This window comes from Mytilus galloprovincialis, chromosome 1, assembly GCF_965363235.1.
Source record: "Mytilus galloprovincialis chromosome 1, xbMytGall1.hap1.1, whole genome shotgun sequence".
NCBI lineage: Eukaryota > Metazoa > Mollusca > Bivalvia > Mytilida > Mytilidae > Mytilus > Mytilus galloprovincialis.
The window spans coordinates 114455087-114527175 of NC_134838.1; the positions used below are offsets into that span (position 1 = coordinate 114455087).

The 72089-nt window shown below is 32.5% G+C and overlaps 4 protein-coding genes across 5 annotated transcripts in view; 2 read left to right on the plus strand and 2 right to left on the minus strand.

Annotated features, from left to right (window-relative positions):
- Window positions 1–1317: 1317 nt before the first annotated feature.
- LOC143052496 (dimethyladenosine transferase 1, mitochondrial-like) lies at window positions 1318–17319 on the minus strand. 2 transcript variants are annotated; one of them, XM_076225545.1, is made up of 5 exons: window positions 17226–17319; window positions 7018–7322; window positions 6258–6612; window positions 5307–5460; window positions 1318–1630 (listed from the first exon to the last, which is right to left on the minus strand). In XM_076225545.1, exons 2-5 carry the CDS (start codon window positions 7288–7290, stop codon window positions 1333–1335), a joined length of 1080 nt encoding a protein of 359 aa, XP_076081660.1. In that variant the 5' UTR covers window positions 7291–7322; window positions 17226–17319; the 3' UTR covers window positions 1318–1332. The 2 variants fall into 2 exon arrangements, with proteins under 2 accessions (XP_076081660.1, XP_076081666.1); XM_076225551.1 differs by having other exon boundaries at window positions 17189–17270.
- Window positions 17320–17518: 199 nt separating this feature from the next.
- On the plus strand, window positions 17519–38180 carry LOC143052487 (uncharacterized). The gene is made up of 7 exons (XM_076225533.1): window positions 17519–17652; window positions 25525–25708; window positions 27364–27554; window positions 27957–28166; window positions 28918–29205; window positions 30451–30560; window positions 34797–38180. Exons 1-7 carry the CDS (start codon window positions 17520–17522, stop codon window positions 37704–37706), a joined length of 4026 nt encoding a protein of 1341 aa, XP_076081648.1. The 5' UTR covers window position 17519; the 3' UTR covers window positions 37707–38180.
- A 7712-nt stretch (window positions 38181–45892) lies between these two features.
- On the minus strand, window positions 45893–56268 carry LOC143052511 (uncharacterized). Its single transcript, XM_076225563.1, has 8 exons — window positions 56194–56268; window positions 54162–54375; window positions 52409–52561; window positions 50762–50932; window positions 50048–50192; window positions 49138–49755; window positions 48501–48631; window positions 45893–47432 (listed from the first exon to the last, which is right to left on the minus strand). Exons 1-8 carry the CDS (start codon window positions 56238–56240, stop codon window positions 47406–47408), a joined length of 1506 nt encoding a protein of 501 aa, XP_076081678.1. The 5' UTR covers window positions 56241–56268; the 3' UTR covers window positions 45893–47405.
- A 9397-nt stretch (window positions 56269–65665) lies between these two features.
- Window positions 65666–72089, plus strand: part of LOC143052530 (V-type proton ATPase 21 kDa proteolipid subunit c''-like) — an 8139-nt gene continuing 1715 nt past the window's right edge. Inside the window, exons 1-6 of the mRNA XM_076225584.1 lie at window positions 65666–65844; window positions 68630–68678; window positions 69768–69851; window positions 70453–70600; window positions 70934–70988; window positions 71590–71780. Of these exons, the coding sequence (XP_076081699.1) occupies window positions 65748–65844; window positions 68630–68678; window positions 69768–69851; window positions 70453–70600; window positions 70934–70988; window positions 71590–71780 (624 nt within the window). The 5' untranslated portion in view covers window positions 65666–65747. The remainder of the gene's footprint in view (window positions 65845–68629; window positions 68679–69767; window positions 69852–70452; window positions 70601–70933; window positions 70989–71589; window positions 71781–72089) is intronic.

Consider the following 72089-nt stretch of genomic DNA (forward strand, 5'->3'; position numbering starts at 1 on the left):
GTCTGTTGGTTTTCTAGCTTAAATTCATTTACATTTTGTATAGTCATTTTAAAACTTTGTATAGAATTAGAAGTGGTGTTGCTCACTGTTGAAGCCAATGCAGACGCCTATAATTTCTAACATCCTTTTTAAAATTGGTCTTTGGTGCATAGAAATGCACAAAAATTTCCACAAAAAAATAATATTCTGGTCTGTTGCTTAAGTGAGGAAGCAGCAAATACCAATTTTATTGTTTAAGTTTTTTTCAGGCTTAGAGTTGAACCAAACACATTCCACACTGTAAGCAAGCACGCCATCACGACACAAGACAACTGTAGCATGTTTGGCATGTTTGGCTATGAGTCTTTAACCTAGTTTTGATAAGTATAAGCAGAGCTACGATCTGATACACAATAATCACATGTCCTATACACAATGATCACATGTCCTATACACAATGATCACCTGGTCTATACACAATGATCACATGTCCTATACACAATGATCACATGTCCTATACACAATGATCACCTGGTCTATACACAATGATCACATGTCCTATACACAATGATCACATGTCCTATACACAATGATCACATGTCCTATACACAATGATCACATGTCCTATACACAATGATCACCTGGTCTATACACAATGATCACATGTCCTATACACAATGATCACATGTCCTATACACAATGATCACATGTCCTATACACAATGATCACCTGGTCTATACACAATGATCACATGTCCTATACACAATGATCACCTGGTCTATACACAATGATCACATGTCCTATACACAATGATCACCTGGTCTATACATTAATTGATTGATTGTTAGTGTTTTAACTTCACTTTTAAGTGCCACTTATTAATATTTATTTATTTACTGCATCCAGTTTTTATTGGTGGAGGTCCCCAAAGTGCCTGGAGAAAATCCTTAATCTAAATAAAATATATGCCCATTTCTTTCTAAATTATTTGAGATTTAAAAATAATCAAAATTATCAATTTCATAAACAAAACAGTAATTATTTCATCACAACATTATCAAATTTCAATCATTGTTTTTGTATATACATGTATTTCCGATTGATATTTTTGAAAAAATATGCTATGCATTATCTTTTTTTTCCCTTTTCGTTCTTGTGTTGTGTTCCTTCCAAATTTCTAAACTTATGGTTTTTGATGAACCCCTATGTATTTTGATACTGTATATAATAAATAATCAAATGCGTTTTTAACTTAAAAGTCAAACATTTGTATAAACAATTGTCTATGAACCATAGAGCATGGTTGTGATCCACAAACAACAATAAATAAAACAAGAAGATAATAAAACTGTTTTATGTATTGTTTTCAGGTGCAATTTTTGATTCTGTCATTTCTGAAGGACCTAATATAATCTGTTGTTCTATCTTGTCCATTTCTATCTGTCTTGCTTTTCTCACAAAATCTTTCATTTGTGGACTTCTGTAATCATATGACAATATATACGGATGTTGTTCACAAATATAGTTATAAACATGACACAAGCGACCAATTTCTTCATTGGTCAGATTAATTGGTTTTAAGTTGGGATTCACTTCAGATAACTCAAACATTTTTGCAGTGAGTTCAGGCATATCTGGTGGAAACAAAGTCCTGAAACATAGACATATATGTTAATATAAAGAACATTTACAATGCTTGTTTCTGTATAGTGGAGTTTTATTAAGCGAGTCAAAATGTAAATCATAAATTTAATTCAATGAAGGTTAGATTTATGCCTATTTTTGTGAGATAATGTAAGTACTCCTATCTTTTGTCTTGGCAGGTACTCAAGATTAAAATTTATATATTCATTAATTCATTCACAAACTACAAAAATGTAGCTCACCTATTTTATTGTATAAAAAAATCATTCTTTTTATGTGATATTTAGGCAGTTTGATCTTTTTGTAAATACTATTGAACTTATTGGTATGTAGTGCTATTAACTGGCTGTTTCTGTATTGGTCCTGTTATAGATTCGATGTTAGCTGTATTGGACCCGAGACTCGAAGAGTCTACATTGAAATTCTTTTTTCTTTCAACTTCACTGCAGAGAAAGGAGAGGGGATCTTATTCAAAGTTTAACCTGTGTTCTACTTTGAGTCATGTTGCATGATAGGTCATATCATAAATCACTAAGTAAAATCTAAAACAGATGGTGAATTCATTTTTGGGGAAGATAATTGCAAATCAAAGAGCTGATAGCTCTGAGGCGGAAGAAAGTGAATAAAAGGTTACTTGAATTACCATAAAAGCAGCCCCACTAACCCAGCCTGCTTTGTTCCAATATCGTTATGATGTAATTTTTTTTCTTCAAACAAGAATGTATCATAAGTACATGAATTTCCCATCTGTACAATCATTTTCTATGTTCAGTGGACTGTGAAAATTAGGTAAAATCTTTAATTTGGCAGTAAAATTAGAAAGATCATATCATAAGGAACACATGTGTACTGAGTTTCAAGTTAATTGGATTTCAACTTCATCAAAAACTACCTCGAGCATAAACTTTAACCTGAAGCAGGACGGACAGACAGACCAGAAAACATAATGTCCATATATGGGGCATAAAAATAGTTAGACTTGTTACATACCTGCCAACTTTTGAAAGTTCCCAAGGGGGATTTTAGTGCGCGACAACAATTTTAAAGGTTACAATTTTAAGCTAGGTATTTTGCATGATCTGGCATGTCTGGATTGTCTAGAAAAAGTGTCATATTTGTATAATGAACTTACATGCCTTTTTCTTAAGTCTGTTTGCATGATTTTAGTTATTGAATCGTTAGAAAAGATGAACAGGTAGCTAGCAGACCAGGGTTTATTTTCTTGTGTAAGAATATTAGATGCCTGTTGAAATTTTCAATTTTGAATTATGCACAAAGATGGACCTTTAATAGGTTGGGAACACCTCTCCAAATGAGGCGTAACCCTCATTGAAAGAACATTACAACCCACTATAAAAAATGAGCACCTTTATATTCATTTTATTTGATGAATTTCCCCATGAACTATGCATCTATCAAGTATAAAATGGTCAAAACATGTCAAAAGAATTTTGTGATGTTTCTTAACTTCTATCTTTTTTATCAATTTGACCCCTGAGCCTCATTTAGAAAAGTTGTTTCAAATATAATGAATTTTCCTACTTTTGAGTTAAAAATCTTAAAAATTTTCTTTCTTTTTTTTTTCAGTAAAATGATCCCTTGTTTTAGGAACAGTCCCTCATTTGAGGGACACCACTCATAACAGGGGGGGGGGGGGGTCCAAACCTGTTTGTTGGTCTTTGTGAAAAAAGAAAAGTACATATTGTCCTTTAAATTATTTAATAAATTGAATACAAAAATAAAATATGTTACAACAAGTATTATGTCAATAAATTATTGAAAAAAAAATACTATTCATTATCTTTATAGTAGTACTTGGTAGTACTGCATCATTGAATTTTGTCAATCAGCCATGCTTTTATACTAAAAGCTGTGAAAGAACGATTGCAGATGAAAATTCCCATTTTACAACTAGATGAAAACAACACAAGTTCAAAATCTAGCATGTTAGAATAATCTTCAGAAAAAACGTTTTTGATTGGCTTATTTAATAATTGATCATGAGAAACACAGAAATTGATTGGCTGAACACAATTGTCTAAACTTGGGAACAAAATAAGGAACAGATGCTTTTCACTAAATCGTGTTTTAGAGTTTTTTAATGATACCCTTAAGGAACGACATCAAAAGTTCAATGTAGGATAAAAAACTTAATTCACATAGTTTTTTCCCTGACCCCCCTACCCCCCTTCTTAACTTAATTTGGGAAAAATTGGTTTACCTATATGGATATATGTAAAATCGATTTTAGATTAACAAAACTTGCAGCAATGTTGACCCCCACCCCCAAACTATTCGATTTAAGTTTTTTATCCTACATCGATCTTTTGATGTCGTCCCTAATATTAATATTTTTTAATAAATGCAAGGACATATTATAAAACGTCCTTGATAAGAGTAAAGAGAATGAACACAGGGCAAACGTGCTAAACGGGCAAAAGAACTCAGAATGAACAGACCTAGGGAGAACATGTAAACAGGGCGAGTTGTCCACATTCATGCATGCGTACTACAAATATCTACAGTAAAAACATCCGGTTACAAGTAAACAAATAACGTTCATGTAGTTGAAATGAAATATATAAATAATTTACATAAAAGTGTACATATTTACGATAGTGATTGTTTTTCAATTCTAATATAGCAAAAAAGGAGATTATTGTTGTATTTTAGCTCCAAAAATTACCTTGACCTTTGACCTTTTGAACTTTACATGTCATAAATATCAGTGTTTATTCTTATTATAAGATTATATGAAGTATGGTTAGTTTCGCTAAGGATTTACATAAATTATACCAAAAAACATCAGAACAGGGATACCAAGTCTCCATTTAGGAACTGTGACCTTGACATTATAATCAAAATTTCTCGAAATTGGTATGGTAAAAGTTTCTAAAAAAAAATTTTGGATGGAACAATATATAAAGTTAATTTAAATGTCAATTTCTAAAGTTCTGCTAAAATATTTACTTTTGAACTGGTGAAGATATAAGATGACAAATTTTAGACTTTTCTCCTTTTTCTATTATTAGTAACAATAACACAGTTCTAAAAATAGAATAGCAAAAAAACAATTTATTTTTTATGTTTAATTTTACAAGGTTACATGTAAGGTTTCTTTTGAAAGATAGATTAGTAAATTATACTATATAGGTTACCTAAAATTACAAACTATTTAAACCCCTTATTTGGCATTTGAGGACAAAAAAGGGGGGGGGCACTGTAACCCAGCTCGGTTGTAAACCTCAAATATTTTGCCGATTTTTATTTCATAGTAAGAACTCTTAGACCCCTTACTGACAATCCTTGATAATAATGTAAATTATTTTGCTTGTTGTATATTGGCTTAAACCTTAAGTTTGCATCATCATTAATTTTTTTGCAAATATATGTACTTATGTCGGTGATGTAGACTCGAATTTGAAGGGAAAAATTGGTGAATCATATAAAATGTCTTGATGCCTCTATGGTTGACTGCCCAACAACATGATTTTGTAACTTGCTAACAAGTTAATGCAAAATATAGTGTGGACTTTTAGCGTCCGCTGATGTTTAAATAATTTGATTCATTTCAATATTTAGAAGAAGTCGCTCCATAAATGATAGCTTTTTTATTTAAATCTGTGTGAATACAGGTTTAACTGTAGGTTCAAAAAGAAATGTTTATGTTTGACAATACTTACTCTATTCCTTTTCTGACCATTTTCTGTTTATAATGGAAAGTATGTCTGGCAACTTTTTCTACCAGTTTAAATGGTTGGCTAATCAATGGCTTCTTTAAAGGGTTAAAGGTTACCACAGCAACATTGACTTTAGGAGCTGGCACAAAGGCACTACCTGTAAAAGAAACCAGTTCATTTTAATTAAAAAGTGTAAATCAAGATGAAAAATGACATCAAAATTTTTATAGGAACATCTCCGATGACCAGTTATAACGGACAAAGAAACAAAAATATTTTTAAAAATCCTGTAATTTTTTTTATTTTGTTATCAATTCCTTAATTGTTTGGGTGTGTCTCAAGCTACAAATGTTTTGATATATGCCCTCAGTTTAACCCTAAAGTTATAATCTTCAAGTTAAGCCATTTCAATTGATATTTTATTGTATAGTGTGTCTTTCTATGTTGTGATTATACACTATTGTTCAGATAAGGGTGAAGGGTAAAACGTTTAAACCCCCGGAATTTGTTTGCACCTCCCCTAAGTCAGCAATCTGATATTCAGTAGTTCGTTGTTTGTTGATGTGGTTCATAAGTGTTTTGTCTTTTTCACTTTTTATATCGATTAGACCATTGGTTTTCCTGTTTGAATGGTTTTACACTAGTCATTTTTGGGGCCTGTTATAGCTTGCTGTGATGTGTGAGCAAAGGCTCCATGTTGAAGACCGTACTTTGACCTATAATGGTTTACTTTTACAAATTGTGACTTGGATGGAGAGTTGTCTCATTGGCACTCATAACACAACTTCTTATATCTATGAAATGTTGAAGCCATTATTTATCTAAGACAGAAATTTCTCATTCTCCATCATTTCATATATTTACTGAGTGCATAAGTTACACACAGGGGGCATGTCATAAATCAAAATTTAAATGACTTATTAAAATATTTTTCTTTACCTGACATCAACTTACCAGGAATAATAAACTTTGTATCTACATGACATAAATGCTGACACATCACAGATAATCGACAACGTTCTTTATCACTAGGTGGCACAGACATTCTGTAACCCACCTCCTCTTGAAAGGTCAAAGTTAGGTTGACCCTGCCATGTTTCCATGGACCTCTGCGTTCTGATATAGCATGTAACAGTTTGATTATAAGAGGTGTAGAAACATTAAATGGTAGATTTCCTATTAAATGAAGATTTGGAGGTTCATCCTCCCATTTGTTCTTGATTTCTGAGGGAAATACATCGTCCATATCATATTGTAAAATATCACCATGATATATCTTCATTTTCCCTCCACCTGCATCTCCTAACATCTACAAAGAAAAATCTTGGTAAAAGCAATTCTATACAGAGTTACTTGACATTGAAAAAGTAACATATAGATTTAAGAAGATATGGTACAAGTATATATTTAGGACAAATTAAGAGTTAGATACATATATGTAGCATGTTTTACCAATATATCAATCTCTGCTTAAATGCTAGCACAATTTTATTTTAACACAGTTCAGCCTTTTTTTAGACACCTTGCATATACTAAGAATAGCCTATTATACCTAAATTATAATTTTCATTTAAATCCTAGCACAAAAAGATATTTCTCAAAATTTGTGAAATGGTTGCAGAAAAAAAGGTGTCAATTTTTTCTCCACATTTTCATCCATGATAAAAAGCAAAGATGTACAGTTTATACCATTATGGTTATATTACAAATGTACCTGTAAACTTGGAATAAATCTTTTATCTTTTTCAATGACAGCCAACCCTCTGACATCTTTTTCAAGGATAGATCGACTTATTCCCCCTGGTCCTGGTCCAATTTCACAGACATATCCATCACTAATGTTTCCAGCTGCTTTGACAATCTTTTTAGTTAAATTCATGTCTAGTAAGAAATTCTGTGACAGCTGTTTTCTTGCTTTAAGTTTGTACATTCTTACAATTTCAGATATACTTGGAAGGGGAGGTAATTTTGTAGCCATTTTATTCATGTCCTTTACGCTATATTCTTGTAATCATATCACTGAAAATTCAAATGATAACAATTATTTTGCAAGTGCAATTTGCATATAACATGTATAAAGGAAATAATTACAATATCTATACATGTTAAAGTTATAAAGTATATAAATGTTGATGAATTTAATTATTCACTTATAAAATTTACATTTAATCTTGAATGTTCTGTGCATAACACAATACACTATTCAGAAAGTTCTGTTTCTTTATATTAAAAAGATATATCATGTTCAAACACAGATTTGCAAAAAAAACAATCACGAGAACTTTAAACTAGAGGCTTTCAAGAGCCTGTGTCGCTCACCTTGGTCGATGTGCATATTAAACAATGGACACAGATAAATTCATGACAAAATTGTGTTTTGGTGATCATGATGTGTTTGTAGATCTTACTTTACTGGACATTCTTCTTGCTACAATTATCTCTATCTATAATGAACTTGGCCCAGTAATTACAGTGGAAAATATATTCTAAAAATTTACAAAAATTTATGAAAATTGTTAAAAAATTACTATAAAGAGCAATAACTCCTTAAGGGATAAACTGACAATTTTGGTCATGTTGGCTTATTTGTAGATCTTACTTTGCTGAACATTATTGCTGTTTAAAGTTTATCTCTATCTATCATAATATTCAAGATAATAACCAAAAACTGCAAAATTTCCTTAAAACTACTAATTCTGGGACAGCAACCCAACAACAGGTTGTCTGTTTTGTCTGAAAATTTCAGGGCAGATAGATCTTGACCTAATAGATTATTTAACCCCATGTCAGATTTGCTCTAAATGCTTTGGTTTTAGAGTTATAAGCCAAAATCTACATTTTACCCCTATGTTCTATTTTTAGCCATGGCGGCTATCTTGGTTGGTTGGCAGGGTCACGCCACACATTTTTAAAACTAGATACCCCGATGATGATTGTAGCCAAGTTTGGATTAATTTGGCCCAGTGGTTTTAGAGGAGAAGATTTTTGTAAAAGATTACTAAGATTTACGAAAAATGGTTAAAAATTGACTATAAAGGGCAATAACTCCTAAAGGGGTCAACTGACCATTTCAGTCATGTTGACTTATTTGTAAATCTTACTCTGCTGAACATTATAGCTGTTTACAGTTTATCTCTATCTATAATAATATTCAAGATAATAACCAAAAACAGTAAAATTTCCTTAAAATTACCAATTTAGGGGAAGCAACCAAACAACAGGTTGTCCGATTCATCTGAAAATTTCAGGGCAGATAGATCTTGACCTGATAAACAATTTTACCCCCATGTCAGATTTGCTCTAAATGCTTTGGTTTTAGAGTTATAAGCCAAAATCTACATTTTACCCCTGTTCTATTTTTAGCCATGGCGGCCATCTTGGTTGGTTGGCAGGGTCACGCCACACATTTTTAAAACTAGATACCCCGATGATGATTGTGGCCAAGTTTGGTTAAATTTGGCACAGTAGTTTCAGAGGAGAAGATTTTTGTAAAAGTTAACGACGACGGAGACGACGACGGACGCCGGACGCCAAGTGATGAGAAAAGCTCACTTGGCCCTTGGGACCAGGTGAGCTAAAAAGGTTCAGTAAGACCCCTTTTTGGCCCCAAAATATAGCAGTTTTACAAAATTGTTAAAATGTATACTTTTAGTTATTTATTGGACAGTAGCTATATATAGAATGCTTCTGCTAAATAAATATGATAATGGGCTGTGTTTGACAATACAATGCACATATATCGGGTACTAGCATCATTAAGTCATGCTAAATTACTGAAATCTTCACAATTTCAGCATTTTCGTTATATTTTAGACAGTTTCCGTCTTAAATGACAGTGTTCATTCTTAATATTGAAATGTAAGTTGTATTTGATTATTATACATAAATTATATAAAGGTTGAGGATATACACGTATGTGGCCACTTTCACTTTTGACAAAAAACATATGAAAAGTGACAATTTTTGACATATTTGACATATTTGATAGATTTTTCATATTTAAGCTAGAAATTTTTAATGAGTAAATCAGTTAAAATCTTAAACATATACTTATTGCATCAACTAAAATAGACACTTAAGTGTTTCAAATGTGTCTAAAATCTTTCGTCAGATGAACTTGAAATTTGAGGACAAAATCTGCCCTTACCGGACCTACTCCTTTAACTTAATTTAATTATTTTGTTACTAATAACTATCAAGATATTGGTATTTAAAAAAATGATCAAGCATTTAGTTGACGCATATGCTTTTACAAAATTCAACACAACAGACATAATACAAATACTGGTCTGGTCACAGGCTAGTGATAAAAAAAAATAAACATTTATCTTTAAAAAAAACCCACCTTTTTTTATTGAATAATCGAATAATATCCGACAGCAAAAAGCCACAGAATATACATTCATTCTTTGTGGAAACAACTACATGTATGAACATACACAAACTTCCAGATAAAGTTGTGCATACAGGTTCTGTAGAGGCATTTGAGACCACTCTACAAGAAAACTGCCCATACCAACGGAGCTTTTCTCCACGTGTTTAAAAGCCTTAACAGGATTCTAAAAGTACCTATAGACGTATTTACACTTGTAAGCAAATTTGTCCACCAAATTACGCAGGTCCCCATAAACTTTGACATCACAATTCTATAAATTTGATGTCACAACAAAAAAGAGATTGTTGATTGATAGAAGGTTATTCGGAGTAGATCTAAGGTCATTCGTAGACAAGATTTAGCAAAATACCAAAAGTGTAAATTCATTTATACAGATCAGTTAAGATTTACAACATAACAAGTTTTAGTGGGGTTGACAACTGAGAAATACAACATAACAAGTTTTAGTGGGGTTGACAACTGAGAAATCAACAAAATATAACAGAAATTTGATAAAGGGTGACAATTTTTAAAAGAGCGAGTAAGTCCCTTGTGTGTTACGGTAGAAAAATAAAAAAAAATAAAAAAAATTGGGAAAATTTCCTGAATTTTTTCATTCTAATAATGAACCCAAAATCGTTAACTTTTTTTTCAGACTTTTTAAATCCCAGCATCTGCGCAGAAATCTACTTCCTTTTTATGGTCTTGTTTGCATGAGACTTTGAATAAAATATATATTTATTAGTCTAGTAAAATGTAGGGAGGAATTCAATACCAGTTCATTTTTAAAAATGAAAAAAAGACGTTACCTGATGACAACGTTTCTTTATTTACATTGAATATGACCTCATAACTTAAATAACGTCACAACTAAATCCCTAACAACAGAACTAAAATCGGAAACGTTGCGGTATTTTAGTTTCTCTTATTAACATGTTTGAATTAAAAAAATAATTCATACAGACTTCGTACCCATTCACAGGTAATACCTGCCTCATATTATTTAGCAAATTTACCTGACCATATCAGGAAATAGGTATTTAGTCGGATCTTAACACGTACTTGTGATTTGTTTAATACCGGTTTTCATAAAAATAAACGAAGAAATGTTGAAATGTTCAGGACTTAATTAAATCCATATTTCGGTAAGATGGTGCAAGCATACGATTTTTATTGCGTCTTACACTTTGTGAGAAGTGAATAATCTTTAACTACTTTATTCAAATATTGTGTAAAAAAAACATTAATTTTGAGCTATGAAAGTCAAGTGGCTCGAGCATTTTTCTGAGGAAGTTTTAAAAAATTGAAAAGAAATATTTTTACAGTGGGTTAGCTTTCATTAGTCTTCACTATCTATAGATTAACAACTTTTGGTTACATTTATAATTTAGAATCGTCATTGAAGGTGGAGTGTTATCATTTTTTTAAATACTGGTTAATGAAATCATTACAGTGTGTATTGGCTGGTCATTATCACGTATGATACGATTTTGACACGCCTACATAGCTAATGAATATGCATGACTATAGATAAGAACAGCACGTGTAGCCATAAACTGAGGGAGTTGTAGATTTGTAGCATAACTGTACATATGTAGTTTTGAAAATAGAAAATAGTTACAAAATTATAGTTATTATTATTAGTATCCGAACAAGTAAAAGACGTAAAACACAGATCTATCATGGTGGAGGACTCAAATTATATTTATTGATATGGTGACTTTAATTTTGTAGAAGTTGCACTGAGGATTTGGCTGACAATGGCTTGTTTTTCTCATGGGAAGATTATTTTTTTTGTAGCCATAAACTGAGGGGGTTGTAGATTTGTAGCATAACTGTACATATGTAGTTTTGAAAATAGAAAATAGTTACAAAATTATAGTTATTATTATTAGTATCCGAACAAGTAAAAGACGTAAAACACGGATCTATCAGGAGCACGATTGCACAGTTAATTATATTGATGTGCCATTTGTATGCAACAGTGACATTCCGTTGTATTATGTGCCAATTCGAAAAAGTTATGCGAGTATTGTCTCCCCTTAACAGGTTCATTTTTTTATAATTAAGTTTAGGTTTCTGATATAATTTTGAATAATTACAAAATGAATCAATTCAATATATTTTAGTTTTTGTTATTGGTGTATCAAAAACATTGATGTACAAATATAATTTCCTAAATTTGAAACGTTTAAATGATTACATACCAATATAAAGAATCGTTCATCATTTTTGAAAAAGACTATGAATGAAAATTGTAATAGATTGATTGGGAAATGAACCAGAGTTATTTAATGGTAATCACAGAGAGGGACTAGCAAGCAATTTTTAATTGTAGCTTATTCAATGTTAAAAACAATTTTCCACTATAAACGAATGTTACTTTATACAAATGTAAGGTCTTTGTTACCTAAATCTACAAATTTTATTAGATATTATGATTTTTTATTGCAATAGATTAGTATGCTGTATACATAGGCGGATCCAGGGGGGGGGGCCTGGGGGGCCCGGGCCCCCCCTTTTGTGGGAAAAATTTGGTTGATTATATAGGGAATCATTGAAGCATGACTGGAGCGGGCCCCCCCTTAGGTCAGTCAGTGGGCCCCCCCTTAGGAAAAGTTCTGGATCCGCCACTGGTATAATTATAAAAAAAAGATGTGGTATGATTGCAAATGAGACTACTCTCCACAAGACACTAAAACGACACAGAAATTAACAACTATAGGTCACATACCTGCCAACTTTTCAAAATGCCCATGGGGGTTTTACGTGAAAGATGGTTCTAATAGTCCTAAAAAACCTTCAAGGGGGCCTTCTAATATATTCTAATGTGGTTTTTTGGTTGGTTTCTTCGTGCTTTAACAAGCTTATAGCCATTATTAAATTAATTGTTTTCTTTAAAATAGTGGACAAAATTGCTCTTACAAAATTTCCACTTGGGAGCCTCCATTGGGGAAATCCCCTGCAAATAGTGATAGTTGGTGGGTATGAATGTATGAGGTCACCTTAAGCTTTCAACAATGAGCAAAGCCCATACCACATAGTCGGGCCTCGATAAGATATAAACAGATCATTTTTCTGAGACAAATGTCTGTGCCCGAACCACAGGAGCTTGTCAGACAAGAATTTATTGTCAATGGCGGTGGCTATCCGATTCACTAAAGAGATTCACTTGTTGTCGAGTATCGAGTTGCGAGTTAAGAAAATCGAGTTGCAAGTTAAGAAAGTCGAGTTGCGAGTTACGAAAGTCGAGTTGCGAGTTGAAAAAGTCGAGTTGCGAGTTACGAAAGTCGAGTTGCGAGTTACGAAAGTCGAGTTGCGAGTTACGAAAGTCGAGTTGCGAGTTACAAAAGTCGAGTTGCGAGTTACGAAAGTCGAGTTGCGAGTTAAGAAAGTCGAGTTGCGAGTTACAAAAGTCGAGTTGCGAGTTACAGAGGTCGAATTGCGTAAAAATGTGGAAACTAAAATATTTTAATTTTTTGGTGTAACTGTATAACATTTTGGAATGATGATTGCTTATAGAATTGTACATAGTGTTGTTGATTATTTTTGTGGTTTGGACTTTATCTGAGTCTCTTGTAAAAATAAAATGGACTAGATAATAACTACGTATAGTATTTTCTGAAGAAGCAGATAGCCTTTTGAAATACAGCAGATGGCTTGCAGTTTAATTATTTTTAAATTTCATACATAGCACCGTCGTATTAAATGTAAAGGGAGATAGCAACTAAACTAAAGTACATATATGTAAAACACCCCTTCTGCAGATTTCGTTTAAAGTGGGCTTTTTGGGGTAGCTGCAGAGCCGGGCAATACCGATTCGTTAGGGACCGCGAAATTTTTTGTTTGTCAGTGACACTCAAAATTGAGGATATTAAAATTATATATGTCTTATACATTGGCTAGAGATGAAGGGGAAATGATGGGCGTGAAAAAAAAACAGTTTAAACCCGCCGCATTTTTGTGTCTGACCTATGTCAGGAACCTTTAGCCTTTGTTGCTCTCTTGTATATGTTATAATTTTGGTTCATCTTTATATTTAGCAGCATAGAATGGCGTCTCTATTCTTGATCTATCTAATATTGTGTTGCGGGGCCTGCTCAGGGCTCCCTCTAGGTGTGTGATTTTTCGCTATGTTGTAGACCCAATGACCTTTTGATTTGGTTGCTGTCTCTTTGACTCATTCCCCGTTTTATTCTTTATTTTATAAATGTAGCTGTCAAAGATACTATTGTAAATACTACATTTGCGCCATTTTACAGGTATGATTTAATTGGAAAGTATAAAATGATTATTGCTACATCGTGATTTCATAAGTATTTTTTTAAAGTATTGGGTAACTTATTAAACTGAGTCACTTAGGTTTAAACTTGAGTTATATAGTGTTCACATGTTTGATATTGTCAATTATAAGTTATTTTTAACTTAATTAAAACCGGCAAAATAGCAAAACTCTATATAAATCGCTATTCTGCTGGAGCTGGTAAAATAGCCCCGAAGGGAGTCGACAAAACAGCCACTGCCATATTTTATACGTTGAAACGAAATATTATTCTAAATAAGTCACATACATTTAATTCAAGACAGGACCTGAACTATAAAATCATTACAATTAATATCATTGTTAAGTAACATATATTCATTTACATTTCGTTTAACATCTAGACTTGTAATAATATACAAATGTAGTTCCCTAAATATTTATGTACAGACACATTCTCAAATATACATAACAAAACAAATTTTGTCTCATTTGAGAGATATGAAAAATTGGCAACAATACTGAAAAATATCTCCTTGAAAAACATCTCCCTACAGATCATCTTTGTACATCATGCTGGACAACTTGTAATGAAATGTTGTTCATCTTCAACTACATTTCTTACAAATCCTTTTAAATGGTCTCTTTCTATATACAAAGTTTTATATCTTGTCTCTTTCTATTTTGAGATCGTGGGCACTGATTCTGATTTTACATATGACGACACTTCATCAACAAATTGTTTAAAGATTCATGTAGATACATTTCTTTAGAAAAACAAGTTTTTAATTTGAAATAAAAATCTAATTTACTACTCTTTGTATCTATTCTTTTTGTGTTCCAAAATTTTACCAAACTATAATAAAGTTTTTGCTTAACTGACTTGATAACAAAGTCAAGCTTTACTTCCAAATTATGAATATTTCAGCTTTTTGAAAAAAATAATGTATGTGTATGGATGAATTTAAGCATTTTATATTATTAGTGAACATGTTTTTGTTACACATAAAGGTATCATATAGTAAACCATCTTTCATATTGTTTTTTTTTTTTTTTTTTTTATTCTAAACCGATATTTCATAATTGATTATACAACTGAAAAATATAAAGGGAATATATCAAGGCTATAAAATTAGAAGACTATTTGTTTAACCTAAAATATATTTCATATATTTTAAATTGGATTCATCTAAAAAATCGTTCATATGTAAAGGTGCTGTAATAAATATTCACTTTCTTTCTGGCATGCTGCAGAGATAGTTTTGAACATTCCTGTAATTTCACTGCCATTCATTAAAATAGGTTTTATTGTATGGTCATATATATATATATATATATGTTATAGAGTAAAATTACTTGGATTGTAAGATGATGAAGTTCGCAATTTGAATATTGCTTATAGTGATTTTTTGTATAACTCTCCATTTCCATGCTTAAAAAGTCAATATACATTTTAAACCTAGATACTTATAATTGTAAACACATTCTATTATATCTTTTTCGCAATACAAATATTCTTTTAAAAGTTTTCCAGGTTTGTTAAACATATTAACTTTGGTTTTAGATAGATTGACCTCTAAACACCATTTTACAGTACAGGATAAACTATCAAGTCGTTTTTGAAAGACTTGCCTTGGAACTAGACAAAAAATAACAAGATCCTCTGCATACATGAGGCAGTCAATTCTGCGGTCATTTATATCAACAGCATCTGGGGTTTCATTAAATGCATCCGGTAAAATTCATTTATAAAAATCTTGAAAAGGTTGGGATTCAAAATATCCCCTTAGTTTACTCTAATTTGGGAATAAAAATTAGAAGTAAGCACATTGTCTATTTTAGCACATAATTCACTTTTATTGTACATATCTCTCACGATTGCATTGAAATTACTACCTATGTTTGGCGGCAAAAACACACGTTTTTCAAAACGATGGATGGAATAATGAAAACGGAAAAGATCGCACTTCAATCGGTCTTAAAAGGTCTACTTCCAGATATCGATGTAGTTTTAAAAAGATCAATCTTATTTGAATCGATCTTTTTTCAAGTGTAAATGCTTAAATCGATCGCTTTTTTCAGGTGAATGTTATATTCAGATATGAAAATAAATCTGCGCATGTTCGGCGTGTTTAAAAATGATGGATGGAATACGAAAAGTAAACATAGATTCGGTTTTTTTTTTTTTTATTATCTTCTAAATCAATAAGTTCTATTTGTTTGCTGCAAATCCTCATCTTCAAACCCATTGGCCGTTCGTTATTTAGCGATAGTCTACACACATATCTTTGTTTAATGACTTGTGATGTATGATCCAAAATAATGATTAATAAGTCCATACGAAATTCCAATGAGCAAACTATTTTCTCAATGATTTTGCAATGTGTTATAGTTCGCGCGAGATGCAGAATTTCCTTTACTATTCTATTTTTAGGATTATTTGTTTACGAAAGGTAATTTATGGTCAGATCGGTTCTTTTTATGTTGTAGTGTAAACGCATTGGATTAAATTAGATCGATCTCGTCCATTATTTAAAAAAAAAAAGAAAATGCTGCCAGAATTTAACTTATATTAGACTCTAATACATAAGTATCACATATAACTGTTTCAAATCCCACAATTACGGGAATAACTAAGTTCGGGTACATGCATGTTTTGTTTATCAAATGTGAATTAAACCTGAAAATTCGGTGTAAACAATATTTTTGTAACTCGCAACTCGACTTTCTTAACTCGCAACTCGACTTTTGTAACTCGCAACTCGACTTTCCTAACTCGCAACTCGACTTTTGTAACTCGCAACTCGACTTTTGTAACTCGCAACTCGACTTTCGTAACTCGCAACTCGACTTTCCTAACTCGCAACTCGACTTTTGTAACTCGCAACTCGACTTTCGTAACTCGCAACTCGACTTTTGTAACTCGCAACTCTACTTTTGTAACTCGCAACTCGACTTTCCTAACTCGCAACTCGACTTTTGTAACTCGCAACTCGACTTTTTTAACTCGCAACTCGACTTTCTTAACTCGCAACTCGACATTCTTAACTCGCAACTCGACTTTTATAACTCGCAACTCGACTTTCTTAACTCGCAACTTGCAACTCGACGATAAGAAACCCTCTTCACTAAACAAGCCCCCGTGCCTGAAAGAGAGTCAATGATAACTTAGGCCGAACGGGATTTTGGCCGAAAAGTCTCAAAAGCTAGAAATATAAATTTAATTCAAAATTGATATAAATATATTACAGATAACATAAACTCTGTGAACATATATATGAGTTACCATATATGTCTATGAAAAAGCTTTCAATCGCTCGTCATATCGGACGAATATTTTCCATGGGCGCAGACATATTGGTTAATGGAGTGAGGTGTTCATTTACTCTTTATATCAACTTGCTTTATTTCACATAATTCTTTCTTAATGGTAGAATATAAAAAGTGATTAGATACTGTAAAAGTATTTATATACTTAGAGCAAAATATTAAAAGTAACAAAATATTTCAATAAATGACATATAACTGGTTTCTTTTTTATTGGTTTCACACACTTTACAATAATATAAAATTAAAATGGATGACCAACAGGAAGCAAGTGCGCCAAGTTTCAAATTCAAAAACTGAAAAAATGATAAAAAAATCATTTTCAGTCTATGACATGACTGTTATTGTCATCAGTCTACTGTCATATTTGTTAGACATAATCTCTGGTAAGAAAACGGTCCATCAGGATAAACGTAAATTAAAGTTAAGTTTTGTTCACTGTTTGTTTTTATATTTTTTTATATCTTGAACATTATTATATGCTGTTCTTTCAGAACAAAATTTTAATGTTTATTTCTCAAATTTAGTAGCATCTTGAACTTGTTTTTTTCCCTTTTAAATCACCCTTTGAACAGTCTTATGATTGCTTGATTGATACACCAGATGATTGGCAGATCGCTGTTTGGAAATCTGCGCTGGTTGCACCACAGAGGCATGTATCATACATGTCTTCTTCTTCTTCTTTCGTTAATCAGCAACGGAAAAATACCATCACGCTGATGCTGTGTCATCAAGTGCAGGTGCTGTACAATTTGTGATCAACGAAACCGAAAAGTAAATAAATATATACAAGTTTAAAATTGTGGTCTGTGCAGGATAAAAACAAGGATGATCTTTACAGCATCACTGTGACTCTGGTCTCAGGATGGAAGTGTGACCAGAGGTTTTCCTTGAAAGAGTCCGAGTCGGTGTCAGTTGCAATGTTTCCTGGTAGATGGTTCCAGTCTCGGATTGTTCGTGGGTAGAAGCTGTACTCGTATTCAGAGGTGTTGCATTGTGGCTGCATGATGCTGACTGTGTGACTATGACGTGTTTTCCTGTTGTTGATGAGGTAGTATTGGGGAATTTCAGTGGCTACTTGGTGGTACAGTATTTTCTGAAATAATATTAATCGATTTGCTGTTCTTCTCGTTTCAAGGGTAGGCCAATTTAAAGATTGTAGAATTGCGGTCATAGAGCCGGGTTGGTAATTGTAGTTCTTGGTTACAAATCTTGCCGCCCTGTGTTGTACCATTTCTATACGTTTTATGTCCTTCTTCCAATGGGGGTCCCATACTGAACTGCTGTATTCCAGGTGTGGTCTTACCAGAGCAATATAAGCGTGTTGTTTAATTTCTTGAGGGCATCTATATAAATTTCTTCTTACAAAATTCAGTTGTTGTGAAGCTTTGTTAACTTTTGAGGTTATGTGATGGTTCCAATTGAGCTTGCTGTCCAGCTCCACCCCTAGGTATGGGTTATGTTCTTTAAGTTCCAATTTTGTAGAATGTAAGAAGTATGGTCTTATAATTCTATTACGGATGTTATGCGTTGTCTGTAAAACGTAGCATTTCTTTGGATTGAATGACATTTTCCAATCGATAGACCATTTTTCTAGTTCAGTTAAGTCTTTCTGTAATATTTCTGTATCATTATGAGTTTTGATGTCTCTGTAAAGTAGGCAATCATCTGCAAAGAGTCTTATGCTGGTGCCAGTTGTTAAATTATCCCCAATGTCATTGATGTATTGGAGAAATAGAAGTGGGCCAAGTACGGTTCCTTGAGGGACTCCGGATCTTACGGTAGCTGGATGTGATTTAAAGCCATCTAGGAGTACTGTCTGTTTTCTATTTTGGAGCCAGTTATCTATCCAGTTTACTGTGTACTTATCAATACCCTTTTTCCTAAGTTTGTGTACAAGATGGCGATGTGGCACGGTATCGAAGGCCTTACTGAAGTCCAGTATCAGTATATCTGCCTGGCTTTTGTTATCTCTTATTCTAGCTAGATCTTCTGTGGTGTTTATGAGCTGTTGTTCACACGAGTGGTTTTTCCTGAATCCATACTGGTATGATGACAGGAGATTATTGTTGTCCAGGTAGTTCATAATACTACTAAAGATTATGTGTTCCATAATTTTGCAAGGGACAGATGTAAGGGAGACAGGACGGTAATTTGCTGGATCTGTTTTATCGCCCTTTTTAAAGATCGGGATGACATTACCGATGAGCCAGTCTGATGGTACTGTTCCTAATTTGATAGATTTATTAAATATAACCTCCAAGTACGGTGCTATTTGTTCTGCTGTCTCTTTCAGGACTCTGCAAGGTATCAGATCTGGTCCTGTTGCTTTGTTAGGATTTATATTTTTCAACTGTTTGATAATTCCAGGTATCGATATGTATATTGGTTTCATGTGTACTATAGGTCTTGGTAATTTTGGTAGCCTAAATTCAACATCTGTATAGAATCGTATGTCTATGTACTGGTTAAAATCAATATCAGAAAATGCTGATTCGTACTGCTGATTAAGGATGTTTGCTTTTTCTTCTGCATCTATGATGTCCTTACCATTCTTATTAAGCATGCTGATGTTACTGCTATCCTTCTTCATACCTTTTATGTACGACCAAAATTTCTTGGTTGTAGCATATATTTGTTCTCTGCAACTGTCTGTATGTGCTTTTATTGGTTCTTCAGGTGTCAGAATATCTTTGACATATTGATCGTGGTTGCTTTGAAGTTGCTCTTTGACCTTCTTTCTATAAAGTTTAAAATCTTTCCAGTGTTTCTTATCGTTTGATTTTTTGGCTTTGTTGTAAAGTCTCTGTTTCCTTCTTATCATTTGTTTAGTTTCTGTTGTTATCCATGGAAGATTCCATCTTGTAGTAGTATTCTTTGATGGTATGTTATTTTCAATCGATTCTGTAACTAGGTGTTTGAAGTTTGTCCATGATGTTTCTATACCTTCTTTATTGCTGTCTTCTTTGAAATTTTCAAGTTTTGATCTTAGGTCTGATCTTATACCTTCCATGTTCCCCTTTTTATACATGTATATTTTCCTAGGTGGTTTTTTGTGAATTTTTGCCTTTGTATTTATAGTGATCTTAACAAGGTTATGGTCGCTTATACCTGGTCCTACTTCTACTTTCTTTATAAGATTAGGGTTGTTGGTGAAACATAAATCTAGAATGTTGTTTTCTCTTGTTGGTTCTGAAACAACCTGTTCAATATTGTGGTCATTCATGATATCTATCATTTTTTGGTTGATGTTTGTACCATACTGAGCTACTGGTTTGATTGTTCCATTTTCCCAGTTTATGCTTGGAAGATTGAAGTCGCCCATTAGTATAATGTTGTTGCTATTTGTATCAATCATACTCAGTGATCTGTCGAGGTTTTCAAGGTCTTCTAGTGTGCTTTTTGGATTTCTGTAGAAGGATCCAATATAAAGGTTTTTACTTCCTTCTATTTGTATTTTAGTCCAGATAATCTCGCATTCAGTTCTTAATTTGGTTTGTTCTGTACATATAAGTGTTGTTTTGCTTGCTATTAACACTCCTCTATCTCCCTTTTTACGGTCTTTGATTATTTCGTAATGATCGGTTGGTAAAATGGATGGATTTTGAAAGCTTTTGTCCACATTGGTCTCGTTAACGCATAATATATCTGGCCTGTGTGTGTCTACTAATGATTGGAATGCTATCCTTTGTTTTAATGAGTAAAGACTGGTGGTGTTGATGCCTATCATTGTCAGGGTCTGGTTGTTGTTTTCATTCAATGTTATATTTATTGACTTATTGGTATCTAGTTCATCACTGTTAGAATCTGAAAGTGAACTGAACGAATTGTCATTGCCAACACTTAGATTGAAAAAAGATGTACTCACGTTGGTAAAGAGACAGTTATGGCAACTCCAGCTTAGATGTTCATGTTTCTGGAACATTGCATATTCTTTTTCATTGATTTGCCCATTACATTTAATATGAGTCCACTCGTTGCACTCATCACACTGTAATGCTTTTTGGTTACTTTTTACAGCTTTTGCACAGAGTGTGCAAGGGTATTTTGTTGGACCAGGGTTGGAGTGTATGTCGCCACATAGTATAATCAGATATATGTTGGTCTGAGTTGTATTAATGTTTGTATACCATTTGTGTCTTTTATTGATGTCTCTGTATACGTAAACTGAAAACTTACTAATATTAGTTTCCACTAATGCTTTATGAATATGATGATTATATGGTTCAGCATATGCATCCTTTTTTATGAAGTTTCTTTCAAGGGTTTTGCTGGTGTTAGCAATAGATGCCGCTACCCCTGCTATTATCAAGGCATGAATTAAAATGCTGTAAATAGATGTACATTTCATTTTGGAAATGTCAATCAGGTAGACCGGAAGTGAGTATTTGTTTACATCGAAACGGTGAGTAAAGTTTGTATTTTTCCTAAAATTGACGTTTGGCAGTCAAATCTGAGAATTTGTTTCACTGTATGCTTCCATACTGTCTATGATGATGTTTCTGTAAGTTTGACCTCAAAATGATGTGTATAAATTGATAAATGTTTGGCCATTGGGGCTGAAATTTATATATGCCAGTCAACTGGTATGTGTTATACATTGTGTAAAATATCCGCTATTACATTTACACAAAGACATCAATGTATAACACATACCGATGAAGTGGCATAATATTATATATCCGCACTTAAACATCTATGAGGGTCGTAATGGGGGTACCTTCATGACGAATAACGGTAAAAATTCTTGCCAAATGATGTTAATGGTAATATTTGAAGTATGAATGACAATAAAATGTACACCTTTTTTTAGAAAATATAGATGATAAAAACATCGACAGAATTTGACAAATCACGTTAATCCTGTTATTTTTTTTCCCAAAAATGATAGTAACAATTATTATTGACATCTAACGAATCACGATAGATATTTTGATGAATTACAGTAAAATATTCACCAATTAGGCCACAATTAAAAATATTTTGGTTTGCCCAAACCCTACCCAAAGGTTGAGACAGTGGGTAGGTAGGTAGGCATTTTCAAAAAGAGAAATTGAAGTATCAGGTGTTTATTATCTCCATGCATATCTGATTGAAAAAAAAACTTCTTCAAATCAGGACAATAAAAAAATTTGAGTAGGCAGCTTTTTTCTGGGTAGGTAGCGTTTTGGCAAACAAACCTATTCTTTTTTATGGCCTTACGGAATAAACAGGATTTTTTTTTACAAAATTTATTTCTGGATACTATCTCAGTCTTCACCAAAAACTTTTTATGCCCCGTCTACGATAGTAGTAGGGGCATTATGTTTTCTGGTCTGTGCGTCCGTTCGTCCGTCTGTTCGTTCGTCTGTTCGTTCGTCTGTTCGTTCGTCCGTTCGTCCGTCTGTCCCATGTCAGGTTAAAGTTTTTGGTCGAGGTAGTTTATGATGAAGTTATAGTTGCATCCATTTGTAACTTTACATACATAGTCATTATAATAGGGAATTTCTAAAAAGTACCTCAAATTTAGGTTTTGGTCCTCATTTCATGGTTCATTGAACATGAAAATGAGATTGTGTGAAACAGCTCTTTGCCAGGTTAAAGTTTTTGGTCGAGGTAGTTTATGATGAAGTTATAGTTGCATCCATTTGTAACTTTACATACATAGTCATTATGATAGGGAATTTCTAAAAAGTACCTCAAATTTAGTTTTTATGCCCCACCTACGATAGTAGAGGGGCATTATGTTTTCTGGTCTGTGCGTCCGTTCGTCCGTCTGTTCGTTCGTTCGTCTGTTCGTTCGTCCGTCTGTCCCGCTTCAGGTTAAAGTTTTTGGTCAAGGTAGTTTTTGATGAAGTTGAAGTCCAATCAACTTGAAACTTAGTACACATGTTCCTTATGATATGATCTTTCTAATTTAAATGCCAAATTAGAGTTTTGACCCCAATTTTACGGTTCACTGAACATAGAAAATGATAGTGCAAATTTCAGGTTAAAGTTTTTGGCTTCAGGTTAAAGTTTTTGGTCAAGGTAGTTTTTGATGAAGTTGAAGTCCAATCAACTTGAAACTTAGTAAACATGTGCCCTATGATATGATCTTTCTAATTTAAATGCCAAATTAGAGTTTTGACCCCAATTTTACGGTTCACTGAACATAGAAAATGATAGTGCAAATTTCAGGTTAAAGTTTTTGGCTTCAGGTTAAAGTTTTTGGTCAAGGTAGTTTTTGATGAAGTTGAAGTCCAATCAACTTGAAACTTAGTATACATGTGCCCTATGATATGATCTTTCTAATTTAAATGCCAAATTAGAGTTTTGACCCCAATTTTACGGTTCACTGAACATAGAAAATGATAGTGCAAATTTCAGGTTAAAGTTTTTGGTCAAGGTAGTTTTTGATGAAGTTGAAGTCCAATCAACTTGAAACTTAGTATACATGTGCCCTATGATATGATCTTTCTAATTTGAATGCCAAATTAGAGTTTTGACCCCAATTTTACGGTTCACTGAACATAGAAAATGATAGTGCAAATTTCAGGTTAAAGTTTTTGGCTTCAGGTTAAAGTTTTTGGTCAAGGTAGTTTTTGATGAAGTTGAAGTCCAATCAACTTGAAACTTAGTATACATGTGCCCTATGATATGATCTTTCTAATTTAAATGCCAAATTAGAGTTTTGACCCCAATTTTACGGTTCACTGAACATAGAAAATGATAGTGCAAATTTCAGGTTAAAGTTTTTGGTCAAGGTAGTTTTGATAAACATGATAAAGTAGAAGTCCAATCAACTTGAAACTTAGTATACATGTTCCCTTTGATAAGATCATTCTAATTTTAATGCCAAATTAGAGAATTTATTCCAATTTCACAGTCCTTTAAACATAGAAAATGATAGTGTGAGTGGGGCATCCGTGTACTGTGGACACATTCTTGTTCAACTACTAGTCCGAAGACCAATATTCTGACATTTTTCTTATTGGTCCAAACAAAGTTTTGCAATAACTTACTAGTCCGAATGAAATTTTACTAGTCTGGGGAATCAGACTAGTGGCTAACCGTGCAGACTGCAGTATTTTATCAGTTGCGGAAACAGAATTGAATTTTTCATAAGTGGAGGCCCACTGACTGCCTAAAAGGGGACCCGCTTCTGTCATGCTTCAGTGATTCCCTATATAATCAACCAATTTTTTTCCAGAAAAAGGGGGGCCCAGGCCCCTGTCCCCCCCCTTAAATTGGCCTCTGCTTATGATCATAAACAAGCTTCTGTCCAAGTTTGGTAGAAATCCAGGATAGTTTAAGAAAGTTTTTTAAAATTAAATTTCTAAAACTTTAACCACAGAGTGAATATTTGTAGATGCCAACGACAGAATTTAGGTTTTGCGACATTTTTGTAGGTCTCGCTGTTTCGACATAAGTCGACGGCTCGACAAAAAGGATTAAAATTGAACCCTCTAGATGTCATGTCTAATTAAAACATTCTGTATCTAGTTTTCTGGCATAAAAAAGTACATGTTTTACCACTGACTGAGCACCAAAACCATTAAAGTGGATTCCTTCAAAACCTATTTCCCAACAATTACAAACTATTGTTTTTTTTTTTATGATATTTTTTTTTTTTTATCAAAATACAATGTGAGCCACATACACTTATGTCTTGATAAAAATAAACATGACGTCACGAACAATCATGAATTTGTTCAATGATAAATTACAAATGGCAGGAGTGTTGGTAAAAATCTAAAATCATGGTTCATTGGTCAATGTTTAGTTTTCTTGGTTAAAACTGTTTCTTAGAAACTATAACATGTATAAATAAAGCATCTTCTTCTTCTTCTTCTTAAATAAGACATGCAGGTCAACTTTATTTAGTGTATTGACTATTGAATGATTGTAACTTAAAGGTGAATATGTATTTCTCATTTGGTTTATATGACCATGATGACCTTAAGGAAGATTCATAAAGAAGGCGAGACATTTCAACGTGCGCACTACAATGTATTGTAATTTACACCAACAAAAAATATTAACAATAACCCTAACCTAAATTTTTATAAACGGACAATTTTATACAATTATATTTTTTATGACCTTAGATGAAGTCAAAATACTGTATACTACATGTATGTGACATTGTGGTATAATATTTCATATTTTATATGTATGCATTTGGAACTTTTAGTATCTGTTTTAAAACTGTTACCATTGGTTACATTGTATTTAGATTGATCATTGTTAATGAACTTTAATTATAATGTGTTAATCCTGGTTTTATTTAATTGCAGATATTTTTATTATAGTAGTTTTCTACTTGGATGGACATTATGTATGGGGGTCGCTTAGTTTGGCATTTCTTGCTCTTTCATCAGTTTCCATGTTATTGTTCAGCTTCCGCTGGCACATTACAGACAAAACGCTGACATGGAAAAACTTTTTACCACATGTAGTTTTCCTAGCCCCATTGCATAGGTGAGTCAGCTTTTGTTTATAATTACAGACAACACTCTGCCATGGATTTTTTTTTACCACCCATGTAGTTTTACTAGCACTGTGCATGCACAGTAAAGTCAGTTTTTGTTTACAATTTACAGCCAAAACTGACATGGGAAATTTCTTATCATCTATACATAGTATTCCTAGCACCATTGCACAGAGAAGGTAGCTTTTCTTTACATATTGTAGATTAAACTCTGACAGGGAAAAAACTTCTTGGCACATAAAACAATTAAATTCAAACGAGAAAACTAACTGCAAAATTTATGTACAAAACTATAATGAAAAACAAATACATGTATGATATACATATTACTGCAACAAACAACAACCATAACTAGAGGCTCTAAAGAGCCTGTGTCGCTCACCTTGGTCTATGTGAATATTAAACAATGGACACAGATGGATTCATGACAAAATTGTGTTTTGGTGATGGTGATGTGTTTGTAGATCTTACTTTACTAAACATTCTTGCTGCTTACAATTATCTCTATCTATAACAGTACTTTCTGTGGAAAATGTTATTGAAAATCTTCAAATTTTAAGAAAATTGTTAAGAATTGACTATGAAGGGCAATAACTCCTTAGGGGGTCAATTGACTATTTTGGTCATGTGACTTATTTTTAGTTCTTACTTTGCTGTACATTATTGCTGTTTACAGTTTATCTCTATCTATAATAATATTCAAGATAACAAAAAAACAGCAAAATTTCCTCAAAATTACCAATTCAGGGGTAGCAACCTAACAACCGATTATCCGATTCATCTGAAAATTCCAGGGCAGATAGATCGTGACCCGATCAACAATTTTACTTCCTGTCAGATTTGCTCTTAATGCTTTGGTTTTTGAGTTATAAGCCAAAAACTGCATTTTACCCCCATGTTCTATTTTTAGCCATGGTGGCCATCTTGGTTGGTTGGCTGGGTCACCGGACACATTTTTTAAACTAGATACCCCAATGATGATTATGGCCAAGTTTGGTTAAATTTGGCCCAGTAGTTTCAGAGGAGAAGATTTTTCTAAAAGATTACTAAGAATTACGAAAAATGGTTAAAAATTGACTATAAAGGGCAATAACTCCTAAAGTGGTCAACTGACCATTTTGGTCATGTTGACTTATTTGTAGATCTTACTTTGCTGAACATTATTGCTGTTACAGTTTATCTCTATCTATAATAATATTCAAGATAACAACCAAAAACAGCAAAATTTCCTTAAAATTAACATTTCAGGGGCAGCAACCCAACAACGAAATGTCCGATTCATTTGAGAATTTCAGGGCAGATAGATCTTGACCTGATGAACAATATTACCCCATGTCAGATTTGCTCTAAATGCTTTGGTTTTTGAGTTATAAGCCAAAAACTGCATTTTACCCCTATGTTCTATTTTTAGCCATGGCGGCCATCTTGGTTGGTTGGCCGGGTCACCGGACACATTTTTTAAACTATATACCCAAATGATGATTGTGGCCAAGTTTGGTTAAATTTGGCCCAGTAGTTTCAGAGGAGAAGATTTTTGTAAAAGTTAACGCCGGACGACGCCGGACGCCGGACGCCAAGTGATGAGAAAAGCTCACTTGGCCTTTCGGCCAGGTGAGCTAAAAATGTATTTATATATTCTTTTCAGGTATATTGAGGTACTTAGATTGGGATATATATCCAGAAAAACCAAACAGAAAGATGATCTTGATTCTGCCTTGAGGGCCAATGTGGATGTTTCACTACTACGCCTTATTGAAGCCTTTACTGAATCAGCACCACAACTTGTATTACAGCTATATATTATGTTAAAGTTTAGTCATTACAACTGGCTCATAGGTAAACAACTCTATAAATCACATTTTGTGTTTTTGTGTTTAAGAAAACGTAAATTTATTAAATGTCTTTTTTTTGGTCATGGAATATGTAGCTTCAGTAGTCAACAAATGGATTCAAGTACAGCATACAATTCAATTTGCAAAATCACATACGAAAAATTATACAGTCAATCATAATGATCATTCAAAACTTCACACACAGATACACTTATAATGCATGTAAATCAGTTGAGCCTAAAGATGTCAAAGGTAGACTTTTTCTGAATTATATTCCATTACATTAAGATGAAATGATTTTGTTTCATTTGATAGTATTCAATAAAGAACTCTAACCTTTACCATGTTTACAGAGTAAAAACTTGCTAATGGACTAGTGTTAAAATATAGATGCCTTTTATTGTAGGTGTATCTACTGTATTGTCTCTCACATCAGTAGCCTTTTCTCTGACGGCCTACAGTGATGCCCTAAAGATGGCATACAAAGAACATCACACCAGGTCCTGGTTTGGTGTTACTATACTGACATTATGGCAGTCATGGATGTTGTTGTCCAGAGTTACGGCACTGGTGGTCTTCTCTTTGGTTTTTCAAGCATGGGTATTCCTAGGAATGGGTTAGTAATATATTTGTTTTTATTTATATTGGGTAAAACTAGGAAACTTAGTACTTTTTATGCCCCATTTATGGGCATTATGTTTTCTGGTCTGTGCTTCCCTCCGTTCGTATGTCCGTCTGTCTGTCTGTCCGTCGTACCGTCCGTCCGTCTGTCTAGTTTTTGGTCAAGGAAGTTTTTGATGAAGTTGAAGTCCAATCAACTTGAAACTTAGTACAAATGTCCCTTATGATATGATCTTTCTGATTTTAATGTCGAATTAGAGGTTTTTCCTTATTTCCAGGGTCCACTGAACATAGAAAATGATAGTACAGATTGGGCATCCGTGTACTATGGACACATTCTTGTTTGTTTTTAATTTTTGTTTCAAGAAAAACAAAAACTGATTAACTGATGGAACAAGTATCCAAACTATACTCATATACTGATTTTATAATATGTATAGGGAATGATGAGAGAATGGTAATTTTCAAAACACTTCTGAAATCTTTTAAAATTTAGATATGTTGTTTCCTGTGACAAATTCCATTTTTACAATTTTACTTGGATTGTTGTCAAGTTTTAGACCTGTAAGTAGTGAAAAGTAATAGTCAATGATATTTAGATTGTTTTTTGCATTTCTATTTCTGAACCCTACAAACATTCATTTATTTGTTTTACTTGATTCTGTTTGGAGGTTCAGATTTGCAAATTTCACATTCATGCAGGAAAATCTGGTTAACTCTCAATCTGACATCCTCTAATTTTACAGGAGTTCACTGGATATTTATGACGTTTTGGATAACCATGCAGAATGCAGAATATGGAGACACAGCCTGTGAGAAACGTTTGTTTAATTCCATTTCTGGCTTCATCTATATCTTCTGTTTCCTCAACCTGAAAGAAGGTCCATCTAAGAGTAGAATGGCGGCGTTTTACTGTTTTATCCTGGCTGAGAATGCTCTCATGATGTTATTGTGGTTTATCTATAAACCAGAGAGTACGCCAGCATGGTTAGAGATTACAAGTTTATCTCTAGTGTTTGGAGGCTTTGTACTTGGTAAGCTACTAAGTATATAAATGTAGAGGGCTCAAAGTATCATATTTATAGAAGAGTTCTGAAATAGTACATAATATATTCTTTCACTCGCAGGCTCATTTTTGCTATGATTTTTGCTTGAATTTGACAGCACCCTTTCTTTCAAGTCAACTTTTTAACTTCAATGAAATACTTTTAATTATTTTAGAGGATATTGCAACCATTGATTTTTATACGTCAAAATTTTGTCGGGACTTATTATGGTATACAAATGTCCGAAGTCCGTCCGTCTGTCTGTCCGGCGTAAACATGTCGCACTGTAACTTGAGAACGACTTATCCAAATTTCATGAAACTTAATATAGTTGTTTCTTATGATGGTCAAATGCTCTGTATACTTTTTGGTGAAAATAAGATTAATACTTTTTGAGTTACAGCACTTTGTAACTAAAACAGGGGGGTGTTTTTTTCACATGTCGCACCGTATCTCAAAAACGATTCTTGATTATGGCTTAAAACTTTAAACACTTCTTAGTTATATTAATTTTAATATCTGTATACTTTTTGGTGATGATTCAAAGTTTCATTTTTGAGTTATTGAGTAAAAAAGAGGAAGGGTTTTTTTACATGTTGTGCCATATCTCAAAAACAATTTATGATTATTGCTTAAAACTTTACACACTTCTTTGTTATATTAATCTTAAGATCTGTATACTTTTTGGTTTTGATTCAAAATTTTATTTTTGTGATATTTAGGTTTTTGTAAAAAAAAAAAAAACAGGGTGGGCGGTTTCACATGTCCCGCCGTGTCTCAAACAGAATATATGGTTATTGCTTAAAACTTTCTCAGAAACTATTTATGATTATTGCATAAAACTTCCACACAAGACATTGGGCGTATCATGCGCTCATGGCGCAGCTGTTTATTTGAAAGGTCTAGTACTTTGAGAGTCGCTGTAATACTTCGAAACAGAGCAGTTTCCAATATTCTTTTCAAAAGATTTATGATTTTTGTGTTTGATAAATAGAAATAGTATAAAAAAACTATTAGCTGACTATAGAAACAGATTACATCACTGTGCAATACAACATTTTTTCCTTTCCACAGATATATTTATTGTATTTAGAATGTTAGGCCTGGTGAAATTTAACTGTCTCCATTTAATCACACTTGAATCATGAGGCAATGCAATTTTGTGAACGTGGATGTTCAGATAAAAGGGATTATATTCTATTAAAATATGAATACATTTACATGTATTTTCAGGAGGAATTTTGATGATTGGATATTACTGTTGCTGTCATCCTACTGGTCGTACTGCAGAAACCAAGAAAGATCTAACAGCATACTGGTTTAAAAGAGCCAATTCTTTACCTGTAAGTTTATATAAATTGATTTTAGTAAGAACCTCTTTCAAAAACAAAAAAAACTAATACTTATGGTGACTTGAGTAACACCAGTATCACTCAGATTACAATTCTACCTTGACAGGTAAGTTTGTATTTAGCCTATAAAATACTTATTTATCCTTGAGAATTGAAAGGTCAGTTTATCCCAATCATACTATAGAAGTTTAACTATGAGGTCAGAACGGGGTTTACAGAATAGAGAATACATGTAAAAGCAAAAAACAAAAAGAGAATAGAGAAAATGCACAACAAAATAAAGAATAGAGAATAATGCGGTGCAAAAGTATAAAGAATAACTGTGAAAAATAAAAGGTAACTTTAGGTAACTTAAATGCAATACTGATAATATAATGATCAATGTACAGACTTGATAAATAATCTTGTAACAGAAAGACTAAATAGTAAAATCATTTTCATGAGAATTTTACAGAATGAGAGTTATTTTTAAGGCTATTAAAAGAAAAACGCCCTAAAATTTAAAGAATACAGATATGAAAAAAAACCCATCCAGATCCTCATGTCATTTAAGCCTCGGTCACACCTTACCGGATAGCACGAATGGACGCCTAACGAATGTAAATAAAAGTTGTCCGTTGACAAAATTGTTATCTATTGGGAGTCTGTTGATGTACTGATCGAATAAAACGGACGTGTAACGGATGCAAAACGGACACACACCAGATATGCAACCTACGAGAAACGGACATGTAGCTGACAGAACGGATGTCGAACGTACATCCAACGGACAAGTACCGCATAAAACAGACACATAACGGAAGCGTACTGCATAAAACGGACACATAACGGAATCGTATCGGATAAAACGGATGAACAAGATATACGGAAAAATCAAAGGCGACAATAATAAAACATGCAAATCGCATAAATATTCAAAATGTTTCTGTGTTACTGGTTTTGGTTTGTTCTTCAAAATTCCGCCAAAGGGCAGTGTCTGCCCTGAATATGAACTGCTTGATTGTGAAGACGTGCCTATACTCTAAGGCCACGGTTTTTTTATTTGTTGGTTTACGGATCCGCCGACCCGATTTTGCCGATTTTCAGAATAAAAATAAAATTGACTTTTCATGCTTTTTTATTCCCGCCGACCCTTATAAATGCATTATCCCTGAAAAATAATTAAAATTTTCCTTTATTATGAAATGAAATGCATTAATCATTAACAAAGTTGATAACACTTTCTGTTGTGAAAAATAAAACTTCCAATTTACGTTTCTAAAAATCGACAAATCAATTATAACTGACCTTGAAATGTCTTTTGCGCAAATAATTTTGCGGAACGAAACCTGTGTTTAAAACCAATTACAAATTAGTTCGTTTCCCTTATTTGTCATCAGTCCGTAAGATGCATCATCTCAGAGAAATAGACTTGTCCAAATGTGGACAGGTGGAATACATCAATTAAAGTACTGAATATTAACAAATCATTTGAAATTTTCTTGTTTCATAGATAACAAAAAATATCGATCATTGGGATAAAAACCGGATTGCATGACAACTGATTAACCCAAGGATTTGTATAGTAACTATACAAATCCTTGATTAACCCGATATTGTCGTTTTTCCAGTGGACGAGTCTATTACGTTTTTCGACACGTGTGTTGAAACTTATTTTTGTACGACGTTTTTATATTTTTTTTCTTTATCAGTTTTTGTGCTTGAAGATCATTATTCACCAAGTTTTCTGAGAGCTACGCGAATCTGTTTTTCTTGTTTGTGAAATGACGATTTAATTTCGTGTTTGTCCGTGCAACCCCCCTTTTTTACAGGAAATTATTAAACGATGTAATGCGATGTTCATGATCACTGATCAATAATATTTCATCGAACTTAATGTTAAGAAATGATGACAAAACAGCATATAAGATAAACATTTTGTTAGTAAGGTGAAATATATATTTATTTTGCATATTTTTTCTGTTTTGAAAGATATTTTTTTTCTTTTTTTTTCCGTCCGACCGACCCGACTTTTTTATGCGAAAAATCCGTAAACCAACAAATTAAAAAACCGTAGCCTAAGATCGATTATGAATAATAAGAATTCATGAACCTTAAGAAATCTGACATACCAATAATTGGCATTTCTGACGCAAAATTTTCAATTGACATTTATCCGTTTCAGATCCGTTTATCATCCGTTTTATCCGTCATACGTCCGGTAGAAGTCCGTTTCTCATCCGTTCAACATCCGTTTTATCTGTTAAACGTCCGGTAGAAGTCCGTTGGTGAATTTATCTTCCAGACCTCCTACGGATGTATAACAGTCACGTAACAGATACAAAACGGAAACGAAACGGACGAGTACAGTACAAAACGGAAACGAAACGGACGAGTACCGTACAAAACGGAAACGAAACGGACGAGTACCGTACAAAACGGAAACGAAACGTCCGTTCAACGGACATTTTATCCGTTGGACGTCCGTTCAAAGTTTTGAACATGCTCAAAATTTTCCACCGGACAGAACGGACGTTGACGGATAAAACATACGCTTAACGGACATGCAACGGATATGGACAGACGTCTAACGGATAAGAACGGACATCTAACGGACATGAATTGATTGAAAAAAAGTTATCCGTTAGGCGTCCTTTTGAGCTAACCGGTAAGGTGTGACCGAGGCTTTACATTGTCAAAATATAGAACACCCCATTGTTATTCCAAGAATAATCTAGACATCTAGTCAAACTGTTTTTAAACTAGAGATCTAGTCAAACTGGTTGGGATAACTGACTGTTTGCTCCTGCCCTAGATGTCTATTTCACAGTGACCTTATGTGTTTGTGCTTAGAGTACTTTGTACTGTCATATTTATTGATTTTCTGTTGGGGCATGACCTAAACATGCAAAACAGTGGCTTGAGATTTCAATTTAATAGGAATCAATGAAAATCTTTAAAAGTTTATTCTATATGAACTGATATAAGTATGATAAATTAATATTTGGAATGTTATATGCTGATTGATGATGTTTATTGGGACCAAGATGTTTTCTTCATTCTTGTTCACATTATGATTATTTTAACCTTCAATGCACATTTAAAGATAGAAAAAAGTTCAGCTCTCATTTAAAATATTTTGCAACTAAATAATAATCTGTTAGATTTTGGTGTAAACAAAAAAAAAAGAGAACCTGCAAGCATAGTCTATTTCTATAAAGTCAAGCCGATAGTTTTTTATATGTCTGAAAAAAAAGAAGCCGAAAGTAACCCCAAAAATTAAACATTAACAGATTTTGAACAATTAAATCAAGATGCGCAAAGTTTAAGTATTGGTCAGAATATAGGGTTCTTTTGTACTTTAACAATATCACAATAAAAATAAAGTGACCTTAATTTTGGACAAGGTAAATGGCATGGAGCCAAATTTATCAACTCCTATTGTATGAATGGGATAAACTGACCTTTCAATTCTCAAGGCTAAATAAGTATTTTATAGGCTAAATACAAACTTACCTAATTTTGATCTGAGTGCTACTGGTGTTACTGAAGTTACCATAATTATAATTCAACAAGATTGAAGCACAGAGCAATTTATAATTCAACAAGATTGAAGCACAAAGCAATGAACACCAAAATTGAAATACACCATTTATTTTTATTTGCTCAAAATAGACAGGGGTTCAGTGACAGTATGATATACAGAAATAGCAATGATTGTTATTTTAAATTGTGGTTTAGCATTCAATGAAAAAGGACAGAAGGGTATAAACAAGAACCATGGTATATTTACTATAATACACCCCCAAAAAAGCAACAATAAAAGTGATAAAAACAAAAATGCAATCATATTTAGGGCAGAAACAAAAATAAACAAATATTCATGGTTTTTATTTGATTGTTTAAAACTCAGTCTCAAATTTAAAATACATATTCAGGCAAATGTATGTAAATGAGACATAATACACTCTGTTTTATACTAGATTAGCACACTGAGTCTTGATTCCTAATGTGCTTGATCACAAGGGAACAGTCCACTTTACTCTGTATCTCACTAATACTTCTACAAACCAGTATTGAATCTTTGACAAAGAAGCAACAGATACCAATTTGAAAGTCTAATCCTTTCCAACAAGGAATCAGAACTAAACAAAGCTCTAATTAGAGTACACAACCATATTATAAAGACTTCTGCACAGTTTCATGCTTCGTGTTTTGTCTGTTGATTTTATATGTTTTTTTTTACAGGACAGAAATAGAGATCCCATATTTCCTATGAACAATTCTGTGGCAAGAGTAGCAGATTGGCTGAATGCTTCAATCAGTCTTAGTACCACAGAAACAAGTAGATACAGTAATCTTGATAACATGTCATTAAATCTATCCTTACCTGATATTTTGAAAAATGGAACATATTACAGCAAAACTGACACACCAGACTCCAGCAAAAATTTGAATAATTCCAGATACAGTTTTGGCAGGAGATCAAGGAATAGAAATCCTGACTGGAATGGTACCGTGACATCTACTAAATCATCATATCTAAGTGCATCAAGTTCAAGACCTTTGATCAACTATTCTCCACCATCTGTTAGTTATATAAGTAATTCTAAAGACACATTTTCGTTTTCTAACCATGTTTTATTAGATCCAGAAAGGAGTGGTTCCGTTGCAAGTCTATCCAACTCAGAGAGAGCCTTTGCTCTGACAGGACAGAATGCCAAATCTCCTCAACATGAAATGAGTATTGATGAAGATAGTTTTTATGCTCCCCCAGAATACAAAGCATCAGCTTGTAACTTATCTCCCTTGGATCCTAAGAAATTATGGGATGAATCTCAGAATCGTCTGAACAATACCGCAAATCAGATCATACAAATCATAACTACAACAAATCTCAAACGTAGAACAAGCGAGTCACAAATTACATGGAGAAAACTAGATACTGGGGTCAGTAATAGTGATCAAATTCAAACAAGACAGAAATATGGCAACAGTCTAAACACAGATAATAAACATTGTGATAACTTGCTGCAAATACACCATGAATATTATGAAAACAGTAATCAGAATGATTACAGTGGGTCAGGGAGGTCATTGCAGTCCTCTGATGAAGATCTTTTAGAAAGTAGTAACAAAGAAAACATGACTCCTAACGATAAATCACGGAGGTTGTCACACCAATCATCAAGGGAATATTCTTCAGTAGACTATGGAGCGTCCACATTGTCAAACTTTTTTGGAGATATATCATCATTCCATGTGAACAGTCCAGAAGTTGGGGAATACTATATGTCTTCTGCATCACAATCTAAGTTAAATTCAATAGAGGAAGACGGATCTGAGGATTACAACAATAGCTTACGATCTTGGTCGAAGAAAATGTTAAACAGAATTCAAAAACAACTACATGATGGTACATCAAGTACAGAGTATCATACCTCTGACACCACACCGTCACTTACCAGTAGTTATGTCCAGGAGGAGAACACTCGTTCAATCAATAGTTACAGAACCAGCTTGTCCAGTAATCACACATCTCAATTGGAGTCTTCATCATCAAACTTTCCTGAAATGTCTAGTTCATATATTCACGATTCATCTGAATTAAGATCTAGAATGTCTACAAGTGACATCGGAGAAACAAGTGGCTCACTATCTAGTGGTCATAGATATAATAGGTATTCTTCTGCAACTGACAAGAGCACAGATGATAGTGGATATTCAGTAGCTAAATCTCAATCATTGAAATGTTTGAATGGAGAAAAGCTTCAGAATAGTTTAACATTTGTCACAAAATTGGGAAGTGATGGTGAATTTTCAACAAAGCTTGGAAGTGATGGTGATTTTCCTGACACATTCAACAGAACAAATTCTCACAAACAATTAGAAAATGTTGCATCTGATGGTAAAATAACATCAGATATGAAAAATGCAAAAAGCTTGCCAGGGTTAAGTTACCTGCTAAGTGAATCAGATACAACATCATGGCACAGTGACAAAAGTGTCATCAACAAGACACCATTACACAATGAAGAAAGCACTTCGTTCGAAGACATAACATTAGCAGATGATAGTGCCACAGTACTAAGAGAGGATCATAAATCTGTTAGATTCGAAGACCAAACACCTGTTAAAACTCTGCAAAGGAGTAACCTGACTCCTGTTAAAGTGGCAGTAATGAACAACTCTCCGTTTCGTCCTGGTAAAATAATAAGAGAAGACTTGACACCTGTGAAATTAGAAAAATTCAGCAATTCCCCATCTCGACCAGGAAAATCTTTACTTAAGAAGTCATCGATTAGTAAACCATTACATAGATCTAGTCAAGATTCAACAGTATCAGTGTCAGAGTTTGATGATTCACCACACAGACTTGGACGTAGTATTGACCTCTTTGACCGTGAACGATATAGACACAGCGTGGCTGACATTACTGATGATGTTTTTACCAAGTCATCAGACATAGAAGTCAGACAATTAGAAAATTCTCCTTATAAATTTAGATCTAAGGAAAGCTTTGACTATGAAGAGAGTAAAGAGAATGTGTATGGTCCAGGTAGTCAGAGGCACCAATCATCAACATCCAGCCAACACAAATACTCCTCTGAACCTAAAAACAGGAATGGTTCCAGATATCTATCTGAAGTAGAGACAGCTAACAAAACATACAATGTTCAAAAGAATGACAGTTTTACAAACATTAAACCAAGAACAATTCTTGATGATTTTAAAAAGAAACATGTACCACGGAATACACAAAAGAAAACACCAGCATACACTAATGACTTGAGTCTTTACCAATCAGAGGCTGCAACCAATCCATGCTATGCATACTCAGACACAGAATCAGAAGCAGAGATCAGCAGAAGATCAAATAAAGATCTTTCCAAAGATCAAAGGGTGAGACGTCACTCAAGTCATTTTCGTACACCTGTCCAAAATGATGGAAAGAGACAGGTATTAAGAAGATTAGATAACACACCTGGATTTTCACCTATATTGACAGCTGGTGATAGACAAATAATACAATCATCAGAAAGTTTGAATGGTGGAAGTGTGATTAAACCAATTGTCAGTACTCCTAAGATAAATTCAGACGTTTACAAAGAGGGACTTAGGTATATAGATGATAGTCCTGGAACGATTGAAGTGTGAAAGTTTGTAAATTTTACATTGGTGTGCAATAACTTCTTAGCTATGCATCTATAAATCATGCAATATAATTTTAATAGTACATAGAATGATATATGATGAAACATTAGATATGATGTATACATACTATATATGTGTGCATAAAAATGTGCCATTTTATTACGTCAATACCAAGCAGCATTTTTAATTTGAGTTATATATTACAATGTACAAATAAGTAACTTTTTATTCAAATACAGTGGAAAATGGTAGATCTGAATACCACATCTACCTCAAACTATAGAAGTAAGTCCCTTTAATAGAAAAATTATTCAATTTTGGCAGAAAAAATTTCTTCCATCAAACAAAAATCCATATCTTATTGATCATGACTTTTTCAGTCAGTAGATATATAATTCAGAAATCCATAAAGGTCAATGACTCATGTAATCTAGAGATGTAACAGTTATAAAAAGTACTGTAGTGAAATTAATAAATATATTTCAGGAGATTTTAGGAAATGGGACATTATTTTTTCATAAAGCATTTTAAACCTTACACTCTTTCTATCCCATTTATTCATATATCTTTATTTCCTATTTATAGAGATTACATGAACAATGCAACCAATTATATTAATTAATAAATGACAAACTGACTAATAACTGTTTTAACCTTTATCAGATGTATTACTTATTATCCAATTGTGTGATTATTTAAATGAACTAATACTTGAATAATGTAATCTTATATATACTTACTACAATCAAAACTTTTTTAGTATTTATCTGTGAATGCTGTTTAGCTATTTTTCAACAGCCTCTTTCCATGTTGTTAAATTTCCACATACACCTTATTGCTATTTATTCCATTCCGGAAACGTTCTAAAATTACACAACTTTTTCATCCAGTTGAAGCTACCTGGGACCCGGTTTAAACAATGCACCATGCATGATACTTTTTAATGAGACCTGTTTAAACTACCGTAAATACTTCAAACAAAATATTTTTTTACTTCAATTTTAATTTCGAAAAAATGGATCATACTCTATCAAAGTTTCCTAATGGTCGCTTTCTAAAGTTTTTTCTCCCTCAGCTCACTACTGATGACCTCTCTTATCAGCGACATGACCCAAACAGGAAGTTGTGTAAATGACTGTTTTTCCCGGATTGGACTAAATAGTGATAAGGTGTATTGCTTTCTTAATGTCTCAATTTTTTTCTTTTATTTTGAAACAGTTATTATATTACTCATATTGCTTTTCTTTTGTTTTTTATATTTTTTGTCTAAGTTGAAAGTTCACTGTAAATTGTGCACACATTGTATATAAATTTTTACAATGTCAGTAGTATCTATATGAGCAATTACTCTAGGTTGGAACTTTTATTACAGCAGATTCCAACGAGTATGAAGCTATATGTAGATTCTTTGGTCAGCTTCCTTGCTAGCTCAACCATGAAATCATTATTAGATAAGGTACACAAGCCTGTGGGTGGAGTCAATAGTTAAACAGAGAACCAATCAGAACTAGTGACAAAATATAAACATTGTAAAACTAGTTTTACAAGTCAGTTTAAAAATAAGTTTTCAATCTAAATTGAAAATTTATTGATTCACAAGCATGTTGTAGGTGTGTTTGAATTGCCAATTTTATTTCAATCAATAACTCAGTTCATTTATAAATATAGTTATAATGTGTATATACTTTACAATGGTACAATCACGGCGTATATATCCTTCTGTTGCCTTTGAATTACGAATTTTTCAAACTGCAATAGTATAAAAACAACCAGCAAAGATAATGAATAATAGAGATGGGCCATTTTGTATATATACAAAGGGGAAACTTCAAGCAAGCATTGTTATTTATAGTTTCATTGCATTTTTAAAGTTAAACGGGATTTTGTGGCAAAAAAACAAGATTTTTGTAGAAAATCCACAGATATTTTTATTATAAAATTTTAAGCATAGATTACTCTCTTGATTTTCTATGGTGTGCTAGTGTTTAAAGTTTACAAAAAGTCCTATTACACCTTTAAATTAAAAAAAATCGTGCCTAGAAGGTGTACTTAAATTGGTCCATATTTATATATATTTGTTTAAACCAATATCTAAATTTTTAAACTTGTTTTTTAGGAAATCATTGCTAGCACTGCTTGCAATAATCCTCCATCTATCAAGTACCAAATTGCCAACTATGAGAGTACAAGGGGGAAATGATGTGGATTTTCTATAAAATTTCTATTTGTTTAGCATTGAATTAACACTAAATATTATCATCCTTGAACAAAACATAAACCGTAACTCCGCTTCTAATTTATTGTAATACAAAGAATTTTATAATTCAATCAAAGACTATAAGAAATAAAATTTGATTTGCAAAGTTGTTTAGGTAAACCTGTTTGTATGAAACATACATTATTATTATAAACAGGCCATTGATATGAGTGTTTTCATTGGATGACGAATTAGTGCTATGCTCCTCCCAATTTTAAGGTAATAATCATTTCATGGTTGAGCTAACAAGGAAGCTAACCAAAGAATCTACCTGTAGCTTCATACTCGTTGGAATCTGCTGTAACAGTGCTTAGTCATCAGTTCTAGTGCTTTTAGAGGGTCATTCAAAAGGCAACAAAATTGTGACATCATATTTTTGTATGGGTTTTTATTGTCTTTGTTTGCATATTGGGTGTAAGTGAAATTAAAGATTGAAAAGTTATGTAGAGTCTATATCAGTTCAGCTTCACTTGAGAACACAACAAAACTAAAAAGCAAGAAGTACACTTGCTGTAATTTTTTGTTTGTATCATTTTTTGTCAATTGAGAAAAAAATCCATTTTCATGGTTTGAAAATTTCTGCATGAGTATAAAAGGAAATACCAATTTTATTGGACAATGGAATTGACTTTTACCTCCTGTGAGAATTAGTGTCCAATTAATAATAAAAAATCCACAGTAACTATCTCTGATGAGATTCCTGACTTGGGACAGGTACATTACTGAATGGCAGGGTATAACTGGTTTTTAAAATACTTAACCCTCTCTATTTTTATCTTGAGTATTGAAAAAAAAAGCGTGAAAGATGGAAGTTAGTTCAGAAAAGACTATTTAAATCAACAGTTTGATCCATTGGCATAAAGGCAAAGAAGTTTCATTACTATGCTAATAGTGAAGAAATGATCATGGCTGTTAAATTTGTAAGTGGTTAATGGGCTCAAAATATGGTTGTAACTATATGCATCACTTGGACCATGCTGTCAGCACTTTCTGGCAGCGATATATTTATTTTTTTCCAACCATGCTTGTTCATATCTAAATTATTTTAGCAAGATTATAGGGTACCAGGTACTTGAAATTTTAGGTTGTAGGCTTTTTTTTTAATGCAGCTATAAATCATTATAATTTTTGGGAGACTAATTTTCGTTGATTTCGTGGGTATGTTAAGAAGGACAAATTGTCTATATGCTAGTATGCAGACTTTGGCAAGTCCATAATATCAAATATCTACAAAATATGCAACTTTTCCTTAATCCAGGATAAATTGGCTTCAATGAAAATAAATGAATCCACATTAGATAATACATGTATTTTAAATACAGAATTCTGTAAATTCAGAAATTATTGCAAGCATTTATTATTACGATTTTGTCATTTTAGACTAAAATCCGATTTTAATTTCTACGATTTTGAGAAAAATCCTGTTTAGTTCATATAAAATATTTTAAAATGGGAGTTTAAATTATTGCGTTTACAACTTTAATAAAAACCTCGCAATAATTTCTGAATTTACAGTATTTTGTTTATTTTAAGGCAGCGGCTGAATCTCTTTCTCTGTTTACATTATTGTAATTTTCATCTTGATCCAAGACATGATTAAATATAAATGTGCCAAAATATCTTATATGAACAATGAATGTGAAGTAATATCATAAATATTGTTTTTAGTACTTTATGTATTGTGTGACATGTATACAAATCTGTCATATGATTTGGAAATTGAATGTTAAGGTTAAGATATTGTATCTATACATGTTATATGTCATTTTCTAAACATCTACGTTCATGTCATGACATGTTTATACAAGTTCTCAGAATTATAACGGTATACTATTCTTAGCATCCATGTTTATCTATGTTTCCACTTTCATAACCATCACCATTTCTCATTGACTAATATTTAAGTGTTTTCTTGATTTTGATACAAAAGTTTTACTTTCATGTTTCTTAGGTTCTTGGATACAGCATTTTATGTAAAAAGATGTGTCTAGCATCACTCTCATCTTCTAATGATAATCACTTAATAAAAGAAATACAAAGGTTATTTTCAACAATATTAATACTTTTGATGTGCATTAAAATATGAGCAAGAGCAAACTATTGTTCAAAGAATAAGTGATAGATTAATTATTGAATCTCATCATGTCAATACTTCAGAAACATACAATATCATTTATAAAATTAGAAACTCATACAATTTTATCTTGTGACTATCATCATATACAAATATATACACTAATAGTCTGAAGGTCTAACTCAAACCTCTCCAGAATTGAAATCCCTTGAAACTACCAGAGTTAATATTTAATGTTGTATACTATAACAGCATTTTTTGTGTTCTTAATGTTGAAATCATGAGTTTATATTATAAATGGTCCAGGGAATTATTAAATATTTTATGGTCCTGGGAATTATTAAATATATATTGTGAGTATATTGTAACTTGTAGTATTAATAAATGTAATTACTGCTGTATTTGTTCTTTTCCATTTTTATCTGCAAAGAAACTTGTATGTTGGAAAGAATACGGGATGAATTATATTGAGAATGGAAATGGGGAATGTGTCAGAGAAACTAACCCTATCAAAGAGCAGAAAATAGCCCAAGGCCACCAATGGGTCTTCAACACAGTGAGAAAATCCTGCTCCCAAGTCTTCAGCTAGCCCCTAAATAAAAATGTGTACTAGTTCAGTGAAAATGGACGTCAAACTAAACTCTGAAACATAAATGATTTATGTATTACTGAAAAATTATTACACCAGGGTTTTCGATATCACAAACTAGTCAAAACATTTACTAAATTTTATCATCGGTATAAAGACATTATTCGTAAATATAGCTCAACATGCAGACTTTTAATACGTTCAGGTATTTCACATCCAATTTTTTATGGTAATATTCTTTATAAAGCACAAAGGTGTCAGTATTCACCTCAGAAACTTACAAAACCTTTGAATAGACTTATTAAGAAGGGATATAATTACGATACTGTTGTCAAGTCATTAAAGATTGCATATTTTGGCGTTAATATTGAGTCATTGATAAGGTCTTTGCATCGGAACTAAACACATTTATTCTAAAAACAGTTGTTGGCATGACACGGGTTATGTTCTTCTCATATATGTTATGATGGTATGATACTAAACCCCTAACGGGAAGGATTGTGCCTGATGTTCATATGATGAAATCATAATCTTTCAGTCAGTTTAGTTGGTCTGGAGCTGGCATGTCAGTTAACTGCTAGTAGTCTGTTGTTATTTATGTATTATTGTCATTTTGTTTATTTTCTTTGGTTACATCTTCTGACATCAGACTCGGATTTCTCTTGAACTGAATTTTAATGTGCGTATTGTTATGCGTTTACTTTACTACATTGGTTAGAGGTATAGGGGGAGGGTTGAGATCTCACAAACATGTTTAACCCCGCCGCATTTTTGCGCCTGTCCCAAGTCAGGAGCCTCTGGCCTTTGTTAGTCTTGTATTATTTTAATTTTAGTTTCTTGTGTACAATTTGGAAATTAGTATGGCGTTCATTATCACTGGACTAGTATATATTTGTTTAGGGGCCAGCTGAAGGACGCCTCCGGGTGCGGGAATTTCTCGCTACATTGAAGACCTGTTGGTGACCCTCTGCTGTTGTTTTTTATTTGGGCGGGTTGTTGTCTCTTTGACACATTCCCCATTTCCATTCTCAATTTTATGAACTAAAATAACAAAAAATTATACGAGGCTAACAAATGCCAGAGGCTCCTGACTTGGACCAGGTAAAAAATAATGCAGCAGGGTTAAACATGTATTGTGACATTTCAGACACCTCTAACCAATGTAGGAAAAAAATATTAAAACACACACAGCTAAACGTACAGTAAATCTTAGTTTAAAAAAAGTCTGATTCCCATGTCAGATTAGGTAACTGAATGAAAATATACATGAAAGAAAAGTCCATGATCAGGAAAAAACTGATACAGGAGACAAACAGTGCTGTACTATTGCTGTTTTTCATCTTAACATTAGCTGAAACCACAAGGATCATTGTGAATCATAGATTAAAGGAAACCTGCTTTGTATTAGTTAGGGCCCCGCCTTTAGGTGGGTCGCCCTATAGTGATCAGTCTGTCCGTCCGTCCGTAACACTTTATTTTTGTGTCCGCTCCATATCTGATTTCATACTTTATACTTTACATGTTTATTAACCACCACCAGAGGGCGTGTCATGATGTATGTACAACTTCCTAGGTCAAAGGTCAAGGTAAAAAAACTTTGGTTTCAGTTGACAACCCTGTGTCCTGTGGTGAAGATAGTGTCCGCTCTATATCTTTAGAACCGTTATGATTTCAAAGTTTATACTTGACATGTATATGAACCAACACCAGAGGGTGTGTCATAATTTATGAACGACTGCCTAGGGCAAAGTTCAAGGTCAAAAACTTTGGTTTCAGTTGACAACCCCATGTCCTATGGTAAAGATTGTGTCCGCTCTATATCTTGAAAACCGTTATCATTTTAAAGTTTATACCTGAAATGTATATAAACCAATTTCAGAGGGTATGTCATAATTTATGTACAACTTCCAAGGTCAAAGGTCAAGGTTAAAAACTTTGGTTTCAGTTGACAACAACATGTCCTATGGTAAAGATCGTGTCCGCTCTATATCTTGAGAACTGTTATCATTTCAAAGTTTATACTTGACATGTATATAAACCAACCCCAAAGGGTGTGTCATAATTTATGTGCAACTTCCTAGGTCAAAGGTCAAGGTCAAAAACTTTGGTTTCAGTTGACAACCCCATGTCCTATGGTAAAGATCATGTCCGCTCTATATCTTGAGAACCGTTATCATTTCAAAGTTTATACTTGACATGTTTATAAACCAACACCAAAGGGTGTGTCATAATTTATTTACAACTTCCTAGGTCAAAGGTCAAGGTCAAAAACTTTGATTTCAGTTGACAAACCCATGTCCTATGGTAAAGATACAATTTTTTAATGCACATTATTCACAGCGGGGCCCACAGAGATGGCTCCCATCTCAATGATATCTAGTTCCAAATGTTTATGCTTGCCTACTGTAGTTAGGTGTAGTTTTCAGCCTGTTGAGACTTTTCCCTACTAATGGTTTTAAAATGCAAATATTAAGAAAACCTGCGTGACTGACATGTACAGTATAAATATTTCCATACACCAAATATAGTTGACCTATTGCATATAGTATAAAAAATAAAAAAGACTAAACTAAAATCCTTAATATTGACCACTTAACTATGAAAATGAGCCAGTTGGACATGAACACCTTACAATAATTCCAAACACCAAATATAGTAGACATATTGTTTAGAGTATCTGAGATAGGGACTTAACCACAAAAAACTTAACCTTGTTCACTGATCCATGAAATGAGGTTGAGGTCAAAAGAAAACAGTCTGACAGACATGAGGACCTTGCAAGGTATGCATACTTAATATAGTTATCCTGTTAATCATTATAAGAAAATTATTAACATCACAAAAAATCATATCTTTTTTTCATTGAACCATGACAATGAGGTTAACCCTTTCATGCCGAATGTATCCTTTTGGCACACCGGTGTAGATGCCGAATGTATCCTTAAGGATACATAGATTTCTATTTTTAGACGGTCACAGTGCAAACAGTAAAAATAACGTTTAAACATGTTTCTTGGCCCCGTTGCTCCATGGATGTTATGATAAACACCAAATGCATTCGATATTTTAGTATCAGGCGTAAAAACACTGTTAAAATATGTTTTTTCAAAGATTGTTATGAAAAAAAAAAAACTCGTGAAAAACAAAATTAGCAATTGTATCTGACCAAAGGATATATTTTAAAAGAAGGTGGTCACCATGAACTGTATTTCATGGTAGACTATTTTCCTCTAACTTAACTTTGCATGATTTAGAAACAAAGCAATACATACATTCATTCATTTTAATCATAATATAGCACTGTTTTATATAAACAATAATTAATAAATATAAATAGAGAAGATAAGTTGACAGAAAAATATGAATAATATATCATGTTGACGTTAATAAATCCTAAGACAAACCAATTGGCAATGTTTTAAGATATGCTTTGCATCTATCTCTCACCAAATATGTTACTAAGAATCTTATAAAGTTCAATCAGGGCAACTTTGATTAAAAGATGCTTGGTTTAGATAGTATGTAAAACTATATTTGTATGTTGCTGGAAAAAATTCATTGAAACACAATTATTACTAAAACTGTTCTACTATTAATAAAACATATATGTCAAGCTCTTAATTAATAAATAAGTCATTTAAAAACAGTAGTCTAGTGTTATAAATGGCAAACGTATGAAAATGTATAAAAGAGAAAGCATACAATCTGTTAGAAAACATATGCAAAGGAGCTAGGATTAGACAAATTTAAATTTTATATATAGCATCAATATAATTACATGTAAATCATAGGCAATTAACAACAATTCATAAAATTTTAACAAACAATATCCAGGACTTTGAAAAGTCCTACGTGCAAAAAAATAAATCAGGTTTCAACAAGAAAAAATATATTTATAGTTTACTTAAAAGAATTAGTTTTTGGTGTACATAACTGAATCCAGCTTGATGTTTTCATAACCCTAATGACATAACAATCTATAAGTAAAATAATTAAGTTCAGATAAAACATATCATGTCGTAACTGTGCCAACAATAGGCAACAATGGAAGATAAATTGTATGCCCATTTCATGAACAATAATTAGTCATACAGAGTTGTCTACCCTTTCATATTCATCAATAGTTTGATTGATTCGTTTCAGATCTCATATTTATTGAAAAGTGAATTTCTAAATGCATATTTTTTTCATTTAAACATGACAGTTTTTCTTGAAAAAAAAAAAACACAAAAATTCAAGATACAAAATGGAAAAAAAGATCATTGTACAAAGTCGTTATCATTCCACAAAGTTTAGACAAAAAATGTCAAAAAATAAAAAGTCATCTTTATAAAAAGACTTTTAACATCATAACCTGTTGAACTATAGTGTACTACAAATATTTGATTTGTAACATTTAAAAATATATGAAGGATTAGTATATGTACGTTTTAACTGTATATTTTCATTATTCACAATTAAAGAATCAATATAAAATATAGTTCCCTGTAATTCAATTTAATCACTATGAAAAAATGACCATGTAATTAATAAAGATCCTTTATAATTCCCTCCTTTACATGTATTCTGATCACATTACCCAACTTATTTACATTATCTTTATGAGAATTGAAGAAATACAAATAAATGATGAAGTGTAAGTATGTTATCCTCTGAAGCCAAGGAGAAAAAAATTAACCCTCCACAAATTTTATAGGCAGTCTGAATATAGTAACAGTTCATTCCCTATGAGCTTGCCAAACCGTTCTCAATGTTTATAGGCAGTCTGAATAGTGTAATAATTCATTCCCAGCTTTCCCAATCATCTTCCTGCAAAAGATAAATATAATTCTGTTAATAAAAGATTTCTTTATTAGATAATTCACTTTTATCATGAATACTGTTATAACTTGATCATTTTTTTTCATGACAGGAAATATTTGAATTTAATATTTTTGTTAGTTTTCAAAAGTAGGTCAATAGGTTAATTGAGATTAATAGACCACTTTCAAGTTAGTCTTTTTTTGGTAATTATGAGCACCTTTATGATGTCATTTACCAGATAGAGCTTGTATCCTTGCACTATAAATGTTCATCAAGCGTCTTAGTGATCTTCATTGAGCAGGATAAACAAGAAATAATGTTTGTCCTGTAGGTATTTTATCACAATTTCCTAATGACTGTCAATTATGAGAATCTAATTTTCCATTAATTCGTGCAATATAGCATCATAGTTATCCAACCACTTGCTCAACATGGAAATGGAAGTGATGATGCCCCTTAACACATGAATGATTTTTACTAAAACCAAAGTTTTTGACAGAAATGAAGTTGCCTATTGAATAAAGGCCTTACACACCACATGTTAAACATTATTTTTATCCTCATTAAACTTATTACATGTACTGCACAAACATATTTATTTGGTGCAAATGCTAAATAAATGTCCAGAGAATAAACTAAGTGTATTCTTGCTTCTGTGGTTAGGTTGGAAATGATAAATTACATCTGCTCAAACTTTACCTTGCAACCTTGCACAGATACTATAAGAAGTTATATAAATATTGAACTATTGTCCAATGTTATAACCTTTATTTGTTAGATGTATGCTATAATATCAAACAAATTATTGTTGATCTTTTGGAGGCATATCATCAACAACAATTATTTAAGTTCTTGATAAAAGAAGTCATATATCCAGTGAATTAATTTTTATAGCCTAGCTGAAAGTAAAGAATTCAGAACTGTCTTAAAGAAGTTAGACAAAGAAAAATCATGATTTTCAGTAATAGTTCTGCCTTCAATTTCTCAAATTATATGTAAAAATAATTCTAAACCCTAAATTTTGTTGTGCATGTATTTAAGAAAATTGTGTATTATAATGCAAATATTTATTACCACATCAGCAGATAATTTTGTGTAGTCTGTAGAAGACAAATTTAATTTCTTGGCAATTTCATCGGCGGCTTTCATATCTTCCTCCGTCAGTTCAACATCAAAATCTCTCTCCCAGTCTTCATCAGCACTTTCTGAAATAAAAGACATTACAACATACAACTCGTGTTATTTAAAACATGCTTCAAAATAAACTCTGATTGAGTAAAAATCCCTCAGATCAAATAAAGATTATATAAATTGCATATGAATACATGTAAGTTGGATATAACTACATGTATTAAATTAAAGATGCCATTAAATTATAAAATATATTTTTACATAAAATTCAAGTTTGCTTTCATCCGATGGCCACTACCAGTATTTAACAATAAAAGCCACAACAAACTAAATAGTTTGTATACAGATAATTAACTTGATGTGAAAGGCACACCTATCAATTGAAGCCTTTACTAACACTCTACATGAAAAGTTAATGCATTGAAGCCATTGATATATAATAAAGTATCCCCATGTACAGCTTATTTTTCATTGAGGAAATTATTTTGTAGTTTTTACCTACCAAGAAAGTTCAGAAAATATCAATATACAAACAATAACATGAATATGGCTATAGACCTTCAATCACTAATATTCATACCTTTTGTAGACTCCGTGGAAGGGGAATCCCTATCTGGGTTAACTACAACTGTATCCCCCTTTTCTTTGGTCCTTATTTCAATATTTTCATTTGTATTTTCCTCTTCACTTGGTTGTACATTTTCATTTTCTGTTAATTTTTCTGTTTCTGTATTCACATTTTTCTCCAAATCTTTTTCAACATTAAGACTTTCACATGGTATAGATGTGGCTGTGGGTTTATCAACGTCTTCCTCTAATACAAGAGAATTGTCACCTGTCTCATTGTCATTTGTATTGTAAACTTTTATCTCACTGCTCTTTGAAATGTCTCCTTTTGACTCACTGTCCATTGATTTGCAATTTTCTCCTTCTGTTTTTGAACAAGACTGAGTTGTACCAACATTATTCTTTAAGTCACTATCACAGGGAAGTTCATTATTTACAACTCTGTCAGATTCTTGTGTTTGGTCTTTTATATTACTGTCCATACTACTGTCTGTTTTGACCAATGAAGTGGGAGGTTGTTCGCCATTGTTTTGTGATATATTTGGTACCTTGTTAGTTTGTTTTTTATTTTCTACATATTTTAATTTACCAGTATTTGTTTCCCCCTCCTCTGCACTAGAATCATCCTCTTCTGAAAAAAATATATTAATTTCTTATTATTTTGCTGGTGTTTGAAAGTTTTCATTTTGATTTATCTTTAAACATAAGTGTTTTAAAAGTAATCTTACTAAATATTCCTACAGATGCAACTGTTAACCTTCTGGATCTTTCACAGTTTTCCTTTCTATATAACTTTTCCTGATGAAATCAATCTGCTGATAAGAAGACGATTACTTGTGAACAATTTTAACTAATAATTTACAAACCAAGCACTTATAAAAACCAATAAGTATTGACCCAAAACCTATAATAACAATCCTTACCATCCCAGTTTATAGAATCTTCTTTTTTCTCAGACTGTTCAGCCCTTTTCATTAATGCCAATTTCCTTGCTTCGTCAATTTGAAGCTGGTGAACTTTGTAAAAATATCTCCTCCAAAAATTGGCATGAGAAATTTCTGATGGTACCTTAAAAAATAAAATAACAAATTATTTGACAAGGATCACTATACATAACTGTCATTTTATTTAGACTTCACTGATTCCATGGCATGTGCATTTCAAATGGATGCTGTTTAATGTATAGCTAACTTAAGTTTGTCTTTTTATTCATCACCTGCTATTTATTTTTTTCAATTTATTCTGTCATTCTTTTATAATATTTTGTTTTGGTGGACTAAACAAGAAAAACTCAGGTTAACCAGTAACTTTCAGCAAGTTAACACAAACTTTTCCACAGGTCTTAGACAGGTGTCAAGTAACTTTCAGCAAGTTAACACAAACTTTTCCACAGGTCTTAGACAGGTGTCACTACACACAAACCGTTTTCTGATTGAGCGTACTTGTCATCTGACAAATAACCAACACAAATCTCAATCAAATAATGGTAAGTTAAGCTACAGTGCCTAAAATGTATGTGAACTGTAAAATTAAGTTAATTTCTGTAAGTCTTTTGTCGAGATTAAACCCACAAGTATTCAAAAATCCTTTATTTGTTTATATGACCATATAATTATATAATCTATAGAAATACTAACCAGTCTGGTATATAGTCCTCTGACTTCAACTTGTGATACTAGTAATTCTGAAACTTCCCCTTTCCTGACTTCCATGTTAAATGATTTCAACCATTCTTTATACTTATCTATAGAACCAGAAGGATCATTGCAATAGGTACCAGGATCTACTTGTATAGCATGAAGTCTAGCCTGAAACAAACAATGTACCAGTAAGATCATTACAATAAGTACCAGGATCTACTTGTATAGCATGAAGTCTAGCCTGAAACAAACAATGTACCAGTAAGATCATTGCAATAGGTACCAGGATCTACTTGTATAGCATGAAGTCTAGCCTGAAACAAACAATGTACCAGTAAGATCATTACAATAAGTACCAGGATCTACTCATATAGCATGAAGTCTAGCCTGAAACAAACAATGTACCAGTAAGATCATTACAATAAGTACCAGGATCTACTCATATAGCATGAAGTCTAGCCTGAAACAAACAATGTACCAGTAAGACCATTACAATAAGTACCAGGATCTACTCATATAGCATGAAGTCTAGCCTGAAACAAACAAGGAACCAGTAAGATCATTACAATAAGTACCAGGATCTACTCATATAGCATGAAGTCTAGCCTGAAACAAACAAGGAACCAGTAAGATCATTACAATAAGTACCAGGATCTACTCATATAGCATGAAGTCTAGCCTGAAACAAACAAGGAACCAGTAAGATCATTACAATAAGTACCAGGATCTACTCATATAGCATGAAGTCTAGCCTGAAACAAACAATGTACCAGTAAGATCATTACAATAAGTACCAGGATCTACTTGTATAGCATGAAGATTAGCCTGAAACAAACAATGTACCAGTAAGATCATTACAATAAGTACCAGGATCTACTTGTATAGCATGAAGATTAGCCTGAAACAAACAATGTACCAGTAAGATCATTACAATAAGTACCAGGATCTACTTGTATAGCATGAAGTCTAGCCTGAAACAAACAATGTACCAGTAAGATCATTAAAATAAGTACCAGGATCTACTCATATAGCATGAAGTCTAGCCTGAAACAAACAATGAACCAGTAAGATCATTACAATAAGTACCAGGATCTACTTGTATAGCATGAAGTCTAGCCTGAAACAAACAATGTACCAGTAAGATCATTAAAATAAGTACCAGGATCTACTCATATAGCATGAAGTCTAGCCTGAAACAAACAAGGAACCAGTAAGATCATTACAATAAGTACCAGAATCTACTCATATAGCATGAAGTCTAGCCTGAAACAAACAATGTACCAGTAAGATCATTACAATAAGTACCAGGATCTACTTGTATAGCATGAAGATTAGCCTGAAACAAACAAGGAACCAGTAAGATCATTAAAATAAGTACCAGAATATACTTGTATAATATGTAGTCTTCCCTGAAACAAACAAGAAAACAATAAAAAAATAAGGAATTTTCTCATCATTAAATGTACTGCGATCCATTTCTATTTGAAATAAACATTTCAGATAACTTATTAAATACTGGCATTAGGCATGTCAGGTAGGATACATTCATAGTCATGATAGCTTTTCAAAATCTGGATAAATAAAAGTAAACTTATTGACCCTGTACATGTCAATATAGTGAGTGTATTTTAATCATTTGTATACCTTAGCCCTGTCAAATATTGGATCTGTAGGATTTCTTCTTGCTACAGGAACATCTTTGTCTTCCGCTTCTACTACTAAAAGTTTTGTCAAACCATCCAAAAATGAAGACAATCCTTGCTTTAATTTGTCTCTGGCAGCCTCAGTATTTTCTGTCTAAAATTGAAAAAAATACAAGAATTGTTTTACTTCTCAGTATCGAAAATGTATACAATGTGTACATGTAACATTTATGAGTGAAAACTATTGAATAAATGTATGTCAGGTAGAACATGTAGAAGTTATAGAGTGGTAAAGGTCTTCTATTTGTTAAAGCATATTTTATAAATTCCTTCCTGAGTTTTGTTTTATAGCTGTTAGTCCATTCAAACTAATTGCAACAGAATATGTTTTAGTTCTAATCCATAGCATTAAGCCGTAAATATACACAGAATAAGTCCCATAAAATCTAACTTGAGGAAAACTCAAAATTAGCATTTTCAATTTCCTATGGAAATTAACATTGGAAGGGGAGATAACTCCACAAAAATTAGTCTTTTTTTGTGTCTGTTTTTGGTTGATTTTCTTAAAAATAATGTAAATTATGATAGTTTGATGGGGTTTTAAGTTTGTATTTGACTATATTATATTATCTTCTGCTCATGAAATTTACAAAACCGAAATGTTATGGTTATTTTTATTTTATTTTTTTTCATTTTTCATCGAAGAAATTGCAAATTTGTGGCTTTGTGACCATTTAAAAAAAATAATGTGAAAATCTGGTATTGTTTATATCTGTATATTATATTTGTTCAGCATCTACCTTGTTTAAAGATAGAAGAATATATGCTTAATTATTTTTATAAAATTTGAGATTATTTACCTTGACATGTTGAAAATTCAATAAATGGTCAACTAATAAATTACGAAATCAAGATCGTTGCTTGATAAAAGATATGAAAACACCTTTAGCGTTGTTTGTTATACTTTAAAGACAGCTTAAATATCAAGAATGAATACATTCTGTTGAATAGAAGCAGTAAAGTTATAATTTTGTATCAATTTTTATTGATATTTCTGCCTTTTTTGCAGAGCTATCTCCCTTTTCAATGCAAATCTCCATAGGAATTTAAATCGTGATTTTTTAATTTTCCTCAAGTAAGATTTTATGGGACTTTTTTCTATGTATATTTGGGGTATAAAGCTAAAGATTAAAACTTTAAAATCTTCTGTTGCAATTACTTTAAGGGTCAAATTTATGCTAGATTGACTGGACTATGATGTGACCTCTAGAGTTTGGAATATTTTCACTACATTGAAAACATGCATTTACCATTATCTTAGTAAATATTCGGCTAATATGATGCCATGTGATGTTTTTTTTCCGTTTTCTTGTCCTTTGCTGTAATACAATGTAGGTGATCATGGTGATGTGGTGTCAAGATTACTGGGGATTCATCATGTTCATTATCATATGATGTAAGAAACTTTTCTTAAATTTCATGGTTGAAGGCAAATCATAAATTCAAATGTTCAACGAAGAAGAAATTTGCGATAAACGTATACACAGACTTGGGAAAAAGAAAATATACATAAATATACTATTTTTCCTCCATCCACAAAAGTTGGTACCCATGAAAATATATGAATTCACAGTATTAAAGTCAATTTATATATTTATAACTATGTATAACTGAGCTTGAACAATTACCACAGGAAATCATGAGGTTATACAACAAATGTCTCTATAAAAAAGGTGTGTTATGTGATAATTTACCTTCAAGGTTTCTCGTAAAGATTCACTAGTTTTAGCTACAGCTTCACCAGTGTCATTTGACATTGTATTGGAAAACTCCTCCAAATCTTTCTTGATCATTTCGTAGGCAGACATAGACTTCTCTTTTGCTGCCTGTATCCCATACATGGACTTCTCTTTTGCTGCTTGTATCCATCCTCCCCACCAACTTCCTCCTTCATCGCTTGTTTCACTACTATTTTAAAAACATATACATGTACATTAAAACGGTAAACCATCTAGAACATTGTAGAACTTACTGCGAAAGAAATGACTACTCAAAATGGAATAAACTTGAATGTTCATTATTTAATTACAACAATAGTACTGTTTCATCATGTTCATACCTTGAAACATATTACATTTGTACTTACAAAAATGTAAATCTATTTTAAACAAGAACGTTGTCTTAAATATTTGTGTGTATATTCCTTACTAAACAAAACTATCCTCTACATTTTGAGTATCAACAAATCCAGGAGATTATCTCTACTTAATGGCTCCAATGAGAGGAATGGGGTGGAATCAGTATCTTGGTGTTAAAAATACTCTTATTGAACAGTCAAATTAGAAAATCAATCCCGACACAGAATTGTATTTTTAGGTATAATTTTAATCCAAATAATTATAATGTAATATTAATGCTGTAAGATCTGTATCTGTATCTGTATGGTTACATCGTAGCTACCAATTCTGGCTTTAATACAACAGGTTGAAGGCGCCATCGATTTACTGACGTCTCATGAGTGCAGATTTAAAGCTCTTAACGCTTGTTTCGCACACAATAGTGTCCTCGAGATGGTTCCAGTAATAAATGTGGACACAAAGAATGAGTTTGAGTATTGTTGAGTTTTACTGGTGAGAATATCAAAGCACCTAGTATTGTTCCTCACTTGCTTTTCAACTATGTTTGTTGCCTGGTAATTTTCAAACTTTTTCGCTGTGATGGTTCAACTTGGTCTGGCTGATTTTAAAAAGTCGTCTGGATCGATAGCAGGTACCAATCCCTCAACCACCTAGTACAAAAATATAAGTTTTTGGCTAGTGCGTCTGGCTTTTAGTTCTTGAAGTTCCAGTTTGGCGAGCATGTCTGTTACGCAGCCAATTTCTCTTGTTTTGTAGTCGCCTGTTATAAAGCTTGTTTGAATCTTCTACTGTAGGGGTCCCATACTGTTGCTGCATATTCAATTGTTGATCTCACTCAGGAAAAGTTCCTTCTGAGGAAGCCAAGGTTGAACTTGTCTTTTTTGTAACGTTTGTTATGTGCGTGCTCCACTTCAGGTCTTCTGATATCTGCACTCCTAGGTATGGGTTGTTCTGGACTTGTTGGAGTATCTGGCCGTTGAGTTTGTAGAATCTCTGGCTTTTGTTTTTGCCCATTTATTTGCCCAATCTTCTAGGTTTGCTAGGTCTTCTTGCAGCAGTTTGTGGTCTTTTTCTGTTTTAATGGTTCTATACAGTAGGCAGTCATTGGTGAACAGCCATACTGATGACTTGACAGTGTCTGGGAGGTCATTTATGTGACATAAGAAGAGTAATGGTCCAAGTACTGTTACCTGCAGAAGTAGCCTTGTATAATTTATCATAATTGGTACATTTATTACCATTTTTTCATACATGTAGAAGAAATTAATATGTGCTGGCCTAGGGTTACTTGGTAGTTCCTAATCCCTTTTGGGGCCATTTACCGTTAAACTGTTAAGCTGGGAGCCAAGACCAGATATTTCATAATTAGTTTCTATATGTTCAACTGAAATTTGCCAGAAAGTTTAGGGTCCAGCTTAAAATCTAGGAGCCCTGGGGAATGTGTGTAAAATTATGTACTCTACTGTACAAATGTATAGTCACTACTCTGTTGTGTAGCCAGTGGTAGGCTCAGTCTCAGGTCGACTATATACTGTAATTGTTTAGAATTGTTTCATCGCATAGGTATTGTATCAGAAAAAAAGATATGAACATCTTTAATCTACCAATCAACTCATATATATATATTTTCTGAAATAACTGTGTTTACCTTTCAGCCATAGCATTAATCTCTAACCAAACTGAAACGAAAGACATTCATCAATAAATGAAAATAAATCGATAACATTTAGATACATATTTAATAATTTTTCAACAAAATTAATGAATAACTGTTATTTAATATTAAGAATATCAATTGATTCCGATATACATATCATGCAATACACAGAACTCATAGACTATAATGAAACGTAAACAAGATCACGTGCTACATAAAAGTTTTTTAGCGGTAAATTCTAAACTAAAAAATAAAATAAAATTTTAATGTTTTTTTTCGATAGCAATAAAGAAATTTATGTATGAAATAACATCTAGTTGAAACATTACAGTAAGCAAATAAATAAGAAAAAAGGATTGATTTATCCCCCCCCCCCCGAAAAAAAACCAGTGACTAAATAAATCATACAAAAAACGAATTAACACTATAGCAGAGACATATAATACAGAAATGTTCTAAGAAATGATTTAGTAGGAACAGAGACATATATGGTAGGAACAACATCCATTTTAAGAGAGTTCAACATCACGGTTTATTTGGAGTTTTACCATAGGAGTTTGAAATGAGGTCTGAAATAGCACAGAGGAGAAAATCGACAATTTTAGGACACCTGTTATTGTTCACTAATTTTACGATGTTCTCCAAGGAATTGTAATTACTTGTGTTCTCTGAGGATATTCATTTTAAAACAGTATTTTAGAAACAAGAGATAAAATTAATTACCCTTTTCAATTGAAGTATTTTTTTTTATAAATTAAAACATGTCAAAATTTTATATAATCTTAAGCACCGTAAATTTACTACAATCTTGACTTTCGTAGAAGAGTAAGATAGGTGCAGTACTCCCCATTGAAGATTCAGTATTCCAATAAAGTGTTTTTTATAATTAAAGAAAATAGTTTGATGATTTCTAAATGCAGTGTCATCTGTCAGCTTGGTTTGATCTTAATTACCACGAACTCATCACCCAAGCTTTCAATGATAACTATAGGCAATTTCTTGAGTATACTACTCAGGAATTTATTTATTGTTTTTAGTTGATTGTATTAATGAGGTCCTAGGTAGATGATTAGATCTTATTAAAACGTTTACACTTGTTACCTGTTATAAAAGAACATGATTGCTTGAGTTGAAAGATGATAACCTCTTAATCAATTATTAGTTGATTGCTAATGATCAGTTTTGATTGGTTTATAATCTCGATTATAATCCTGGTGTTGACACATGATTAGAGTTCACTGCAAAGAGTATATATACTGGATTTTTACTATTTTTTTTCATTCATATCTTTAGTCAGTCAGTAGTAACATTGTAGCAACCTCAGAATTAATCGAAATGGCGTCCATACCTATGTCGTTCAGTATTGAAGAGCTATCAAAAAGCAGCAGGGTTAAGCAGCCACTTAAGTCAGAGAGTGCATTCTACGACTTATACTATACACCATCAGTCAACCAACATTCGAACTACAACTTCTCTACAAGTTCAATGACAGTTGAACAGCATATACAGAAGAAAAGAAAAAGATCTCTCCTCGATTCAGAAGATCACATCAGTTCACCAGAATCTAGACATTCATCTTCTCCTAGTTCTAACTCTGATGATTCTGAGAACCACGAACAACCCTCAAAGAAAACCAGAACCATCTTCACTAACTCTCAGGTCTTTGAACTAGAGCGATACTACAGCACCTGCAAATACCTTGCTATTGAAGACCGACAAGTCCTTTCCAAGAGACTCAAAGTCAGCGAAGTACAGATAAAATGGTGGTTTCAGAATCGCAGAATGAAAGAGAAACGTCAGATCAAGAGCTTCGGCTACAACGACTCAACAGAATTATCAAAGTTTGTAAGTGTCGGAAGGCATAATACAGATCTACAGTCTTCTATGAATCAACCATCACACCAACATGGACTACGCCAGAACTATTCAGCATTACCACCAATGTTTAACCCGTACATGTTTGGATATGGTTGTTTGTCACCAGTCGTGAATCCTGTTCAACAGTACTACAACGGACTCTCACCACAGCCAGTGCAACAGTACAGATTATAACTTGTGCTAATAAACATTATTCAAGAACATTCCTACATATGTGCTTAAGTAAAATAATAGTTCTATTGTTGTCATAGTTTGTTTTGCAATTGTTATTGTTAAAGATTTGATATGTGTATATATGTGCTCATTAAAACATGTATTTATATTCTATTTCAAGATTGTGTCTTTTTTGCCAAAATGTATGAACAAGGGGAAAAGTTACATTCTTGTTGTCTACCTTATCGGGTTTTGCTGTTATATGCGTAATACCGTCGCTTTCATATAGTATAGATAAATTCTATTATTTGTCATTGGGTCTAAATAGTTTTTCGTTTGAAATCATTCACACAGATAAAACAATGGTCTCATCTATATAGAGAACGAGAAACACTTATGAACCACCTCAACAAACGACAACCGCTGAACACCAGGTTTCTGACATGGATATCTATTTAGTATGTATCTTTATTGGTGTATTGTATATCTAGGAAGAATTTGCAACTGCAACACGACGCAAGTCGTGAACACCTAATCAAGACATCGATCTTACTTAAACGTGCTCATGTTACTGATCCAAAGGGAAAGATAATCTATTTTTTTTAAAAATAACAATACGATGTAAAAAAAGAATAAACTGAAACGAAAATACAAACAGCTATCCACAAATCACTACACATAAAACTGAAGCTGATCAACACGAATACCACAAAAAACGGAGAGACCTTAGTTGCCCTTTCCCCCGTGTCGCGATCGGGAAGGTAGACTATCCCCTACTACTGATTGCACAGGTTCTCGTTGCTCTAGTAAAGGAACTACCCATTCACCAATGCGAAAATGATCAAATGAATATATGATGGCGAAATTTAAAAAAAAAATACATTTTCATTGTGTAGTTAACTACTAGAATAAATATTCTCTATTTATAATCAAGAGAAAATGTAGATCAGTAAATGAACACGATTTTTTACTAAAATAAAACTGGAAATGGACAGCATATATTTTTTTTAAATCGATAATTATACACGTATGATCGTTGTTTGTCTGTCATCAAGGGGATGAAAACAATTAATTATATTCAATAGAATAGTGTTTGCAGAATATGTAGATCAGTTAATGAACACGAATTTTAACTATATAAAATTGGAAATGGACAGCATGTCTTTCAAAGAGGCCCCATATGGACCCTGAAAGATATGTTTCAAAATGTTTTATTCTCGGTATGCATTGCAAAACAATGCCTCATCATAAAAAAATAAAGAATATTATCTTGGCCATTCACAATCAAAGTACTGAAGTACTGAACATAGGATGACCGCAAGTTCTTGTGGATGGTTAAACTGGAATCCGCTTGTATTCGCTTCACTTAAACAACTGGTATGACCCTATGAACAAAGTGTAGTAGTCAGCCAAGAACCAGCTTAGTGGATGGTCACAAGCACTTGTATCAGAAAAAAATATTTGAGACAAGTTCGAGCGTGGATAACTATTATATTGTGATACCAGTATACTCTGGTTTATTGTCATGTGTATATTATATTAATATTTATTAATGTTTGCATATAACAGTTACATGTATTATATATAAATTTCTTCCATTTGTAATAATTCCATATTTCAAATAGATTGGAATCGAGCAGGCATTCCTATTTCCCCACAAAACGTTGAAGTATATTGCCGCAATTTGTGCTGTGTACATACTATTTTTAATTGATATCTATTAATATTTAAGGCACCAAAGACATTACAAACCTTTATTTTAAAAGTCACCTTAACTAATTTTATTTTTGAATCATATACTAATATATTGGAAATATAAAGATATCCCCTTCTTTAAGTAAATATTTAAAATTGCTCAACGGATATGTGGAGTCCCCCGAATATAAACGGAGATACATACCTGAACAGAACAGAACAGATATTCGGCTTCCGCGTGCGTTAATACAATTTTTCTGTACATGTGTTTAGATGCCATCAATAACTTTTTACTTATATATATACTGCAGCCTCGCTTTCTACCTGTTTCTAAGCCTTGTACAAATAACATTGATATTTCGAGACAATGTATGGTTATTCTATATATATTAGAAATATATATATATATATATATACTGCAGCTGTGCTATTTGAGCAGTCAAATTGCATTGACTGTATATTTATTTGTGATATACAGTCACTGACCGTATATCACCTTGTTTATGACGTTGACAATGCTTTTCCGTACAGTTTTATTTATGACGTCAATAAAACATACAGGTTCGCGGCAATTTTACGTTGTCCGCTCACAATTAAAGAATGACGGTTTTTACCCTAAATACTTCATTTTGAACAGTTATAAGAGTTGCAGTATATAAATAATAACCATACATTGTCTCGAAATATCAATCTGTTATTTGTACTCGGCTCGAAACAGGTAGAAATACTCGGCACAGCCTCTCTTTCTACCTGTTTCTAAGCCTTGTACAAATAACATTGATATTTCGAGACAATGTATGGTTATTCTATATATATACTGCAGCTGTGCTATTTGAGCAGTCAAATTGCATTGACCGTATATTCATATGTGATATACAGTCACTGACCGTATATCACCTTGTTTATGACGTTGACAATGTGTTTCGTTAGAGTTTTATTTATGACGTCAATAAAACATACTGGTTCGCGGAAATTTTACGTCTTCTGCTCAAAATTAGGAAATGATGGTTTTTACCCTAAATACTTCAGTATAATGTTTAGAACATAAATTAATTATATGAAAATGTTTTGTCGTACAGCCTCGCTTTCTACCTGTTTCTAAGCCTTGTACAAATAACATTGATATTTCGAGACAATGTATGGTTATTCTTTATATACTGCAACTCTTATAACTGTTAATGAATGGCTATTATTTATTTTGAATTTATTGAACCATAAAATTAATTTTTGACTCTTCACATTGAATAATCCGCGAAGCGGATTATGTAAAATGTGAAGAGTCAAAAATTAATTTTATGCGTCAATAAATTCAAAATAAATTATTGCCATTCATTATAAATAAATTTCTATCAAAAATAAGGCTCAAAGAACTTTTTATATTATTTATATTAACCAAAACAACGTACACACATGTTGGCGTATGAATACACAACGTCAGAGTGGGCGTGTCGCCATAAAAATTGACAACATTGAAAATAAAACTAATACTTTTAACCAATCAGAAGACAGTAAATACACCAAATTTATTTATTTTTAAATGAAGTATTTAGGGTAAAAACCATCATTTCCTAATTTTGAGCAGAAGACGTAAAATTTCCGCGAACCTGAATGTTTTATTGACGTCATAAATAAAACTCTAACGAAACACATTGTCAACGTCATAAACAAGGTGATATATGACTGTATATCACATATGAATATACGGTCAATGCAATTTGACTGCTCAAATAGCACAGATGCAGTATATATATCGATACCAGTCAAACACGAAAGCTACGTAAGTAGAAATCTCGTCGGCAACAATACAACGGAATGTCCTCACGGTCATCGCAATGTAGAAATTACATTATACCGAGATTCGATGATATCAAGGTTAAAAATTAAAATTAAAAAAACAACTCTCGGTCTTGTGACTTTATAAATTTGTGAAATGTATGGGTGGTTCTTGTATTACCGATTAAGGCCTTCCCTAAGGCCTTCCTCGTGTGAATGTCGGTGGAAGTGTATATCGGTTGGTTCCCATGGGAATGTCAAATTATACTGTTGAAAATTACATCTATTAAACGTAAACCAAAATCAAGAATCATAACAGTGTCCCAGCTCGAACCTTTTGTTCGATTCACTTTAAATTTGTTACAATATAAAAAAGAAGATGTGGTATGATTGCCAATGACACAACTGTCCACAAGAGACCAAAATGACACAGACATTAACAACTATAGGTCACCGTACGGCCTTCGACAATAAGCAAAGCCCATACCGCATTGTCAGCTATAAAAGGCCCCGAATGTTTTCATTGTATTCTAAAATATAAAAATCTACCATTATTGTTTAATTTTTTTTCGGAAAATATAAATAATTATTATAGTTTTAAGTTGATTGAGGAATGGTCGCTAAAAGGATAGAGAATTCAATGTTTTGAACCACTCTCGATACTTTGGAATAAGCGTTATATAATTTATGTATCTTTATCTGTTCTTTTTGTTGTCTTGTTGCCTAAAAGTAGCTACCCATCTGGGGCCTACAAAACATTACACGAAAATTGAAAGGATGTGATGGTTAATTGGTGGGGGAAAACAGGATTTCAAATATGTCTGAATTCTTTAATTATTTAAATTGTGTTTTCCTCCCAGTAAGTAATTTACAAAGTGTAATAAAAAAATGAATATTAACGCCCCACTAAAAACGGGAATTTATAGATCAACATCAAATCACCAAATTCATGAAAAATTTATGCATTGGATATTTGACGATTACAAAAAAATCGGTTACCGTTGACTTTATGTGTTTTCTATTCAAATATGCCTCTCTTAAAAGAAAAGTATTTTCGAAAATAATTTGAAGAGACCAGAGGCGGATTTAGGGGGAGCAGGTGGCCCTGCCACCACCCTTTTTTGGGAAAAAATTTGGTTGCTTATATAGGGAATCACTGAAGCGTGACTGGAGCGGGCCCCCTCTTAGGTCAGTCAGTGGGCCCCCACTTATGAAAATTTCTGGATCCACCACTGGAGACAACTGAATTTTAATCGATTTTCAGTTTTTATCAACGATCAGAAGCTACATATACAGCAAAACATGTGACATAGCCCAATTACTATACCCTGACCTTTGAAATTAACTATCTAACAACAACATCAATTTATCTTTTGAGCGTTTTGGGAATAGTCAGTATAAGACAATTATCTAAAAACTCTATACACACGCATTCTATTTTATAACCGATTAAAAAAAAGGTACTTCAGAAATGAAAGAAATATATATAGGTTTTTTTTCTTCTCGATTGTTTTAGTTACGTAAGTTGTTGAATAGTTGATTACACTCTGAAGAAAACAAAAAAAAACAATAAACGAATAATAAGGTAAATACATAAGTATAAACTTCGAATAAAAGCTTACCAGAGTGCAAGTCAGAACAGATTTTTTGATAAATTTTATCTTAAAGAGCTAATATGGAAATTGAAGAAGAAAACGATTTAATTCAGTGACATCTGTCAGCTTGGTTTGATCTTGATTGCTGCTTGCCTACTCGTAATCCAAGCTTCTACATTTACAATTTATTTAGTACCAATCAATGTTTACTTACTTTTTGTATTGCTATGTAATCTACTTCTCTATTACCTGACTTAATTGTAAATAATATATTTTAACTCGTATCTGTCAAAAATGCGCTTTGAGTTGACAGATGATAACCCGTTATCAATTTTTGGCTATTGATTGATAATAATTAGTTTTGATTGAATTTGTAACCAGATGATAATCAAGATGGTGACATGTGATTAGAATTCCTTGCAAAGAGTATATATAGTGGATTTTCACCCTAAAAAATAGTCATTATAAATTTGAAGTAAAAAAGAAGCAAAGTAAAATTATTGAAATCACAGAATACATCTAAATGGCGTTCATACCAGAGTCGTTCAGTATAGAAGAACTATCTAAAAGCAGCCAGGCTCAACAGTCATTTAAGTAAAAGACTGCATTGTACGAATTTTACTTGACACTAAAAGGCCTCCAACCTCAAAACAACGATTTTTCTACTAGTTCAACGGCAAATGACCTGCCCATACAGAGAAAAAGAAAAAGATCCACTACCGACGATTCAGAGGATAACATAAGTTCGCCAGAATCTAAACATTGCTCTTCTTCAAGATTTACCTCGGATGATTCTGAAAACAACAATCAACCCACAAAGAAAGTAAGAACAATCTACACCTCTCCCAGGTTTTTGAATTAGAGCGATACTATAGCACACACAAGTACCTTGCTATTGAAGACAGACCCGTTCTTGCAAAGAGACTTAAACTCAGTCAAGTACAGATAAAATGGTGGTTTCAGAATCGCAGAATGAAAGAGAAGCGTCAGATCAAGAGCTTCGGCTACAACGACTTAACAGAATTATCAAAGTTTGTTAGTGTTGGAAGGCCTATTCCAGATCTACAGTCTTCTATGAGTCAACCATCCCAACTACATGGATTTCACCAAAACTATTCAGCATTACCATCAATGTTTAACCCGTACATGTATGAATATGGTTCTTTATCACCAGTCATGAATCCTGGTTATGTTCACCAGTACTACAACGGACTCTCACCAAAGCCAGTGCAACAGTACAGATTATAACTTGCTGATAAACATTTATCCTGAACATTTCTACGTATGTGCTTAAGTAACATAATAGTTCTATAGGTTGTTATTCAATTGTTATTTATTGTTGAAGATTTAATATGTGTATATTTGTGCTAATTAAAACATTCATTATTTGATTTTGAGATTTTATTTTATTTACCAAAATATATTAACAAAGGGGATGAGACACACACCGTCAGTTGAGTGTATCTCCAAGTCAGTCAAGAACTAGTTTATCGTGTTTGTTTTTATTCGTCATTGTAGGAATCAGGCCGTGGGTTACCTTTTGAATTGGGTGACCTTTTAACTTAAAGCTTATGATTTTACGGTTTGAGTATTGCTATTTATTCTATGTAAGTAGCAATTCACAGTTAGGAGTTTGGTTTTGCATTTTGGCCCCTGTGGATTTTTCAAATATAAATGTTATTGTGCAATAAAATTCATCTTTAGACAGTTGAGAACTAATTTAGCCTTCAAAGATGGTTTATAAGAAAATCAAGAATAATTTTTACATGTGTTTTATGGGCTATTTTTCTCAGTTCGAATCTGTATTTTCATAGCTAGACCGGTCTAAGGTCCAGAAAGATGACGCAATTTGACAAAAAAAAAATTTGAAATGAAAGACACATGATTTTTATTGGATTTCTTAATATGTAAGCAGTTCCAGAAAAGGTATTACTTCAAGCGTTTGAAATTCTACTCCTGACCAAATTTTGGGGAAGTATGTGACAACCCACCCCCCCCTTTTTTTTGCATAATTTTATAACAAATAAATGCAGATTGTTGCAATAAAGATGTAAAAAAGAAATGATATTTTAACAGTTGTGTATAAAATTTATGGGAGATTCTGACACATGTATATGCACATATAGTGACCGTGACAAGCAGAAAGCTTAATTTGCAAGAAAGCAATGAAAAGGAAATGGTAAAGTTTATGAGGGCAGATTTTAATATGTTAACCTTACTGTTTATTGGTACCATAAGATATCACATCTTTAATTATTTACCGATTCAGTGGAGTGAAAGGAGACGTCCTTATAGAACTACCAGAGCTTTGATAATTTATGGTCATAACATTTTGTAACTCCGGTCAGAATCAGGCAACTCGAGTTTTCTCCCTTTTAATCACATGAGCCGTTTCCGTCAATATTATCATATGAGGAAAAACGTCAATATCTGAAAGAATAATTCCAAAATATGGAGGCGAAACCGTCAAGTAAACAGACAGGGATGTCCCTGTTCCCTGTTTACGCTATTACACTGTTATTGGGGATAACTGCTATCATCATTATAGGTACAAATTGTAAATTATATGACCAACATTTGCAACCCCAAACTATAGTCTCTGGCACTTGTTTCTAGACTGTCGAATATCAGTATCAATGAATGTATAAAATGCAAAAGGTCAACAAGTGGCTGTGACTCGAACTATGTGACAGGCCCATCATAGGTTAATAATTTACAATTGTATTAATGTACAATGTAGATACTTAGATAGAAATTTATGCCACATCAGATTTACTTATAGTTTACATCCCCTTGTTGTCTAGAGACTTTGTCTGTGTCACATCCATTACCTTCTTGACTCAGTTGACACACAAGTACATGTTTGTGTTGATGACCGTTTACTGTAACTGTGTTGTCAAATAGATTTGGTTCACTTTCTTCTTCTCTTCTTCCCATTATGAGTCGAACTCGGTTATTTTGCTGTGTATTTCATATGCGGCTGAGTCTAGGGGGAATCCGGGTCCGTTCGCGCCCATTCACATTCACCCACTCATGTTCGCCCCCTTTCACGTTCGCACCCTACATCTTCGCGTCAAATTTTAATTGGTTTTGTGTTTAATAACTTTGTAATCAAGTTTTGGCAAGTATATTCTTATAAGTATAATTGTTGTGATGGGTCTTAGACCCTTTGCATTTCAACGACATAGATGTAGATGTTGTCATTGTCTCAAAATAAAGTGAGACAGCATTTTTTTTTGGTGTTAAATCATGATGTTTTGGATAGTGTTTATTGTTAAAAAAAAATGATAATCCTTTCTTAATAAAGTGGGATTCTGTCAAAGTTTTATTTTGTGTTGAATAACTAGTACTCTTAATCATGCTTTGGTTAGTGTATTGCTATAACTATTACTGTTTTTCATTGACTTGTTTCAAAATAAAGTGAGATTCTGACTACGTTTTTTTTGTGTGTTGAATAAATTTTATCATGTTTTGGTTATAATAGTGTATTGCTATATTTTATTGTTTCATTGTTTCAGATCAAAGGGACTAAGCTGTGTGTTTTTCATTTTAAAAAAATCTTCAATGTTTTACTCATACCAAGCTATAAATACATTCAGTATTACACCAAAGCGATTTAAAACAACAATCATAATTTTCCAATTATTCAACTGGAATTTGAATTAAAATTGGGCGCGAACGTGTAGAGTGCGAACAGACCTTGGGTGCGAACGAGCGAGATGGGAACGTGTAGGGTGCGAAAGTGTATTGGGCGCGAACGGACCTGATACCAATAGACCGGTCATGGGGATGGTAATTACTCTGGCCCTGAAGGCCTCTAGTGATCTGGACTTGGTTCTCTGTTCCCTGTAAACCTTCTCTCACAAAATATGCTTGTGATATATATTAATTTACAGAAGGAATCAATTATTCCATGATATTTTTCACCTATTGACCTATTGACCTCATGTCAAGCAGTGTAAATCATTGTTTAAGATTAACTCAAGTTTGGTGTTAAATATCCACCATATGAACTGAAACTTACTCTTCAACATATTCAAAAAGACCTCAAAAATTTAGAAACATATATAGGTGTCAGATGTATTGGGATACACACTCAAACAACAATTCTAGACATAAAGAACTTATCATATCATCTTATAGGCTCATACGTATACATGTAGCATAAAGCAACATACTTTTATATATTGTTATTTGGATGGAGAGTTGTCTCATTGGCACTCATACCACATCTTCCTATATCTATATGTATATTTATTGAGAAACTACCCCATTACATCAATGTCAAAACACCAGCTAGGTATTAGTGTTGGCTTTATACATGTGTCATACAAACTATACATTATTAGGCCATTAGAAGTCTCGTTTGAATTGTTTTACATTGTTATTTCGGGGCCTTTTTATATAGCTGACTATGCGGTATTGGCTTTGCTCATTGTTGAAGGCTGACAGTGACCTATAGTTGTTAATTTCTTTGTCATTTTGGTCTCTTTTGGAGAGTTGTCTCATTGGCAATCATATTACGTCTTTTTTTATTATACTTTTAATTATACATTTGTACGTTATATGGTGTACATAAAAAATCACATTATATTGGATCATGAAATTATAAGTGTCAGTATGATAGTAAAAGTGCATTTTCATATTTTGCATTTTATTCATAGATACATATATGTATTAGTATATTTACACATATAATTTTAGCTACATGTATGTTTGCTTTAAATACACATTCACACAAAATTTGCACACTTTCAAACTTTCATACATGTACATATATATTGATTTATTCAAATACTATACATGAAATAACTGATTGCAAACATTAATGAATGAGGTATAATTTTTGGCGAAGGTTATCAACCATCTTTTTCTGATATTATCACTGAACAAAAAGGCAACTGAGAAAAATATGCCTGTTTCTGCAGCAAGAAGAAAAGTGTGCAAATAGGAAAAAAAACTTTCTTGAATATCATTATACATTTATGCCTGGTTAGTCCAACAATACATTCAAATCATATTCATCAATACAAGAAGTAATTATATGACTTAAGTAAAACACCAAAATTATATTTCATAAACATGATGAATGGAAACTCAGACTATCATATACAATGTAGAATAAAATTTGTGCTAGCCTGTGAGAAGAAAAATATATGTATTTTAAATGAGTTTAATGAGAATGAGTTCTGTTGTTTTATGAACAAGTCTCATATATAGATATTAATAAATATGTGCTTCTCAAATTCACTTTCACGACATAACTGCTGCTGTACATCAATTCAAATGTAGTAGCTGAATATCTATTGAACTTACGATATTTTCTTTTTCAGTTATGTATTATATGTTGACCGGAAGAGGAACACGTTTTGATATTGGATGGTAAATACATTAACTATATGTGAAGCTGTTTTAGGTTAATTTCAGTTGCTAGGGGCATTCTTTCAAACAGTATGGTTCTATACAGGCACGTAGCCATGAATTTTTAAGGAGGGTTATTTAGACTCACGAACTAAACTTTAAGTCGTCACATTTCAAACAGAAAGTTGACATTAACAGTGCTTATTTGTTTTCAAGGGGGGGCTCCTGAACCCCCTGGCTACGGGTATGCTATAAACATGTTTGTATCTACCTTTCTGAACTTAATTATATAACCATCTGTAATAATGATATTTTTTACATTGCACATTTTTGTTCTATTTTTATGTATCTCTATTATAAATAAAAAAGTTTTTTTTACATTTGAGATTATAGGGGAAGGTTGATCTACTTTCTCCCCCTTTACAAGTTCATGTGTAAGTTCCAGGTTGAGAATTTTATTCAGTAAGCGTCTTTACAAATTTTGTCTGTTTAGAATTTTAAAGCCAAGTATAAGCAGGAAAAGACATTATGAGATCTCAACCTTCCCATTGTTAATCTTGTTCAGTAATATATAACCTTCCCATTGTTAATCTTGTTCAGTAAAATATAACCTTCCCATTGTTAATCTTGTTCAGTAAAATAAAAAAACATACAATAGGAACGTTCAAAGAAAAACATTAAATTTATTTTTAAATTCAACATGTACAAAAGACATCAACAAAACTTAAATCAATACAGAAATAAATCAAACTTGATGAAAACCGTGTACAATGCACGACTAAATTCCAATTTACAATATAATGAATACTTCTTACAGTTTCTAAAATGAATTGATAAAAAACTGCTTGTACCATTTGATATAAAACATGTGTAATTGAAGAGCATGACTCTACATCCAAAATCATCTTAGTCTCCTCTGGGACTCAAACCCAACCAGGGACCTCTGTGTTACAAGGCAGCGCTCTAAACAACAGTATATATATACATTGTATTCATGTTGTATTGTTATATTTGATTGTGTAATTCAATTAGTCCAACTAAAAATATAACTTTTATTTTTGTTCATTGTGGCTATCAAATTCTAACTAACTTTCTGTGTTGTTGTTGTAGGTTTTTGTCAGAGACTTCACCATATATGTGGGGCTCCATAGGTGTTGGTTTATGTATATCTCTGTCAGTTGTAGGAGCTGCATGGTAAGTTCTAAAATTGTGAGAAACATAACATGCGTAAGGTTATTTCAACTGTCTTTTTAAAATGCATGGTTCATGAATATAGATAGATGTTTTCAGTATTAAACTTTCATAATTGTTTACTGAGTTTTCAGAACTGCTAGCCTAAACCTCTACATATGCAAATATGAAAAATAAATAAAACTTTTAAAGAATCAATGCTGTAAACTCAGAAATTATTGCTAGGTTTTTGCTAATGTTAATAATGTGATTTGGTGACTATTGCAATAATAAGAAGTTAGAACTAGCATTTTAATATCTTATTCATAGATACTCCTTAATTGTCAAAATATGAAGCAGACTTACCAAATCAAGGGTATCCATTGGATAGATGTATTCAACATAGTCACCAAACTTTGAATTATTTAGTGGGAGGACATGATCTACATACATGTAATGGAATGCAAATTTTAAAAGAATAACTTTAGTTTCATTCTTTCTGGTGAGCTACTGTATGAAGTTATCCTCATATTGAAAGTGATGTCTAGTCAATGGATAAAAAAGGCTTTTGTATATAATTGAAGTTTGACTTTTATTTTATAGTTTTTGTGACATATCATTTCAGGGGAATATTTACTACTGGGTCTAGCATTTTAGGAGGAGGAGTAAAAGCTCCCAGGATCAAAACAAAGAACCTAATTAGCATTATTTTCTGTGAGGCTGTAGCTATTTATGGAATTATTTTAGCTATAGTTATTGGAAATAAACTTGGGGTAAGCAAAATTGAAAGTAATATAAGTATCTGGTTACTGCATATCTAACTAATACAGCTATAATTTAAGATACATAAGATAAGAAAAATAAAAATATATTATCAATTAACTTACTAGGGTTGCAAGCAACCCTCTTGAATCTGAGTGGCTATTATCATCAGCATCAACATTTAATTTTGAAATTTATTACTCAACTTGTAGTCTATGACCAGTTATCCACATCAATTTTTATTAAAAAGTGTCAAAAAAGAAATACATCCTCAACTCATCATTTGTCCATAAAGTGAATGAATCCGCAGAATTCAGTAACGAAAGTTTATATTGATATTTTAGAAATATGACCCACTGGAATCCAATTTAGATGTGATAAGGGACAGTCATTATGCAGGTTTGATATTAGTACTATCATAAGTTTGAAAGAATAAGCAATTCAGTGGTAAATTGTTACAATTGTGAAACATAAGAAAAGCAAAAAGATCTGTTTCAAGATACTAAATAAAATTGAGAATGGAAATGGGGAATGTGTCAAAGAGACAACAAAGTATGCTTCCTGTTAGAAACATATTTCATTGATTTTATGAATATTTCAAAGCCAGCTTAAGCAAAACCTATGACTGTGATATAGAAATATGGTGACCTTGACCTCACCCATCCTACATTGTCCTACAATAAAATCCATGCAAACACATGTCTGCAGTGTGGTATGTATAAGTACCCAGCTGGGAGATATCCATATGGATTAGTTAAGTCAAATGCCTTGTGCATAGAGAGTGAAGTTTCAATTCAAAGAAGAGTCAACACCTCTTAATGTTACAATAAGTAATATAGCATGAGATTTGAATTATAAAAATGAAAACAAAGGCACAACCAACAATCAAAGTTTATCGTCAGAGTGACATTCTTTTGTTTACATAAATAATATATATGAAAAAATTTAATTTTAAAAGTTCATAATTGATTACATACATGTTGAAATTAAATATTTGCAGGTTTCCAGATCTTTGCTGCCGGTATTAATGTAGGTATATGTAACCTTGCCTGTGGATTGTGCGTGGGTATTGTTGGATCTGGTGCAGCATTAGCAGATGCTCAAAACTCTGCTCTCTTTGTTAAAATTCTAATCATAGAAATTTTTGGAAGTGCTATTGGTCTTTTTGGAATTATTGTTGCCATTTTACAGGTAAGTGCAAATGCTTAAATTTATTTAAAAAAAAATACAAAATATTAAATATCTTGAAGTATAAAGAGAAGTTTAAAAAAATATACAACATGAAACAGTGAATTGAAATGTTATCGAGGATTTCAAATATTGTTCAAGAAGGAGAACCAGTTCAGAATGAAATCATTCACAGCTGGTTTACAAAGATATGGAATTTTATTTATCTATTTGAATAAGTATGTTCAATGAAAATGAATTCAAAAGAAAAATAAAGGAGTTCTTCAACAGCATGATCAGCCCACAGAAAAACTGTTAAATTGTTAGGCAGTG

What these genes read in the sequence shown, in the direction of transcription:
- LOC143052496 (XM_076225545.1), bottom strand. Translation starts at nt 7,290, where the DNA reads ATGAATAAAATGGCTACAAAATTACCTCCCCTTCCAAGTATATCTGAA. An exon ending in GATTTATTCCAAGTTTACAG is followed by an intron (nt 6,613 to 7,017) that starts GTACATTTGTAA and finishes TTTTCTTTGTAG; the next exon opens with ATGTTAGGAGATGCAGGTGG. An exon ending in ATGGTCAGAAAAGGAATAGA is followed by an intron (nt 1,631 to 5,306) that starts GTAAGTATTGTC and finishes TCTATGTTTCAG; the next exon opens with GACTTTGTTTCCACCAGATA.
- LOC143052487 (XM_076225533.1), top strand. Translation starts at nt 17,520, where the DNA reads ATGACCAACAGGAAGCAAGTGCGCCAAGTTTCAAATTCAAAAACTGAA. An exon ending in TTTGTTAGACATAATCTCTG is followed by an intron (nt 17,653 to 25,524) that starts GTAAGAAAACGG and finishes ATTTAATTGCAG; the next exon opens with ATATTTTTATTATAGTAGTT. An exon ending in TTCCTAGCCCCATTGCATAG is followed by an intron (nt 25,709 to 27,363) that starts GTGAGTCAGCTT and finishes TATTCTTTTCAG; the next exon opens with GTATATTGAGGTACTTAGAT.
- LOC143052511 (XM_076225563.1), bottom strand. Translation starts at nt 56,240, where the DNA reads ATGTCTTTCGTTTCAGTTTGGTTAGAGATTAATGCTATGGCTGAAAG. An exon ending in ATTAATGCTATGGCTGAAAG is followed by an intron (nt 54,376 to 56,193) that starts GTAAACACAGTT and finishes TTTTTAAAATAG; the next exon opens with TAGTGAAACAAGCGATGAAG. An exon ending in TTCCACGGAGTCTACAAAAG is followed by an intron (nt 48,632 to 49,137) that starts GTATGAATATTA and finishes CTTTTATTTCAG; the next exon opens with AAAGTGCTGATGAAGACTGG.